General features: G+C 40.5%; 1 pseudogene; it reads right to left on the reverse strand.

The window, feature by feature from the left end:
• Positions 1–27574: 27574 nt before the first annotated feature.
• On the reverse strand, positions 27575–58029 carry LOC127684747 (ATP synthase subunit O, mitochondrial-like; annotated as a pseudogene).
• Positions 58030–72089: the final 14060 nt, after the last annotated feature.

The raw sequence follows: 72089 nt of genomic DNA on the forward strand, positions 1-72089 counted from the left end.
CAGAGTTGTTGTGATTTGCATTTCCCTAATGACTAATGAAGTTGAGCATTTTTTAAGATGCTTCTCCACCATCCGAAGTTCTTCAGGTGAAAATTCTTTGTTTAACTCTGTACCCCCATTTTTAATAGGGCTATTTGGTTTTCTGGGGTCTAAGTCCTTGAGTTCTTTGTATATATTGGATATTAGCCCTCAATCTGATGTAGGGTTGGTGAAGATCTTTTCCCAATTTGTTGGTTGCTTATTTTTCATGGTTGCTTGATGGTGTCCTTTGCCTTACAGAAACTTTGTAATTTTATAAGATCCCATTTGTCAATGCTTGATCTTAGAGCATACGCTATTGGTGATCTGTTCAGAAACTTTCCCCCCTGTACTGATGTCCTCAAGGGGCTTCCCCAGTTTCTTTTCTATTAGCTTCAGAGTGTCTGGCTTTATGTGTAGGTCCTTGATTCATTTGGAGTTGAGCTTAGTACAAGGAGACAAGGATGGATCAATTCTCATTCTTCTGCATGCTGACCTCCAGTTCAACCAACACCATTTGTTGAAAAGGCTATCTTTTTTCCACTGGAAGTTTTCAGCTCCTTCATTTCTGAATCTTCAATCCTGTTCCATTGACCCACCTGCCTGTCCCTGTACCAATACCATGCAGTTTTTACCACTATTGCTCTGTAGTATTGCTTGAGGTCAGGGATACTGATTCCCCCAGAATTTCTTTTGTTGTTGAGAATAGTTTTAGCAATCCTGGATTTTTTGCTATTCCAGATGAATTTGAGAATTGCTCTTTCTAACTCTATGAAGAATTGAGTTGGGATTTTGATGGGTATTGCGTTGAATCTGTAGATTGCTTTTGGCAAAATGGACATTTTAACTATATTAATCCTGTCGATCCATGAGCATGGGAGGTTTTCCCATTTTTTGAGGTCTTCTTCCATTTCCTTCTTCAGAGTCTTGAAGTTCTTGTCTTACAGATCTTTCACATGTTTGGTAAGAGTCACCCCAAGGTATTTTGTACTGTTTGTGGCTATTGTGAAGGGGGTCATTTCCCTAATTTCTTTCTCAGCCTGCTTATCATTTGAGTATAGGAAGGCTACTGATTTGCTTGAGTTGATTTTGTAACCTGCCAGTTTGCTGAAGTTGTTTATCAGCTGTAGGAGTTCTCTAGTGGAGTTTTTTGGGTCACTTAGGTAGACTATCATGTCATCTGCAAATAATGATAGTTTGACTTCTTCCTTTCCAATTTGTATCCCTTTGACCTCCTTATGTTGTCGAATTGCCTGAACTAGTACCTCAAGTACAATATTGAAAAGATAAGGAGAAAGGGGGCAGCCCTGTCTAGTCCCTGATTTTCGTGGGATTGCTTCAAGTTTCTCTCCATTTAGTTTAATGCTGGCTACCGGTTTGCTGTATATTGCTTTTACTATGTTTAGGTATGGGCCTTGAATTCCTGTTCTTTCCAAGGCTTTAAGCATGAAAGGATGCTGAATTTTGTCAAATGCTTTTTCAGCATCCAATGAAATGAACATGTGGTTTTGTTCTTTGAGTTTGTTTATGTAGTGGATTGCATTGATGGATTTCCATATATTGAACCAACCCTGCATTCCTGGTGTAAAGCCTACTTGATCATGGTGGATGATCGTTTTTATGTGTTCTTGGATTCGGTGGGCAAGAATTTTATTGAGTATTTTTGCATCGATGTTTATAAGCGAAATTGGTCTGAAGTTCTCTTTCTTTGTTGGATATTTGTGTGGTTTTGGTATCAGCATAATTGTGGCTTCATAGAAGGAAATGGGTAGTGTTCCTTCTGTTTCTATTTTGTGGAATAGTTTGAAGAGCATTGGTGTTAGGTCTTCTTTGAAGTTCTGATAGAATTCTATACTGAAACCATCTGGTCCTGTGCTGTTTTTGGTTGGAAGACTTTCTATGACCCTTTCTATTTCTTTAGGGGTTACGGGACTGTTTAGATGATCTATTTGATCCTGGTTTAATTTTGGTATTTGGTATCTGTCTAGGAAATTGTCTATTTCCTCCAGATTCTCCATTTGTGTTGCGTATAGGCTTTTGTAGTAGGATCTGATGATTTTTTTAATTTCCTCAGTTTCTGTTGTTATATCCCCCTTTTCATTTCTAATTTTGTTAATTTGGGTACTTTCTCTGTGCCCTTTGGTTAGTCTGGCTGTGGGTTTATCTATCATGTTGATTTTCTCAAAAGAACCAGCTCCTGGATTCGTTGATTCTTTGTATGGTTCTCTTTGTTTCCACTTGATTGATTTCAGCCCTGAGTTTGATGATTTCCTGTTTTCTACTCCTCCTGGGTGAATTGGCTTTTGTTCCAGGGCTTTCAGGTGTGTTGTTAAGCTGCTAGTGTATGCTCTCTCCATTTTCTTTTTGGAGGCACTCAGGGCTATGAGTTTTCCTCTTAGCACTACTTTCATTGTGTCCCAGAGATTTGGGTACGTTGTGCCTTCATTTTCGTTAAATTCAAAAAAGTCTCTGATTTCTTTCTTTATTTCTTCTTCCGACAAGGTGTCATTGTTCAGCCTCCATGTGTATGTGGGCTTTTTGTTGTTTTTGTTGCTATTGAAAACCACTCTTACTCCATAGTGATCTGATAGGAGGCATGGGATTAGTTCCATCTTCTTGTATTTGTTGAGGTCTGTCTTGTGACCAATTATATGGTTGATTTGGGAGAAGGTACCGTGACATGCTGAGAAAAAGGTATATTCTTTTGCTTTAGGGTGAAATGTTCTATAAATATCAGTCAAATCCAATTGGTCCAAAGCTTCAATTAGTTTTACTGTGTCCCTGTTTAGTTTCTGTTTTCCTGATTGGTCCATTGAGGAGAGTGGAGTGTTGAAGTCACCCACAATTATTGTGTTAGGTGCAATGTGTGCTTTGAGCTTTAGTAAAGTTTCTTTTATGAATGAGGGTGCCCTTGCATTTGGTGCATAGATGTTCAGAATTCAAAGTTCTTCTTGGTGGATTTTCCTTTGACTAGCAAGAAGTGTCTTTCTGTGTCTCTTTTGATGACTTTAGGTTGAAAGTCAATTTTATCTGATATTAGAATGGCTACTCCGGCTCGTTTCCTGAGACCATTGGCTTGTAAAATTTTCTTCCAGCCTTTTACTCTAAGGTAGTTTTTGTCTTTGACACTGAGGTGTGTCTCCTGTATGCCACAAAATGTAGGATCCTGTTTCCTTATCCAGTCTGTTAGTCTATGTCTTTTTATTGGAGAATTGAGTCCATTGATGTTAAGAGATATTAAGGATTAGTGATTATTACTTCCTGTCATTTTTTATGTTATTTTTTATATTTGAGTGGTTATCTTCTTTTGGGTTTGATGAAAGAAGGTAACTATCTTGCTTTCCCTCCTTGTATTGGAGTTTTCTTCCTATTATTCTTTGTAGAGCTGGGTTTGTGGAAATATATTGTATAAATTTGGTTTTGTCGTGGAATATCTTGGTTTATCCATCTATGGTGATTGAGAGTTTTCCTGGGTACAGTACTCTTGTCTGACATTTGTGTTCTCTTAGAGTCTGCATGGGATCTGCCCAGGATCTTCTAGCTTTCATGGTCTCTGGTGAAAAGTCTGGTGTGATTCTGATAGGTCTTCCTTTATATGTTACTTGGCCTTTTTCTCTTACTGCCTTTAATATTCTTTCTTTGTTTAGTGCATTTGGGGTTTTGATTATTATGTGACAGGGGGTATTTCTGCTCAGGTCCAGTCTGTTTGGAGTTCTGTAGGCTTCTTGTATATTCATGGGCATCTCTCCCTTTAAATTGGGAAAGTTTTCTTCCATAATTTTGTTGAAGATATTTGCTGGCCCTTTCAGTTGTAAATCTTCACTCTATAATCCTTAGGTTTGGTCTTCTCATTGTGTCCTGGTTTTCCTGGATGTTTTGGCTTACAAGCTTTTTGCATTTCTCATTTTCTTTGACTGTTGAGGCAATGGTTTCTATGGTATCTTCAGCATCTGAGATTCTTTCTTCTATCTCTTATATTCTGTTGTTATTTGCATCTATGGCTCCTGATTTCTTCTCAAGGTTTTCTATCTCCAAAATTGTCTCCCTTTGTGATTTCTTAGTTGTTTCTACTTCTGTTTTTAGATCCAGGATGGTTTTGCTCAGTTACTTCATTTGTTTGTTTGTGTTTTCCTTTAATTCTTTAAGAGATTTTTGTGTTTCCTCTTTCATGACTTCTGCCTGTTGACTCAAGTTCTCCTGCATTTCTTTAAGTTTTTTTTTTTGCATTTCTTCTTTATTGGCTTCTATCTTTTGAGCCTTATTCTCCTGAATTTCTTTAAGTGATTTTTGTGTTTCCTTTATATGGGTTTCTATCTTATCCATGTTCCCCTGTATTTCTTTAAGAGATTCATTTATGTCCTTTTTGTGATCTTCTGGCCACCTCATGACCAGTGATTTTAAATCCAAATCTTGTTTTTTAGGTGTGTTGGCATAACCAGGATTTGCTGATGTTGGAGAGTTTGGTTCAGACGCTGCCATATTGCCTAGATTTCTGTTAGTAACGTTCCTGTGATTGCCCTTTGCCATCTTGTTCTCTGGTGTTAGCTGGTCTTGTCTCTGGCTGGTGTTTGAGTCTCCTGTGAGGCTCTACGGCTATTTCTGCAACACTGGATGGCTGGGTTTCCCCTGTCACAGACTGCTGATGTACTGTCGTCCTCTTGGGTGCCCTTGGAGCCCTAGTGTGCCTTGTCCCAGATTGTCTCTGTGAACCAGGAAGTTCCCATTTGCTCCTTCAGGGAGTGCTGATGGTGTATGCTGCGGGACCTTTTTCAAGTGATGATCACTCTGCTGGACAGCCGATCTCCCAAAACTGGGTTGGTGCACACAAGGCTAGCCTAGCCCCTCAGGCCCTAAGTCCAGGCAAAAGCCTGGCAGGCCAAGGCCTGAGCAAAGTTCTCCTCAGGCTATGAGTGTTAACTGGTTTTGTCAGGTTGCCAGGATGGCGGTGTGCAAGCGCTTTCTGAAAGTGCAAGGAGAGTCTGCTGGGCTAACAACCTCCTGGCCGGGTTGGCACACAGATGGCCCACGGAGCAGCCCAGGGCCTGGGGGCAGTCCAACATCTGTCAGGCTTAGACCCCCCAGGGTCTCGGGTTGGCCTCGGGTTATGTTTGCGTACCTCAGGCTATTTGATCTCTCTGCCTTCTGAGAACCAAGATGGAGGCAAGTCTCTCTTTTTTTTTTTTTTTTTTTTTTTTTTTTTTTTTTTTTTTTTCCTACTTTTATTAATTGGTGTTCTGATTTCATATTGCATATTTGGTTTCTATTTTGTTTACATCCCTATTCAGCATGACTATTTTCTCTTATATTTTATGGTTTGAAATTAATAGATTATTTTGTTTTTCTTCCATTTTTTTTTTTTTCTAACTTTTTTTTTTTTTTTTTATTATTCGATATAATTTATTTACATTTCAAATGATTTCCCCTTTTCTAGCCCCCCCACTCCCCGAAAGTCCCGCAAGCCCCCTTCTCTTCCCCTGTCCTCCCACCCACCCCTTCCCACTTCCCCGTTCTGGTTTTGCTGAATACTGTTTCACTGAGTCTTTCCAGAACCAGGGGCCACTCCTCCTTTCTTCTTGTACCTCATTTGATGTGTGGATTATGTTTTGGGTATTCCAGTTTTCTAGGTTAATATCCACTTATTAGTGAGTGCATACCATGATTCACCTTTTGAGTCTGGGTTACCTCACTTAGTATGATATTCTCTAGCTCCATCCATTTGCCTAAGAATTTCATGAATTCATTGTTTCTAATGGCTGAATAGTACTCCATTGTGTAGATATACCACATTTTTTGCATCCACTCTTCTGTTGAGGGATACCTGGGTTCTTTCCAGCATCTGGCAATTACAAATAGGGCTGCTATGAACATAGTAGAACATGTATCCTTATTACATGGTGGGGAGTCTTCTGGGTATATGCCCAGGAGTGGTATAGCAGGATCTTCTGGAAGTAAGGTGCCCAGTTTTCGGAGGAACCGCCAGACTGATTTCCAGACTGACTGGTGGGAGGCAGCTTTCTGATGTGGCTTCTGTGGGGTGAAAGGCGCTGTAAATCCATCACTGCTTGTAGCCCGGCTGGCCAGCGAAGGTCAGTGGTAGCGGGCGCAGAGCCTGCCTGGACCCTGTCACCTTGGTTCCACTGCTGATGGTCCTTCTGCTGGACCAGCTGCTGCTGCTGTTGCCGCTGCTGCCTTCTAATATTTTAAGTAATTATGTAGCTTTTGCTCGAGGGAGGGTGCTAAATCACTAAAATCAGAGAAAGAATCGGAGACCCCATCCACAGATCAGTACAGATAATCCTCGCCAGTGAGTTTTGAAGAGAGAGCTAAGAGAGCAGCAGAGACCAGCAGACCAGCAGCAAGCATCTGTGTGTGTGGACTCAGTCGTGAGCAGAGTGAGGAAACAAAGTCGGCCACTGGAGTTCTACAAAGAGGCAAAGCAGGGCTTTTTGTTGCTTTTGTTGTTCCGTTCCAAAATCAATGAAAGATAGAGAATCCCATGTACATTAAACAGGAAGAATATCCAATTAGGCAGCTGGTCTTACAGTACTTTCCTGAAAAAAGGAAAAAAAAAAAGGTCAATAGAAAACCTTAAGTCAGAGAAAAAAGTGACTTTAAAGTCAGAGGACCAAACACCAGGAAAGCTGATTTCTCATCATAAATATCGGTTGTTTAAAAAAAAGAAAAAAAAAGGATTCATGCCTTCAAATTCTATTACATTTCAAAAAGCTGACGTAAAATTCTGTATTTGCCAAAATGTTATTCAATTTTTAAATGAAAGAATTGAAAAGAAGATATTTTCAAATGAACTCTAAGATAACTCACTGCCAGCAGATCTTTGGTATAAGAAAAACATTTGCAGTGAAGGGAATTTTTTTTTCCTTGCTCCTGTGGAAAGGAAGGAACCCTGCCCAAATAAATAAACAAACAATGCAAATTTAAAATATTAATTTTTCTCCTTAATAAAATTGATAATGTATTGTGGGGTTAATAATATAAACAGATACGTTAAAAACAAAGTATATATAAAAGGATAAATTTAAAATTATACCCCTCTTGTATGGTTCTAAAAACTATACAATTGTAACTCAGGATAATTTTCAGAAATTAAGAATTTAAACTCTAGTCTCTAAATAGAAATTTCAGAAATAAGGGAATAAGAAGCCTAAGAAGGTTAACTAAAATAATTTGTCCAAGATCATAAAAAAGGTATGATTTTATTTTGCATCTTTGATATAGGAAAATTTTCTTTTACTTTTTATTAATAATCCATTGTCATAATAACTACAGTTGGCAAGGAGATTATGAAATACCTCATAAATCTCTAAGATTTTCAAGGATAAGTAAAAATATTCTTAGAAGTTTGTTTCTAATGCTGCAGCAGGGCCAACTCTCTGACTCTCAGGACCTTAGGGCCTGCCTTCCAGGTGGTGTGGGGCAGGGTACAGAGAGCATCTCTCTTCTCCATCCCACCCGTCCTCACAGCAGATGAGGGGAAAGGCCAGCTCTCCCATGCTCCTTCCCTCAGGGCTGGCTCACCGGTGCCCCTGCCACCAGGGCCAGCTTTCTGAGACAGTGCTGTTGAGCTTGCCATGGTGGTCTAGGTGCAGGAGAGCTGATGGACTGATCAACTCAGCTACCACACAGATCCAGATCCAGGGTTTTGGGCTGGCCCTCATTTACCCCATCTATGAACCTCTGGAGCACAGGAAAGGGCCAGTCCTACATAGTCAAAGCTGCAGGATCTCCATGACACAGGCAGCAACAAAAGGACATCCGAGAAGACTTCCAGTGAGGATCAGGTACTAATACTGTAGTAGAAGCCTGGAACCAATCCAATGCCTCAGTGCAATAAACATTTGTAAGTAAAAGTGTGTGGGCAAAAGGGTATACTGTGGGACACACTGACACACTACAGATTCCACAAGATTGCTTTTTATTTGTTTGTTTGCTTGCTTGCTTGTTTTTTTATTAGATATATTCTTCATTTATATTTCAAATGTTGTCCCCTTTCCTGGTTCCCCACCCCCTGAAAGTTTCATAACCCATCTCCCCTCACCCTGTTCCTCAATCAACCCTCTCCCACTTCCCTGTCCCAGCATTCCCCCATACTGAGGCATTGAGTCTTTCTAGGACCAAGGGTCTCTCCTCCGTTTGATGTCCAACAAGGCCATCCTCTGCTGCCTATGTGTGTCTGGAGCCATGGGTAACTCTATGTGCACTCTTTGGCTGATGGTTTTGTCCCTGGGAGCTCTGGGAGTACTGGGTGGCTCATATTGTTGTTCCTCTTATGGTGCTGCAAACCCCTTCAGCTCCTTGGATCCTTTCTCAAGCTTCCCCATTGGGGACCCTGTGCCCAGTTCAATGATTGGCTAAGAGTGTCCCCCTCTGTATTTGTCATGCACTAGCAGAGCCTCCCAGGTGACAGCTATATCCGGTTTTGGTGAGCAAGTACTTGTGAGCATCAATAATAGTGTCTGGGTTTTGTAACTGTATATGGGATGGAAAAGACACCATCAATAGGACAAAACAGCAATCAACAAATTGGGAAAAGATCTTTACTAACCCTACATCTGACAGAGGGCTAATATCCAATATATACAAAGAACTCAAGAAGTTAGACTCCAGAGAACCAAATAACCATATTAAAAATGGGGTACAGAGCTTAAATAAATTTTTCCCCTGAGGAATATCGAATGGCTGAGAAGCACCCAAAAATGTTCAACATCCTTAGTCATCAGGGAAATGCAAATCAAAACAACCCTGAGATTTCACCTCACAGCAGTCAGAATTGCTAAAAATCAAAAACTCAGGAGACAGCAGATGCTGGGGAGGATGTGGAGAAAGAGGAACACTCCTCCACTGCTGGTGGATTACAAGCTGGTACAACCACTCTGGAAATCAGTTTGTCAGTTCCTCAGAAAACTGGGCATAATACTATCGGAGGACCCTGCTATACCACTCCTGGGCATATACCCAGGGGATCCCCCAGCATGTAATAAGGACACATGCTCCACTATGTTCATTGCAGCCCTATTTATAATAGCCATAAGCTGGAAAGAACCCAGATGTTCCTCAAAGGAGGAATGGATATAGAAAATGTGGTATATTTACACAATGGAATACTACTCAGCTATTAGAAACAATGAGTTCATGAAATTCTTGGGCAAATGTGTGGAAATGGAAAATATAATCCTGAGTGAGGTAACCCAATCACAAAAGAACACTCATTATATGCACTCACTGATAAGTGGATATTAGCCCAGGACCTTGGAATACCCAAGACATAATTCACATATGAACTGATACTCAAAAAGAAGGAAGAACTCTGGTCCTTCTTAGAATGGGGAACCAAATTCCCACAGAATGAGATACAGAGACAAAATATGGAGCAGAGTCTGAGGGAAGGACTATCCAGAGACTACCCCACCTTGTGATCTATCTCATATACTGTTTTATTCTTTCTTATTTTACATTCTTTGGTGTTGAAGAGATCTCAAGGGTGGAGGGCAGATACGAAGGAATGGGAAGATGAGTGGGATTGGGGTACATGGTGTGAAATTCACAAAGAATCAGTAAGAAGGTTTTTTTTTTAAGTTTGTTTCTATACGTGTCTATTTCAAGTGCAGTTAGTGAGAGGTCAGAACCCACCATGGAGAGAATATTTGCTAAGTCCTATGAGAAGAAACTATGATATATAATTAGGATCAAATTTTATTAGCTTGTAACTTTCTAAGAGAAGGCTTTAGATTTTTTATTCAATAGACAGACCAATTGATTTTTAGGAATCCTATCACACAGAACCCATACTTAGCTTTTTTTTTTATATATTTATTAGACTTTAGGAACATTGAAGCCTGCTAAAACTATAGGTAGAGGAGAGCAATGAGAGTTGCTAGTAGGTTTGGGAGGTAAGAGAGAGCAGAGAGTACCAAGAAGGAAATATATGCATGATTGAAAATGCCAACATGCTAAATATTTAAAAGGCAATCACTCCTGGCCTACCCAAGTATCATAAATCCTAATTCATAAGTATTATCCTGTTGGCCAGTAGTAATGTGCAGCAACCATTAGATGTCTCTTTAAAAATTTTAAGACCATTTAATTGATAATTAATAGGAATGTAGGTTCTTCATTTGATGTTTATCCTGCTACAAAGGTATATTTAACTGCAGCAATGAAATCTTTCCTGTGATCAGAGATGCATCATGGCCTGAAAGCACTCCCTGCTTTCTGTGTTTTCCTCCAAGCCCTGTGAATCTCTAATTCCGTTTGATCTAGTTAGGAAGTTTAAGGTGTTGCTTGCCTAACTATACCTATCTCCTCTCTCTGTAGCTCACATGGTGCAAATATATCTATGAATAGCACTCCACCAACACTCTATGAGGTAGGCTTGCATAGTGACATCCCACACACAACCCTTGGCTTAAAAGCAAGAACAATATGTCCATGAGGAAAAAAAACGTTCCACACCTACTTATTAGGAGGGAGTCATACCCTCGCTCTCAGGTCCTCTGTTAGCACCTCTCCAAAACGCTAGAAACTAGGAAGGTGGGCACTCCATTTCTCCTTGCTAACAATTTCAAGTCTGTTTTCTGGTAGAAATCCCAAGCCAGTCTGATTAGCACAGAACAAGAAATCTCTGAGCTTATGAAGAAGATGATGACTGTAGTCACACTGGCTTCAAAGATCTGGAGGAAACTGACTATAGCAGATTGCATACTGGTACATTTTCAAACAGATCCACCTTCTGTGATGCTGGAGCTTACAGCCAATCTTCTGCTCCCCACCATCTTAAGTATACTTTAAAACTGTCTTAGATTCATCCCAATTAGCAATGAGCCCCATCACCATGGTGCCCATGAGGTCAAAGGTCCATCAAGTCCTTAGCAGACTACATCATCTTTAGGACCTAGGAAACCAGATGTCCACATCCTGAGCATTTAGAGATATCCAGCCTCCCCCTTCCAAGTAGGACCTCATTTTCCTGGCACAGAAGATGCTTTTATTACCATGCCAGTTCGGGTTTGCCCAGGCTTGGCACAGGAAAGGTTTGAATCTGACCATTCCCATTTGAACAAATTCACCATCAGAAAACATAATGCAGGAATTCTTTGGAGTCTCAGATATCTGCAAACTTGAAAGTTGTTTTTCTTGTTTCTGTATCTGAAGTACACATTCATTTTCAAAGGGCATCAGGGCAACCCCTTGTGTTGCAAGAGCAGTTTTCAAACAAAGCATTTGAAAATGGTTTTCTTTAAATTCAATTATGCATTATTTTAAAGGCTGAAACCAAGGAGCGATACATTTGGGAAAAAACATAAAAATAGCCTGAGAGAAAGATGAGATAGCCTGCAGCAGTGTGCAGTCTTTACTAAGCCTACAGACACCGGGGGCCCTTTGAGGATTCCATGCTAGTTAGCCCCACTTGCAAGTGTCTAAAGCCAGTCTGAGACAGAACTGAGAATTTGTTGTGCTGAGCTCCCAGGCGGCACTGGAATCTCTGATCTGAGATTCACAACCGGGATTCACCAAGTTCCAGATCTCATTCCCAACTCTAGAGGGCAAAGCATCCATGGGAAGCATACTTTCTTGTTTTTTAAATTTAAAAATTACTTTATTTTTATGTGTACGGGAATTTTGTCAACATGGATATCTGTGTCCCACATGTATGCCTGGTGCGTTCAGAGGTCAGAAGAGGGAGCTGAATCTCTGATAGTGAAGCTACAGACTATTGTGGCACACCATGTGGGTACTGGGAATTAAATCAAGGATCTCTGGAAGAGTAGCAAGTACCCTTAACCACTGAGCCTTCTCTCTAGCCAGAGTTCTTATTTTAATATGTATATAAGCTAGGTCTGAGGTGCTCTGCTGTGCTACAAATGTCCAAGTTCCCAAGTGATTCTGGCAAAAGAGATGAAAGACATGCTTTACAAAAATGATTTTAAAATAAAAATAAAATACAATTTTCAAGTAATTAGCTATTCATCCCTGGCTGAGAACCAGTGTCTGGACACTGGTAGGTGCTTTGAGTGATTTGGCAGTATTTTTATCCACTTCACCATATTGTTACCCTTCCTTCCCTTGGCATCTTAGGCTTAGAGTACAGCCCTACAGGGTTAAGTGGCCAGGAGGCTCCTAGCCCATCCCCCATGTCCTTCTCAGCTATAGTCTCCACTTACCTCCTGTCTGTTGGCATGTAGCTCTCTGAGCCAAGTTAAGCCATTGACTTCTGTCCTGCCAATCCAGTTTACATCAATGCGTTCCTTTGAATGATGTTTTCACTTCATAAGAAATAGATTCTATGAGTTACCAGCATCTGTGTCTGTGTCTGTGTCTGTGTCTGTCTGTCTGTGTCTGTGTCTGTCTGTGTCTGTGTCTGTCTGTGTCTGTGTCTGTCTGTGTCTGTGTCTGTGTGTCTGTGTGTCTGTGTGTCTGCCTCTCTCTTTCTCTCTCTCTCTCTCTCTCTCTCTCTCTCTCTCTCTCTCACTCTGTGTGTGTGTGTGTGTGTGTGTGTGTGTGTGTGTTAACCTTGTGAACAAACTATGCCAAAAGTAAGAGACATGAGGGGAAAAATACAAGGACTAGAATCTTGGATATTGTTGTTATAGCACTATAAAATCTGAACTATTTCTGTGAAAGATAGAGAAATGAAAAAGAATATGAGGTAAGAATTGGTTGTCCAGTGCCAAATCAGCCCTGAAAACATACATACAAGTGATGCTGTATGGTCTGAAAGATTATATTTAGGACTATGTATGCATATACCTATGCTTATGTGCATGCAATAATCACTAGTGATGAAAGAGGCCACCAATTTGTAACATAGCAGGAAGGAGAAAAGAGAAAAAATGTTATAATTAATTTAATTATAATCTCAATATTTCAAATCTGGTGAAAAACCAGATAATGATAAATACAAAAATATCAGCTGTGTAGTCATGGTCCCTGCTCTTCCAGAATTCAAGAGGCAGAGACACATGGATGTCTGAGTTCAAGGCCAGCTTTGTCTACGTAGTTCTAGGACAGCTAGTGCTCCACAGCGGAACCTGTCTAGAAAACACTAAAAAAGAAAAATCATAATAAGTCCCATTATTTTACATTCTTTTATATAACTAGTATACCTTAATAAAAAATTACATATTCCAGAAATGAGAAAAATACAAAGAATACAAAATCTATGTATTTTGCTTTGTTTTTACTTAGAGTCACTTGACTTTAGTACTGTAATTCAGAGTTTAAAGGTTTAAAACTCATGCAAGATTGCACAGAAAGATGGTGTCAAAGGCAGCCCTGATGTGTTTGTGGACACCTTTCCTCTGTTCTCTGGCCCTCTGAGCGTGGGTTGGATTTATCTTAGACACACAGAAACAAAATAGTAACTTGGCTTGCCAATATTCTAAGACGATTGCTCACCGAGGGCTTAAGCTTATTCTGCTGAGAGCAGCTCAGAATTTCTCATCATGAGCTACCGCTAACCTGCTGGATCTGTTTGGACTTGGCAGACACACATCTCCAGGATCTGTCCTTTGTGTTTCCCTGGCCCTCCTTGGGAAAGGTCAAGTGTACTAATGGCTTTCTTTCACTCTTTATCAGCTAAGCATGAAATTCTTACTGGAAGAGGCCCTGGCCTGTTTAACAGCATTGCAACTGAGCCATTAACATCTTCAGAATACCCAGGCTGGGCCACAGTTCTAGCTGAGTCACAGCTTAGGCATATGGCCTGACTTTTATAGCATTTTAAAAATGATGTTGCACTTTAAAGAGTAAGGGGGAGGTTTAAAGAATTCTGGTATTGTACCAATTCTTTTTCCATTTTTATATAAAAGGAATTTCATCCACCTGTCTACAAGGACGGGTGTATGAAGCATGGAGAAAGATAAGGGTAATTCTTTCCGTCTATACTTCATTCCTATCTTGAAACATGACCTACTTCTAGAGAAGTAATTCATGCTCAAACACTCCATTGCCAGAGCTGTTGGTCTTCTAAACCATTTGGTTTTTGTTGTGAAGGAGATGTCTAGAAAAATAAATGAATGACTCTGTGAAGATACTAGGATCTTCATTAATTTAAGTCTGCAGACAGAATTCAACAACATATAAGTAATGTGGCTATCATAAAAACCCACCCAGAGGGGGCTAGGAAATGGATAAGAAGTGTGTGTTTCCACTATTGTGTATCCAGCACAGAAAGTATCCTGACAGATAGTTAACTGAAAATACTGCTTAGGGTATACAGGTTGAGCTTCATGGGCTATATAGACAACTACAGCCATTTCTGAAATCAGGAGACTCTGAATTGTGTCCTCTCGTAGAGGGGATGATTTAGGAAAGTTCTAGTGCTTAAAGCTACATCTTATCAGGAAGTGGCAATTAATTGTGAAAAAATAAAGTCACTCGCATTTAAATGATTTGAATGAATTCTTTCATTTCAAAATATTAGAAAGAGGATCTTCTAAATCCTCTCAGTGTAGAGAAGGGGACGTGTCCCCCACCCCAGAGTCTGTACTGTGCATCTGCTCTGCTCAGGCTCTGCGACATCATGACAGCCCAACCAAGTTACTATTAGTATTTTAGTTTATATCAGTAAGTATCCCAATGTTGTGTGACAAAATAACTCCAATTTGGCAGTTCAAACCTGTAAACACTCAAGATCTCATAGTCGCTGTTGATTAGGAAGGCCACAGCGTTTAGCCACCGGCCTTAGGCTCATGTCTTCTCTTAGCAAAATTTGGGAAATCTGCTTTGGAGTTGGAGTTTCACTCAGAGGGAGAGGCCCACCGTGTGCAAGATCACACTCCGTGCTTACACAGTTGGCTATAGTCCCATCTCAGGCCTTCCCTGGAGCTTGCGTGGAGACATTAGATGCTTCCCACTTGTGAATTTTAATATGCTTGCTGCCAGCATGGCAGTTTGCTCCTTAAAAGACAAGGGATCTGAAACAAATGAGAGACTGGATTGCCAAGTAGGAAGCTTCCATCCTTCTATAACCTAATCTGAGACCCGCCTTCTATCTCTTCTTTAGTCTTCTGTTGTTTCTCAGGAAGTCACTACTGCAGGGTGCACCCAACAAGAATCAGACAAATATGCTGCTTCCAGAAGGGATGGGCAACAGGCTACTTTAGAGGCTACTACAGTTTGATCATTATAAGTGCTGACAAAAATTAAGTTTAGAAAGGAATAATTTGCCCAACGTCATTTGACTGCTCCATAGCAAAAGAGGGCTTCATTTCTAGGCTCCTGGGGTGCAGAGACCCAGTTCTTACCCAATATACAGTTTAAAATGAATGTTCTAGGTAGGAAATCAGCTCATATCTGAATCCTTTTGGTGACTGACTTCCTTTTGCATTACAACGGTCTTTAAAGCACTAGTGTTAAATTTGTATAATCAATTGGACACAGGCACAAAGTTCTAATTACAGTAACTTTTATGTACGTCATCTTCAAACAATCTCCTCAGGGCTGACTTTGTCTTCTTTTGTGTCTGTAAGTAACTCAACAAGGTAAGAAATGCATGAGACACACTTCAGCAAGCCCCTCAGCTCGAGTTCTCAGGAATGATTATTTGGTTTAGGGTTAATGTGAAAGGAAAACTTCATAGCTTGGTTGAGTTGGCTTTACTGAGAAATGATTAGACGCCTAGCCCCCCACTACTGCATACAGTGGGAAAGCCAAAGACCTTTTGAAAGCAAGAAGATGAGTAGGGTTCACAAGGTCACAGAACCACATCAGTCCCACCCGTATAGAGGTCAGGATGGTTGTACAAATTAAACAGTGAATTAGTCTTGGGAGTGAGTAAAGAGAGTCCCATAAGTATGTCCTTGAGGATGAGGGCTCTGCTACACTGAACTAGTTAGAACAACACAGAAGCTGTAGGAAGACAGAAGGGTGTTCTCTGACATCTGTATTCAGTTCACTCAAGCCCTGTGTATAACCCAGATGTCCTATATCCCAGTGGACACAGAAGGATTAACCACCTGTCAACCATTCCTAGATAAACACCATGTCATGGTGTAACTACTATATTAGAATGTTCATCATTAGATATTCTTTCAGTGAAGAAAACACTGGTGTTGCCTAGTCTTGAGGCACTCAACACCATTGCTTTAACACCTACCACATGTCTAGAGCTCAATAAACGTTTGTGATTTGCCTGATGCCTTTATGATCACACCAATAGTATGAGTCTGGAGTTTTCATCTCTCCATTGTTTGATAGCATCTGGTAACATAAGTGACTAAAATTCCAAGAGACACGTTGATTGCTCACAAGATAACTCATTCAGCAGAAGCAAAGGGGACTGGAACCCTTTCAAGACAATCATTTCTTATGGGATTTCCAGGTTTCTCACATCTAAACTTTAAGGATTGGGTTTTAAAAGGCACCTTTGCTTTTCCTCTTTCCAAGGGTCTATTTGAAAATGAACTGGCGCTTTAAAGAGCAGGTTTATGATAGACTTCGGGTGGGGGAGGAAGATCTCTGAATCCTAATGCCTGTGTAATCACCATCAAGAACCGCTACACTGGTGAAGGAAAAGGGTTTTATTGTTGTTGTTGCTTTTGCTGTTGCTGCTGTTGTTGATGTTTTCCTTCAAAAGACAATATTGCTATGAGCAAAAAGAGGTTGAAGTGATTGTTCCTCTCATTACAATCCGCACTTCTGTATACCGATCAACTGCTATACTTAATCCAGTGAGTATCACCACTGGAAGAACTGTGCTTGGTGTGCTCTGGACCTTCTGAGTCACAGTTTGTCATTATTCCACAAGAAAAGGAAAAGGGCCCCTCCTTCTGTGTTACATAGTGGGCGCGACCATGTAAGAGTAAATTGAGAAGCTGAGTACTTCCTCTCTGTGAAACATTTTAATATAAGTTGATATGTCTCCCCATAATAATTTAATTCTAAATTAGAGAGGGAAAGTGCCATTGAACCCTGCACAGTGTAATTAGGTTGGCCCTGGCATCGGCTGTTAAGGCTCAAGTTCATCTCTTCTCAGAACGGGATTGTTCTGTTTTTGCTTTGTTTAATTTGAGCTATTTTGGAGGACAGAAAATTGGAACCAGCGAGAACTGAATTTGCAGGACCCAAACTGACAGAGGAGCTGTTATGCATTGCAGGGAGAAGGCAGAGGGCTGCTTTACCCACCCTAACCACCCAAATGGGCTTGACCCACTGCCCGTCCAATGTGAAGCCATTCCCAGTGATTTCCCTTCAGGAAGGTGTGGCCTTTCGTTACTTTGTTTTTAATCATGCACACCAGAAAAGAGAATAGCTAATAGTTACCAAGTGCAATCCCTGAAGGTAGATAGTATCATACCTATAGTTAGAGGCAGAAATTGAGGTTTCTGGACCTCATAACTTGCTCCTAGTTCAAGGAAATATTTTTGTCTCCAACTGGAATTGGCACCTTTCTGACCCCATGCTGGTCTTCCTCACCACCGCTGCCTCCCTAGAACTGAGATGATCAGAGCTCATGGGGGGTTCTGTTCATGGACCACAGTCTGTAATTGGCCACGGGGGGAGACACGGCTGTGACTGGAGGTTTATTGTCAGTGTGTCTCATCATGAAATGGAACAAGAATGAATAGAATTAAGCAAAGTTAGTCAGCAGCACTGAATCTACAGGAGACTGTTTCTCTGATAAAGACTATCAGGGCAGAAAATGTTCCCTTTTCCCAAACTGCAATTTTATCAATGGACCTATACAACCAAATTTTGCATATTTCACCATATGCAATAGAAATCTTATTGTGGAGCTGGAGAGATGGCTCAGCAGATAAACACCTTAGCTGTGTGAGCTGGGTGACCTGAATTTAATGCTGGGGACCTATGGTGGAAGGAGAGCATCAACTCCTGAAAGTAGTTCTTGACCTCCTCATGTGTACCCTGGCCTGCTGACACACAAATTAAATAAGTACGTATGTAAGCAAGCAAGCAAGTAAGTAAGTAAGCAAAAATATTTTTATTGATCATAATGCTTCCCAATCAAATATCCTAACAAAAGGGCATGTCTGCCATGAATATATCATTGTCTCTTCTACCAACTTTGAATTAGATCAGCAACATGCTTCTGAATGAATCTTAGTATTAATTATTTAATTAGCATAGGAATGTCATGTAACTATAGTGTTTTGTTGTTTTGTTTTGTTTTATGCCTTTGGGGTTATTTTCAGCATTTGCTCCAGCATCTGATCGTTACACCCTAAGCAAAACCGGAAGTCTTGCGTTGTGCCTTTAGGTACTGTGGAAAGTGCAAGAATATTTTCTGCTTTACAAAACCTGTCGCACGCAGTCCAATTGCTACAGCCAAGCCCTGCAGCAAGCCACACCCCCTTTATTCATTAAACCAATTTCCCGTTGCTGGAAGAGATGAGCTTAGACGTTAAAGACAAGTGTTACATTTCTGTTTGGGGACGTTTTACACCCTCTCTTGTTTCCGGCCAGTGTGCAGATTCTTGGCTCTGGAGTCCACGGTGCTCTCAAATGAACGTGTTTGAGAACATGTGCTCTGCATTTGCTCTAAGCATGCAAATGGCTTAGGCATGTGCTCACTAAAACTCTGAGCTCCTAGGGGATTTACTTAGCATCAGATTGCCTGGCAAGCATTCAGCTGTGGAATTTGGGGGGGAAATTCATAAACTAATGGCTTTTTATGCTGTTTCTCACCTTTGGACAGCTTTTTAGGTTGCTTCCAATTCAAATGTATTAAGATAGTGCATCAGGCCTTCTACTAAAATGATCACATACAATTAAAGAAAAGAGCCAACTTTCTCATCCACATAAGAAACACACTAATACATGAGAGGATCAGACATCTGCCCAAAGAGGAATTCTGAAGCCAAAAAACACAGCTGAATCTACAGTCAAGCAACTGGATGGACACATGGAGCAGAGGAGTCTATCTCTTCCCTTGTACCCCAGCCTCTACTTTCTGAAGAAATCTCACCCTGATTGCAAGGGTTGTTCAGAATATCCAAAAATTAATGAAAAGTTCCAGTCACTTACTTTTTCTGGCAAATGAGTTGGGGGGGGGGTGGAAATGTTTTTCCCCTACAAGGGACAGAGTAAGGTGCCGTTTACAGTGCCTGGATATTAGAATTTAAAACAGTTTTCTATAATTGCATTATTTGCATGCCCGTGTGCTGCAGTGCAAGGGTGAAAGTCAGGAAGATTTGCAAGAATTCACCCTCTCCTTCCTTCATATGAGTTCCAGAAGTCCACCTCAGGTCTGCAAGATTAGCAGAAAGTACCTGTACGGACAGAGCCACTTCTCCAACCCTTGTACATGTTTTTGAGTGGTGGTTCACTTGTGTAGCCATGTAAGTCTGAGCTGCCTCTCCATTGTTTTTATCATTTTATAAAGAGCTCTATCTATGCACGTTTTTATTTACATAGATTTGATATACACGCAATGCATCCATATCAAAGGTATGCAGTGTTGTATACCCAATCAAATATAAATAGATACCAAGAAACAGTTCATCTCACCTCACTTGTGAACGGAACTGTTTTAATAAAACCTCTGCAATGCGTGAGCACTTGCACATGGAAAAGTATTGATTCATAAATGTCTTCAACAAATTTTATTACTGTGTCAACACTAATGAAAACGAGAGAAATAGCATTACCACTTACCCTGTGGGTTCTTAATTAATGGTGACTTTGTTAAAGACAAGGGAACATTGTCATTATAATTTAAGCTTTTGTGTGTAAATGTCAAGTAGACCATCAGACATAGACCCACTCATTTTTTAAAGAAAGAATTATATCAAAGGAAGAAATTGCTTTATGATAGACTGTGCTGGACACCTAAGTAAAATAATGACAAATCCAAACCATCAAGATTCCCTTCTCTCCCTGGATGCACTCAGAGGTCTCTAGCGTATGCTCCTGAAGGGAGGGCAGTCTCGCTCTCCAAGCCTTGTGTGCACAGCAGAGAGAGCTATCTTGTTCTCCCCTAGCTTTGTGTGCACAAGGACAGTTTGGAAGCTGATGATTCTTCCTCTTTGCTATTAGAGAAAGCAGAAGATGTGACTAATACCATGAATGAGGGAAATCTTACCTCATAGCCAGTTCCAGGGCTAAAAGCCAACGATGGAATGAGCCCACACAGAGAAAGGAAAAGCAAGAGAGAAAGCAAGTTCAAGGGGAAGAGGAAGCAGGTAGTGGTGGCTGAGGCACGTAGGCCTGGATTCTTACCATAGAAACACGCTCTGCTTTAGCACCAGTCACTGCAGCCTCTTTGTTCTCAGTGCCTGCAGATAAGTCTCCAGTCCAGAGCATAGAGGCAGACAAGGACACACTTCAGTGCTTCAAACTCTTTGAAACTAGGTGTGGTAATACATTCTGTGCACTTTGGAGTTGAGGGCCAAGGTCTTCCACAGCCACAAAGCAAGTTCTCTGTCAGTAGGGACTCTTAAGCCCTACCTAAAACAGAGTAAGTACGGAAGCAATTAAGTAACGTTTTTTGGTTCATCAGCAAACTACTTAATATTTACAAAAAGATTTTAAAATATGCTGGCCACTCAACTTTTTTTATTAGATATATTCTTTATTTACATTTCAAATGATTTCCCTTTTCCTTGTCCCTCCCCCAAAAGTCCCATAAGCCATCTCCCCTCACCCATTCCCCAATCCATCCCCTTCTACTTCCCTGTCCTGGTATTCCCCTACACTTCTGCACTGAGCCTTTCCAGGACCAGGGGCCTCTCCTCCCTTTGATACTTAATGGGTTAAAATGAAAATACATTTGATAATCTCTTTGGGTATTAATTTGGATTATTTAAATAAGCAATAAGTGTTCAATAAGTTAAACATAGCAAGTCCCTGAATTTCTTTTAGACATTAGGAGTTTTGGATCGAAAGTTTTGTAGGTAGGTTGAGACAAAAATGGAGCAAAGACTGAAGGAATGGCTGGCCAGTGACCAGTCCAACTTGGGATCCATCCCATGGGTGGGCACCAAACCCTGACACTCTTACTGATGCTATGTTGTGTTTGCAGACAAGAGCCTAGCATGGCTGTTCTCTGAGAGGCTCTGCCAGCAGCTGACTGAGACAAATGCAGATACTCACACCTAACCATTGGACTGAGGTTGGGGACCCCTACTGGAGTGTTAGGGGAATGACTGAAGGAACTGAAGGGGATGGTAACTCCATAGGAAGACCAACACTATCAACTAACCTGGATCCCTGGGAGCTCCCAGAGACTGAGCAACTATCCAAGGAGAATACACGGGCTGCTCCAAAGCCACTGGCACCTAAGTAGCGGAGGACTGCCTTGTCTGGCCTCAGTGGGAGATGCACCTAATTCTGTAGAGACTGCCCCAGGGTGGGGTGATACCTGGGGTGGGGGAGGACACTCTCTCAGAGGGGAAGGGGAGGGGGAGTGGAGGAAAGAACTCTGTGAGGAGGGGACCAGGAGGGGGCAACATTATGGATATAAATAAATAAAACAATAAATTAATAAAAGAATTATCGATGAGGACCCAGCTATAACACTCCTGGGCATATACCCCCAAAATGCTCCAACATATAACAAGGACACATGCTCCACTATGTTCATAGCAACCTTGCTTATAATAGCCAGAAGCTGGAAAGTACCCAGATGTCCCTCAATGGAGGAATGAATACAGAAAGTGTGGTGCATTTACACAATGGAGTAGTAAAAAGCTATTAAAAACAATGACTTCATGAAATTCACAGGCAAATGAATGAACTTGAAAATATTCTGAGTGAGGTATCTCAGTCACAAAAGAACACACATGGTATGTACTAATACCATAATAAGTGGATATTAGGCAAAAAGCTTGGAATACCCACAATAAAACTCCTAAGACCATATGAAGCTCAAGACAAGGAAAACCAAAGTGTGGATGCTTTAGTCCTACTAGAAGGGGGATCAAAATAATCATGGGAAGTACAGGAAGGGAGGGGACCTGGGATGGAGAGAGGAGGGGGCAGAGTTGGAGGTGGAGGAGATCAGGAAGAAGTGCAGAGGGTTAGGAAATTGATCAGAGGCATGCAGCAGTGGGGCATAGGGAACTGGGGGTATCCACCAGAAAGTCCAAGATGCCAGGAAGCAAGAAGCTCCCAGGACCCAACAGGGATGAGATTAGCTGAAATACCCAACAATGGGGAGAGAGAACCTGTAGAGACCATATCCAGAGGTTAGGAACGGCCCCCAGTTTAGGGATGGGCCACCCACCCATCTCAAAAATATTAATCCAGAATTGCTCCTGTCTAAAGGAAATACAGGGACAAATAGTGGAACAGAGACTAAAGGAAAGTCCATCCAGAGACTGTCCCACCTGGGGATCCATCCCATATGCAGACACCGAACCCAGACACTACTGCTGATGACAAGAAGTGCTTGCTGACAGGAGCCTGATATAGCAGTCTCCTGAGAGGCTCTGCTAGAGTCTAACCAATACAGATGTGGATGCTTGCAGCTAACCATTAAACTGAGCACAGGGACTCCAATGGAGGAGTTAGGGGAAGGACAGAAGGAACTGAAGAGGTTTGCAATCCTGTGCAACAGTATCAACCACCCACACTCCCCAGAGCTCCAAGGACAAACCACCAACCAAAGAATGCACATGGAGAGACCCATGGCTACAGCTGCATATGTAGCAGACGATGGCCTTGTCAGGCATCAATGGGAGGAGAGGCTCTTGGTCCTGTGAAGGCTCGATGCCCCAGTGTAGGGGAATGCCAGGGCGGGGAGGCAGGAGTGGGTGGGTGGGTGAGGGAACACCCTCAGAAGCAGGGGGGAGGGGGAATAGCATAGGGGGTTTGCAGAGAGGAAACAGGGAAGGGGGATAGCATTTAAAATGTAAATAAATAAAAGAACCAATTAAAAAAATTATCAAAACTAAAATCCAATAAACAAATAAATATAGCAAGCCAAATATATCCAGAACTTAGTACTAAAGTAAAAAATATTTATATTGTAGACACTTTTGTAGTCTTTGGATGCCTGTAAAATAGCCTCTCAAGCGTGAATATTTTTCAAACCAGAATGTAGCTTCAAAATTGTACCTTCTGGGAAAGAAGACATGCCTATTTAGTAAATATATATTCTTTATACCAGACGTATTTATTTCAAAGTCAGTGTATCTTGTCACCTGTTATGTTCTAACCAAGGTACATTACTTAAATTGTTCTTTATCGGTGCCTTTGTGAATGGTAAAGGATTCCAAAAGAAAACAGTCTCTTAAAATTGAAGATATTCTGAATCAACCAGCATCAGCAGTGTATAAAAATAGGAATACTCACATGGAACATCCTCACAATGAAGTAATTATGCCACAATAAAATATATAATTTCCTTATGATGTTTCTCACAACAACTTATATAAACAGAACAGTTTGTTGACAAATAGAGAGGAGGAGACATAAAAAAGCTTTACGCAGATCCCAGGATAGTCATCAATGCACCAACCTTTAGTCTCTCACCCTTTTCCTGTTTGCTCGTTTTCATTATTGTTCATATAGTTCTAGGTGTCAAAATAGAGTTTTGTGTGGTCAGGGGAAGCATCCTTCACCCAACTACATCCTTTTCCTCTTTTGTCTTCAATAACCAATTCCTATCATCTGAGTAACTCTCAGAATGCCAGAAAAGAAGAAAGGATGAAACACTCCCATAATTGTTGTTGTTGTTGTTGTTGTTGTTGTTGTTGTTGTTGTTGTTCTTCTTCTTCTTCTTCTTCTTCTTCTTCTTCTTCTTCTTCTTCTTCTTCTTCTTCTTCTTCTTCTTCTTCTTCTTTTTCTTCTTCCCCCTCCTCCTCCTCCTCCTCCTCCTCCTCCTCCTCTTCCTCCTCCTCCTCCTCCTCCTTCTTCTTCTATCATCATCATCATCGTCTCCTGGGATAGTGGAAAATTATGTCTGATGTGAAGCAATTGAAATGAAACCAAGAGAAGAAAAATTCCCAGCTATTTTTCATTACATTCTATATGTTGTCTTAGACTCTGCCTCTATTTCTCCTCTAATCTCCCCACAACTATAAAAGGCAGAAGGGAGCCTTTCTTTTTAGGGATGAGCAAATTGAATACTATGGTTTAGATATTTTTAAAAGTACACTTATTAATTTTAGTTATCTGTGTGCTAATGCTGGCTAGTGTATGCCACAGCACAAGTGTAGAAGTCAAAGGGGCTTTCTGTTTTCTTTCCCTCTACTGTATGGTGGGATTCCAGAGAATGAACTCAGGCCCTCAGGCTTGACAGGAGCCCAGTGGCCCGTGCTTTAAGGACAGTCTGTGGAAGGAAGCACTGTGCCCATTAGGAGTTAAAGCCTTGAGGGTGGAATTAGTACATGGGGGGGGGATTGCACTTGAAAGAATAGTGAGTCCCCAGTCCCTACCTCTCTCCTCTTGGCTTCCTGCTGACTCACATGAACAGGCCTTGTCTACCATGTCTTATGCCTCTGTTGGCCCAAAGCAACAGGACCAAGTAACTGTAAACTGAGACATGAAACTCCCTCCCAACTTGAACCTTTGCTCCTTAGATCCCAACCACCTCAGATACTTGCTCCATCACAGAAAGCGAGTAACTAGCTGAGCATCTGGAGTCAGGGAGGAGGAGGAGTTAGTGATTTTAGGCTGCCGGTCTCTCTTCAAAGTCTATATTCCTTCTGCACTTGGCGTCTCTGGCTGTATCCGTGAGCAGGGTACAGGATGGCAGGGTCAGCTTAGTAGGTTGCTGTAATGTGATTTCAAGATGTCTTCATGTCTTCAGGAAAACTCAATCAAGTGGGCAAACTAGATGCCGAAAGAATTCGTAGGTCTTTCCCTCTGTTCAAGGCTGCCACTCTGTGCTGGTGAGCTTTCCTTTGAACCAGCCCTTTTGTGGTCCGGAGACCCCAGAGCTCCCAAGTTCTCTCGCCTTTGTCTGACACTAATTCCTGAGAATGCTTTTCTCGGCCCTTCAGGGCTGGGGTTGGTGTCTTAGGCAGTTTTTCTCAGGTTCCTATTCTATCTTTTCAGTGAAGAGTCTTCTCTCTTGAAACAGCAGCAAACTCACACTTTCTAAATCAGCTAGGGAGATCCAGAGTATGCACAGTTTGATGGATATTTTCTCAGTTTCTATTTCTCAGAATCTATTGCTAATGCCATTCCTCGTGCAAGAGAGGTGAGACCACCTCATATAAATTCAATAGCCAACTCTGGAAAACAGAACCTAATTCCCTAAAAGAAATCTATTGAGAAGCCAGAGAGGATGCTGTCTAGTTAGTCTGTGTCCTCTTCAAATAACCTCCAAACAATGGCTTTCTCAGGAATGTCAGCAAAGCCCTCTTTAGATTTGGCTGGGTTTTGTTTTCCTCTCTTCATTTCTGTGGCTTTTTTCCCCCTATAAGTCAGACACTGACCCTGTTCACATCAACTTAGGGGAGTCCTGAAACCATGTATTAAAGACAAGGAACCCAGGGGTCCTCACAGGCCTTGGGACATGTTGCTTATACAGGAAGTGTTCTCCTGTTTATAAGAGCAGAGTTGGAGAGGACTCCACAGTGCAGAAAGTGGGCCTACCGGAGAAGTTGAAGAGGACTGAGGTCATAGCTTCATTCTTGTTTTTGTTCCAAAGACAAAGGTACATCTCCTGGGCTCAGAGCTGCACGAAGGCTTAATTGCTTATGTAAGAAGTTCCAGACCCACATTCCCACTGGTGAACCTGAGAGTGGAAACAGAGATTATGGTGGACCTATACAGACATCAGGGCACCTGGTACCTTGTGGCCTATCTCGGTTCCCTAAGATTGGTGGTTCTTAACCGACAGGAATTCCCAGGCTCTGAAGAGGCCAAGGAAGCTGGTAGAAAGGATGTTTTGCTTTCTCGAACTTCATGGCTAAATAACTGGTTTGCTGACATTAGATTCAGTAGGGGCTAGAAAGTATGGGGCTAGGGTCTTGGCAAAGTGGAGGAAGAGTGCCATGCTACCTAAACATGAGGTACTGAGCCTAGATCCCCAGCACCCACATGAAAGCCAGGAGTGGCTGTATGCACCTGGAATCCCACTGGGACTTGCTGGCCAGCCCAAGAGGTTAAAAAAACAAAACAAAACAAAAACCAGTGAGCTTCAGGTTTATCGAGAGACTATGCCTCAAAGGATTAAGATAGAACAAGGTAAAGCCAGCTCACCTGATCTTCACAAGGATGTTCATGGGTGCACACACTCATAAGTACACACAGTCACATTCCACATACACTCAAACGCACACATGCACAAATGTTAAAAAAAAATTAGAAAAATGTTTCTAACGGAAATGTGACAATCACATTTTTTGAAGTACCAGAAGTAAAGAAGAAAAATGGATACAGACTGACGGAGTTGAAGATGTGTAATTTATGAGAAGCTGGGTAAGGAAATTACTTCCCCAAAATGTATCCATTCATCCTTTTGTTCAACACATATATGTGCCGCACAGTTTGTGCTAGGACCAGTTTTCACTGTGGAGCATGTCGCGCCAAGGAAGGCGGTAATCCTGTTCTCATGCTTACACTTTCATGAAGGAGATTAACAGCTGACACACGATGACTACATAGAGATGTGAATCCAATTCCCTTCACTGGAGCTCTACGACACACACAAAAATCACAGAACTGACATTAGGAAAATGACATTAAAAGTGTGCGGTAATTATCCCCAGTAATCGGGGATACTATCCTTTTCCTTCCTTCCTTTATTAAGTTTCTCAAAGTCAGAGGTCTGCTTTGCTGCCTCCATAGCACACATCTTAATTCCTGCCACCTGGTTTCCATGACAACACTTCTGTTAGTGTATACAGCTGAAGTCTTCACTGGCTGCTTACTCACCCATGCCCTGGGTTTTTCCCTGAGGGTTAATCACTGGGGTAACCCCCTCCTCACTCTCTACTCTCCCTCCAGAGTGCTCTCTCTCTCTCTCTCTGTGTGTGTGTGTGTGTGTGTGTGTGTGTGTGTGTGTGTAGGTGTGTTCTTGTCTCCTCTGAGATTAGAACCTCACCTGAGTCATTTCTTACCCTATTTCCCCCTCCATTCTCATTATCTCCGTCTTCTCCATCATCTCCAGCCCCCACCTTTCAGACATAAGCATTCTGGAGTTTCAAGCATGCAAACACCTTCCAGCCTCCTAAATTTCTTCAAAATCTATTTTAGAATCCAAACTTTTCTTTAAACCTTCTAGTTATGGAAACACTACCCTGACAGATTGCGTAGGTTACTCGTACTGAATTCTGTCATGGCTTAAATGTGAAATGTCCACTACTGGCTTCCTTCCATGTTTGCATCTTGGTCCCAATTGGTTGGTGGCATTCTCTTACATGACTGTTGAATCGATTTTTAGAAAAAAAAATTTAGATTTTTATTTTTATCTATATGTGAGTGTTTTGCCTGCATGTCTGTATGTGTATCAGAATGTGTGTTATGGTTATGAGTCTCCATGTTGATTTTGGAACTTGAGCCCAGGTCCACTGGAAGAACAAGTCTCTCTCTCTCTCTCTCTCTCTCTCTCTCTCTCTCTCTCTCTCTCTCTCTCTCTCTCTGTGTGTGTGTGTGTGTGTGTGTGTGTGTGTGTTCAGGAAGCATTTTATTGTTGCTCCAAGGACAAGAGCTCACACAAGCGGCAGCCCCTCAGAGCGGCTCCTGCGTGGACATATGTCTTTGTAGACATATCAACGTATTGCTCCCCAATTTGGACAATCATTCCACCCATGATTGATGGGTCAGTCTTGACCTCCAGTTTCAGTATTTGGCCTTGACTCCGGAAGCTCTTCAGACTGTCTTTAACTCAGAGAGAACAGCTTCATCTAGAAGAAATGCTGTGGTCACTGTGCACTGTGCTTCCCCACGGTAGACACTCATGATGGTGGAAAAGGCAGAGATGACGCCCTGGGTGTTGCCTAGGTGACCATTTTCAGCAAGTAAATTCATGAGGTTGGCCATCAGCAGAGAGGAATTTTCCTTTGTGGTGATGTCACTCAGGCTTTTCACTTTGATAGACCACTTGACGTAGGGAATTCAGAACAGCCAGAGACACCTTGGGGCCCTTCGGGAGTTTCCCCGCTCCCAGAAACTCCTTCTCCACCTGGTCTAGCTTATTCTCTTTAGACACAGCAGAGGACAGGGTGGTTGCATAGAGGCCCTCGATGCCATAGACTTACCTGAACAGTAGGCCTTACAAGCTTGCCAAAGGGCCTGACCAAAGACATACTGAAGCTCCGAACCTGTTGAACAGTCCAGATGCTGCTGGGGGATGGCCATCTTTTCCGGAGTGGCTGTCACAACAAGTACTCTTAACCACTGACCAATCTCCCCAGCCCCTGTCTGTGGAATCTTTCAGAGGAAGGGCTGACATTAGAAAGGAAACCATGGGGATAAGTCGCTGGTGTACATGTTACCACCTGTTACATCTACACTGCTTGCTATTCCTTCTAGATATAATCAAACAGCTGCCACACTCCTGATGCCACAGGGCCATCTTCAACTAGGCCTTTTCTGCTGTGAACGACACTGTTGTCACAAACCACACACCAAGGAAAACTTACATTTCTTGTCATCTGTTTATAACTCCAGTGAAGAAACAAACGAACACATAGATGTGAATACTGCCAGGATGGAGCCAGTATTGATGAGCCCCACTTTGTAATTCAGATGCTTTTGAAACTGGTTTTTGAGAAGAATCTGCAAGGGTTTGGAACGGTGAGCTAAAGAAGTCTTAGTGTGCTACAGGCAGAATTTCGGGGCTTCTGCTAAGTTATAGGGCTAAGAGAAAGGCCAGTAGTAAAGCAATAAGAAATCATGAGACTTCAAAGTGGAACAAGGGTTCTGTTGGAAACCGAGTTGAAAAGCATTAATAATAAGCTCTGGCTAAGGATCTGACTGCATTCTTCACATGTCTGATAACTAGAGTGAGGTTGAATTCAAATGTGAGGGTCCAGGTTATTGAAGAAATGTCAAGAAAATGTGTACATTAAAACGCTAAGACAGGATAAGTGCAAAACACATATCTGTAATTGTTAGTGATTAGGGCCATTAAAGAGAAACCATAGACCTTGTCCTGATACAATTGTGATGTAGATGAGTTTACCTCTTGTAGTCCTCAAACTTATAACTGTCTAACCACAGCCTTCTGAGTAGGTGAGATAACCAGCATATGTCACCATACTCTGCTGAACAGGAAGAAGCTGTCCTCCTCAAGGTACCAAATTCTTAGTGATAATGAACTCCTGTAAGCATGTCTTTGGAAAACAAATCAGTCAGTCTCAATCCCACACTCTAACTCTCTCTTTCTGTCAGCTTCCTGTAATCCAAGACAGTTAACCTGTCCAGGCCACTCCAGAGCCAGCAAGCTGAATAGAGACTATACAAACTTTTGGGACCTTCCCTGAATTCATCTGGCTAAGATTTCATCTTATCCCAGAGAAAATGGTAAAGATCAATAGAGTAGCTGACAGCAAGTTCTGGAGAGGTATGGAGAAAGGGAAATCTTCATTCACCATTGGTGGGACTGTAAATTGGTCCAGTCATTCTGTAAATCAGTGCATAGAATTCTAATATATTACAATTCTCTGCATATATATATATATATATGTATATGTATGTATGTATATGTATATAGTATGAGCCAGTTATATATCACTCCTTGACACATGCCTCAAGGACTCAATACTCTACAAAAACTTGTTCAGTCATGTTCATTACTTTGCGATTTACAACAGCTAAGAAATAGAAACAACTTAAATGTTCTTCAACCAACAAATAGATAATGAAAGCCAGACACTTATGACACTATAAGATAATCTTCAGCTGTAAAGAAAAATAAAATCATGAAGTTCTCAGAAAAAGTAAAATGAACTGGGAAATAAAATCATATTGAGTGTGGTAACCCAGAGCCAAAAGGGCAAACATCAGGTGTTCTTTCTCATTGTCAGCTCCTAGCTCCAAATCTTCAGATGCGAGAACAAATCCTGGAGTAACTAAAGAGATCAAGAAAGTAAAAAAATAGGCCATGCTGGGGTGGGGTCATGGGGGAGGAATAATGAGGGAAATAGCAAGGCTATGATCTGACTTGGAAAAATGAAAACACAAAAGACTTTAATTAGGGAGGAGGAAGGAGAATAAATACAATAGTAAAAATGTCAGAAATGTCACAAAGATTCACACAATTTATTATCTGTTTAAAAATCCTATGAAACATGTAAATCTAAGTATATATATACGAAATGAATGAAAATTTCTCATCTGGGCTGACAATGATTCCTCCAAGAGCCAAAGACCATCTAATAAAAACCCAACACCAGGCATGAGAAGCCCTCTTTTGAGCTTTTGGTTAGGTGTCTTAGTGAGGGTTTCATTGCTGTGAAGAGACACCATGACCAAAGCAACACTTATAAAAGAAAACTTTTCATTAGGGCTGGCTTAGAGTTTCAGAGGTTCAGTCCATTATGATCCTGGTAGGAAGCATGATAGTACTGAAGTGGACATGGTGCTGGAGAAACCAAGAGTTCTAAATCTTGATTTGGAGGTAACCAGGAGGAGACTGTCTTCTGCTGGCAGCCATGAGGAGGCTCTCTTCTACACTGGTCAGAACTTGGTCACTAGGACACCTCAAAGCCTGCCTAGGGAGCAACATATTTCCTCCCACAAGGCTACACCTCTTCTCACAAGGCTACACCTCTTCCATACCTCAAGCATATTAAAACCACCAAATCAGGGTTGTCCAAGGGGCCCCTCAAAACACTGCAGGCTATTGATATTGTCCTTGGTCATACACCAGAGGAAGAAGATAAATCTCTATTGCTGAAGATACCATGTACTTCAGATAAAAGCCAAAAGTCCCATGGAGTTGGAATGAACCTAAATGCCCCTTTCTTAAAGACTGTTGTAGATGGTACCAGAGGGCACTACTGCAAGCTTTCAAAGGAGGGAAACAATCAAGAGAACTACCCAATTAAGATACCTGTGAACCACATCAAGGATCAGCATGGCACTGTGACTTCAGGGGTGCACTGGTGCACATATACATAGATGGTAAGCAAACACTCTCCAATTGGACTTAAGACCCACTCAACAGGAAGGAACCCATGCTAGGTACTGGAAACCTAGTGAACTACCTAGAGATAGAGAAGTCATGGATCTGAGAGTAGAATCCACAAGCACTGCTTTACTAAACCAGGATAATCCCTAACTACTTTCTAAGTCTTTGTCCTGTTGCTCACTTAAAATTCAGTCCTCATTCCTCCTCAAGAAGGAAACTACTTTTTGCGACAGAGATCATTACAGAAAACAAAACCAATCAGAAAACACGATTATGGAGTCTAATCCCAGTGGAGACATCTATAAAACAGCCCCCACACCTATGGCCCAGGGAAAACTGAAGGAAAGGGGGCTGTATTGTGTCTGCCAGTGATGTCGGAAATTGTTCCCATAATGTCTCAGCAAAATGACTGCCTGAACATTAGCTGAACAAGGACAGCAACTGTAGACATGATAAAGTACATGTACATCTAAGGACTGAGAACAGGAGAAATCGTCTTCTCCAGGAAATGGTCAACTCTGAAAATGTACATACAGTTAACATTATACAGGAGCTGTTATATTTAGGAATAAATTTATAACTTTGAAATAAATTAATATATTTGGAAAAGTGCAAGTTATAAATGGAAGCATTTGGAAAGAGGAAAAGGAAAGGGAAATGATATAATAATATTGTAATCTCCAGAAGTTGAAAAAAAAGTAGGTAATTAAAAAGAAAAGAAAGGGAGAAGTGGGAGAAGAGGGTGGGGAGGAGAGAAAAGGAAAGGAGGGAAAGGGGGGAAAGGGGAGAGGAAAGCAAAGGAAAGGAAATACAAAATAAGCATAAGTGGAAAAATTCAAAAAACAAGTTGATTTACTATAAACTTCTTAAAGAGCCTCGCTATGTAAAAATAAATTGTAAAGCAGTGTACTTGTCACTAGATTATTCTCATCAGAATCCACAAATGAACCCAGGAAGATCTACTACACAGTGGAAGCTAAGAGAGACCTGGATATAGTCTTCCAGGGGAGAGTATTGACAATAGTAGTCCGGCAATTGTGTGTTGGCATGACACACAAAACTATAGTTAGTAATATGGAGATGCTTACATTTGCTAAAGCAAGAAACACACACATACACACACACACACATGCACACACATAGTATTTACATAGTGTGTGTTATAAAAGTAACTAGAAATAACAAGATATTTGTTTGACTTTTTCCTTTCTCTTCTTTTTAAAAGTTTCCTATGCAGACATAGGGTGATATTAAGTATAAGTAATTTCTAGAGGAGTTTTACTGCTCAGAATGAGAAATACATAGTAAACAGTATAGATGCCATGACTCAAAGCACATTCCAGACACTGAAGAAACTGAAACAGATAACAAGGAAACACTCCACCCTTTCCCGTTCCAAAGCCCAGGCTCTTCTGCACCACACTGCCTTTGCCTAGCATTGCAGGAACCCAACAGGCAGTGAGAGACTGTGATAAGAACAAGGTGGAGAAGCGTAGTGTAACTGTTCTGAAGAGGAATGAGACCTGAGGTTAGTTCTGGCGTGTTGGGTGCTCTGTGTGCCTCAGTGTCACCCCAGTTTCTTGCCTCCATCTTAGTGGCTAGAGATCACTTCCTAAAGAAACGGTAGGGTCAAAACACTGAATCTGAATGCATTGTTGCTACCTCAGAAAATGCAAACCGAAAATTCAAGTGAACTTTGGTGAAAAGTTTTAAACCAATCAGTACTTGAGTACTTTTATAGTGTGTTGCATGTGTGTGAGAGTCTGTGTACCCTTTTGTGATAACTTTGTAAAAACATACCTCATTTGCATAATTCTTTTAAAAAAATAAAGAGACAGGTAATTAGAAATAACTTTTGTGCAAATCAGTAAAGTAGAAAAATTAGGATAAAACAAGAGTAAGACTTTATTCTAAAAAGAGAATGAAACAAGTGTCAGAATTCCTCAAAGTTCATGGTAAAACAACTAACTGACAAGTGAGGAGAGAAAAGATGAGTAATCAACAGAAAAGTGGCCAGCCACACTGCTCCCCTCCCCCCCATAAGAGAAGCGAAAACTGGAGACAGCTCCAAAAGATAGGCCAAGCAGCCATGGAGGAAAGAGACTGGGAGTCCTAACCACAGTCCACATCAGCCCACCTTCACACACAAGGTAGTGAGCGATTCCTTTCCTGGGAATGCTGAATATTCTGTCAATGCATGGCTCCTTCAGAGAACATGTAACTTCAAAGAACAGGTGCATTCTTGATTCAGAACCTATTATGTAAACCTGGCTAGTTTCAGGGACTAAGATCAAGAAACACCTACAGGACAGGCAGCCTGAGTTTGCTCTACCACAGCCGAGAGTGAGAGAGCCCTGGGAGGCTAGTGAGAGGGGATGTCCACATGTTAACAACAAGCACACGTCAGGTCAGGGGTCTGGGATCAAGCACTCACCATGAAAACTTGAGCTGAGTTGAGCTTCCCAACACATGCCAGTGGCCCTGTATCCTAAAGCACATGCTCCCCAAACACACATATGTACGCTAGAAGGTTCATCCCAGGAAGTCCATGGAAAAGTCAGCCCTACCTCAGTCACCTAGCCAGGAGAAGATAATCAACTAAGAATAATAGAGGGTGATAACCATGAACCTGAAGTCAGCCAAAGCATCAGTCTTCATAGCTACCTAGCTGCTCATTGTCACTATGGAAACCAGATACTCTAATGCTCTGGTGGCTTATTTGATACTATTTCTGCATCTTCCTAGCTGGGTGATTATTACTTTAATTAGAAGGTCCTGAAAGTACAAAGACAAGTTTCCTGGCTGTCCAGCTCTCTGTGATGTGTGGTGTGGCCACCTTCCACATCTCCAACATATTCGAGAACTACAACTCAACCCCAGGAGGTAGGACATACAAGCTAGGTGAGTGAGGCAACCCACCCAGGCCACAGACAGCAAAGTATGTATGAAATACATACATATGAAAATAATGTATATGTATTAAAATGCCACCATGAACCCATCACTGTATGTGCTACCTTTAAAAGCAAAAGGAAACAGCTACAAAGCAGGTTCATGATTATTAGGAGAGACATTTTCTTATCTCAGTGGATATCTTATTCCAATATAGGAAGCCACATTTATTGACTTGCATCTTAGAACACAAGATATTCTTCCAAAGATAAAAATGGTCTTTACACTTCTGAGAACCCATAGGCTACCCTGGCCAGGGAAACAGGAAGGCTAACCCCAGATACTCCTCTTCTCCCTCAGTTATTCCAAACCAACCCCCAAGTCTCATCCCTGGCCCTGTGGCAGATCAGCTGCTGAGGCCTCCCTCCCCGACTCTAGTTACCTCCAGTAAAGTATGCGGATCTTTCTCTTAGCCTCCCTCCTTACACTCTGTGCCTTATCCCAATCCCCACCTCCAGTAGGCACTCCCTGCAAACACACAGGCCACTCTGGCCAGGGAAGCAGGGAGGCTAACTGTTGATCTTGACTTCTGTCTCCTCCAAATCCAATCCCCAACTTGTGCATCAGAACACCTGCCGCAGCCTCTCTACCCTTTTCCCACACTCCTTGGCGGTAGGTCACACAGATCTTCCTCTCCAAACCACTTTCCATCTATGCCTAGCTTTGTCCTAGCCCCAACTCCAGCAGTAACTAGCCCTGTCCTAGCCCCAACTCCAGCAAGAACGCCCTGGAGATCCACAGGCCACTCTGACCAAAAAGGCAAGTAGGCTATCTATAGAACTTCACCACCATTCGTCCAAGTCTAATACCCTAGGCTCCTCCTAAACAAAACAAACACAATACCAGATATCAGAACCTAAAATTATATTACCAATCCCAGATGCCTAAACACCAGATTAAAAACATGAAATGCTATCAATAATAAACAGGACACTATGTCTCTATTAAAGTCCAGCAACCTCACCACAGCAGGCACTGAGTATTCTAACATAGCTCAAACATAAAAAAGTCCTTAAAACAGCCTTATGAAGATGATAGAGATCCTCACAGAAAAACTTAATAAATACCCTAAAGAAATCCAGGAAAAAACAAACAGTGGAAAGAAATGAATAAAACCATTCAGGATCTGAAGTGGGAATGATTTCAATAAATAAAACCCAAACTGTTGGAATTCTAAAACTGAAAAAATTGTAGGAACTCGAACAGGACCTCCAAGAGGCAACTTCACCAACAGAATACAAGAGATGGAAGAGAGAATATCAGGCACTGAAGACATGATAGAAGAAATGGATATATCAAAGAAAATGCTGAACCTGAAAAACTTGTAGCACAAAAAAATCTAGGAAATCTGGGACTCTATGGAAAGACCAAATGTAAGAATAATAGGAATAGATAAAGGGGAACAATGCCTGATAAAAGGCACAGAAAAGATGTTCAACAAAGTCAAAGAAGAAAAGTTCCCTAAGCTAAAGAATGAGATGCCATGCAAAGTAAAAGAAGTATACAGATCACCAAATAGATTGGGTGAGAAAAGAAAGTCCGCTTGATACATAATAACCAAAACAGTTAATGTACATAACAAAGAAAATATTCAAAGACAGCAAGAGAAAGGGACTAGGTAACATTTAAAGACAGACCTGTTAGAAATACATAGGACTTTTCAGTACAGACTCCAAGAGACCACAGATGCCATCTCAGACAACTATACTCAGCAAACTGTTCAATCATGGATGGAGAAAATAAGACATTCCATGATAAAACCAAACTTAAGCAATATCTGTCCACAAATCCAGCCCTAAAGAAGATGCTAGAAGGAAAACTCTAAAGAAATTAATTACAGCTAAGAGAAAAACATGGAGAATAAACATGGAGATAAATAATCCCATACAAGCAAAGTCAAAATAAGGGAAACACACACACCATTACCACCACCACCACCACAGCCAACAATAACAACAACAACAATAATAACAACAGCAAAATAACATTTATCAATAATCATTAATATCTCTCAATCTCAAAGGTCACAATTCCTTAGTAAAAAGGCATAAACTAACAGAATGGATAAAAAAAAATCAGATCCATTCTTCTGATACATCCAAGAAAGACATCTTAACATCAAGGATAGATATCACTTCAAGTAAAGGGTTGGAAAAAGAAATTCCAGGCAGATAGACCTAAGAAGCAAGCTGGTACAAGCATTTTAATCTATGTCAAAATATACTTCAAAAAAAAAACAATAAAAAGAGATAAAGAATGACACTATATATTCATCAAAGAAAAAATAAGCTACCAAAAGGGAATTGCAATTTTTAACATCTATACCCTAAACAAAAGGACATCCAATTGTAAAAAGACACTCTACTTTAGCTAAATCACATATTGACCATTACGCTCTGACATTGGGAGACTTCTGACCAACATACAGGTCATCCATACAAAAACTACACAGAACTGCTGGAACTAACGGACATTATAAGGACCTAACATATTTACAGATGATTTAATACTAAAACAAAAGAATACACCTTCTTAGCACCTCATGTTTATCTCACCAAAATTGACCATATACTCAGACACAAAGCAAGTCTCAACAGAGAGAAGGAAATTGAAATAACACCCTGCATCCTTTCTGATCATCATGGATTCAAGCTGGATTTTATCATCAACAGAAAAAACAGAAAGCTTACAAACTCATAGGAACTGAACAACTTGCTATTAAACAAAAACTAGGTCAAGCCAGAAATTAAGAAAAATATTAAAGACTTTCTAGAAATGGACAAAAGTAAAAACACAACCTATTCAAACCTATGGGGACACAATGAAGGCAGCTCTAAGAGGAAAGCACACAGCACTAAGTATCTACACACACACATACACACACACACACACACAATGGAGAGATCTCATATTAACAACAGCACAGCTAAAAGCTCTAGAACAAAAAGAAGAAATCACACTAAAAAGAAGTAGACTAGAAGAAATAATTCAAACTCAGGGCTGAAATCAATAAAATCATAACAAAGAGAACAGTCCAGAGAATCAATGAGACAAAGAGGTGGTTCTTTGAGAAAATCAATAAGATTTGCAAACACTTATACAAATTACACAAAAAGTGCAAACCCTTATACAAAAAAAGGGTAAGGAGAGAATATCCAAATTGACAAAATTTGAAATGAAATGGGGGATATAACAACAGCACCAAGGAAATCCAGAGAATCCTAAGGACATACTTTAAAACCTGTACTCGGGCCATATTCGCTGCCGGCCAGGGCAGAAGAGCTTCACTAGGTACTGTATCATCCCGAGCTTTAATCTCTGGGGGTGCAAACTGCCAGGGGTCTGCCTGCACTCAGGAACTAAGCACATAGGCCGTTCATCTGCCAGACCTCCAGGAGTGGGGCCTGTGTCCTGCCTGGAGACCAGCAAAGGGAGAGAATCCCTGCAGCCATATTCGCTGCCGGCCTGGTCAGAAGAGCTTTACTAGGTACTGTATCACCCCAAGCTTTAGATCTCTGGGGGTGCAAACTGCCAGGGGTCTGCCTGCACTCAGGAACTAAGCACATAGGCACTTCATCTGCCAGACCTCCAGGAGTGGGACCTGTGTCCTGCCTGGAGACCAGCAAAGGGAGAGAATCTCCACAGCCATATTCGCTGCTGGCCTGGGCAGAAGAGCTTTACTAGGTACTGTATCACCCCAAGCTTTAGATCTCTGGGGGTGCAAATCACCAGGGGTCTGCCTGCACCCAAGATCAGAGCACATAGGCAGTTTGTCTGCCAGTCCGCCTGGCGTGGGGCCTGTGTACTGCCTGGAGATCAGCAGAAGGAGAGAATCCCTGCAGCCATATTTGCTGCCTGCCAGAGCAAAAGAGCGTCACTAGGTACTGTATCACCCCGAGCTTTAGATCTCTGGGGGTGCAAACTGCCAGAGGCCTGCCTGTGCCCAGGACCTGAGCACACAGGTGGTTCATCTCCCAGCTTGTAGGTCATGGAGCCTGTATCCTTTGAGAACAGCAGAGGGAGCAACTCCCATAGCCATCTTTGTGGACTGCCAGGGCAGAAAAACATCACTAGGTACTGTATTATCCTGAGCCTAAGATCTCTGGGGGTCCAAATCTCCAGGGGTCTGCCTGTGCTCAGGATCTGAGAACATAGGCGGTTTATCTGCAAGCTGGTCTGTCCTGGAGCATGTATCCTACGTGAGAATCAACAGAGGGAGTGGACCCGCCACTCACCATCTTTGCTCCATAACAGAGCAGTCTGAGAACACCTGGTTCATCTTGACAACCCAAGTATAACATTTCTTGAGGCAAGACTGAGCAGGGCTCCAAAGGCACAAAAGAGGAAGGCAGCATATCAGTAATCTGTGCCAGAGGAAACCCAGTCATCCAGTGTCGTGGAAATAGCCCTAAAGGTCCACAATAGGTTGTGGCACCAGACAGTGACAATAAGACCATCTAACACCAGTGAGAACTAGATGGCTAAAGGCAAGCATAGGATCATTACTAACAGAAACCAAGGCATTATGGCAGCATCTGAACCCAATTCTCCAACAATAGCAAGTCCTGGATACCCCAACACACCAGAAAAATAAGAGTTGGACTTAAAAGCACTGGTAAGGATGCTGGTAGAGGAACACATGAAGGACATAAATAAATCTCTTAAAGAAATTCAGGAGAAAAATGATCAAAAGCTAGAAGCCCTTACAAGGGAAACACAAAAATCACTTAAAGAAATTCAGGACAATATGGATCAGAAGTTTGTAGCCAATAAGGAGGAAATGCAAAAATCACTTAAAAAAATACAGAACTTTGATCAACAGGCAGAAGTCATGAAAGAGGAAACACAAAAATCTCTCAAAGAATTAGAGGAAAACACAAACAAGCAAATGTCCAAACTGAGCAAAAACTTCCAAGATCTGAAAACAGAAGTAGAAACAACTAAGAAAGCACAAAAGGAGACAACTTTGGAGATAGAAAACCTTGAGAAGAAATCAGGGACCATAGATGCAAATATCAACAACAGAATACAAGAGATAGAAGAAAGAATCTCAGATGCCGAAGATACCATAGAAACCATGGACTCAACATTCAAAGAAAATGCAAAATGCAAAAAGCTTGTAAACCAAAACATCCAGGAAATCCAGGACACAATGAGAAAGCCAAATCTGAGGATTATAGGCATGATGAGAGTAAAGATTTACAACTTAAAGGGCCATCAAATATCCTCAACAAAATTATGGAAGAAAACTTCCCTAACCTAAAGAGAGATATGCCCATGAATATACAAAAAGCCTACAGAACTCCAAACAGACTGGACCAGAAGAGAACTACCTCCCGTCACATAATAATCAAAACCCAAATGTACTAAACAAAGAGAGAATACTTAGGGCAGTAAGAGAAAAAGGGCAAGTAACATATAAAGGAAGACCTATCAGAATTACACCAGACTTCTCACCAGAGACCATGAAAGCTAGAAGATCCTGGGCGGAGCTCATGCAGACTCTAAGAGAACACAAATGCCAGCCAAGACTACTATACCCAGCGAAACTCTCAATCACTATAGATGGAGAAACAAAGATATTCCATGACAAAACCAAATTTACACAATATTTTTCCACAAACCCAGCCCTACAAAGGAAAATAGGGGGAAAACACCATTACAACGAGGGAAACTATACCCTGGAAAAAGCAGAATATTAAGCTTCTTTCATCAAATCCAAAAGAAGATAACCACACAAGTATAAGATTAACATCAAAAATGATGGGAAGGAATAACCACTACTCCTTAATATCTCTTAACATCAATGGACTCCATTCCCCAATAAAAAGACATAGACTAACAGACTGGTTATGTAAACAGGAGCCTACATTTTGCTGCATACAGGAAACACACCTCAGTGTCAAAGACAAAAACTACCTTAGAGTAAAAGGCTGGAAGACAATTCTACAAGCAAATGGTCTCAGGAAACAAGCCGGAGTTGCCATTCTAATATCAGATAAAATTGACTTTCAACCTAATGTCATCAAAAGAGACATGGAAGGTCACTTTTTGCTGGTTAAAGGAAAAATCCAACAAGAAGAACTCTCAATCCTGAACATCCATGCTCCAAATGCAAGGGCACCCTCATTCATAAAAGGAACTTTACTAAAGCTCAAAGCACACATTGCACCTAACACAATAATTGTGGGTGACTTCAACACTCCACTCTCATAAATGGACCGATCAGGAAAACAAAAACTAAACAGGGAGACAGTGAAACTAATTGAAGCTTTGGACCAATTGGATTTAACAGATATATATAGAACTTTTCATCCCAAATCAAAAGAATATACCTTTTTCTCAGCACCTCAAGGTACCTTCTCCAAAATAGATCATATAGTTGGTCACAAGACACACCTCAACAAATATAAGAAGATTGAAATAATCCCATGCCTCCTATCAGATCACTATGGAGTAAAAGCGGTATTTAATAACAATTAAAAACAACAGAAAGCCCGCATATATATGGAGGCTGAACAATACTCTACTCAAGATACCTTGGTAAAGGAAGAAATACAGAAAGAAATCAAAGATATTTTAGAATTTAACAAAATTGAAGGTACAACATATACAAATCTATGGGACACAATGAAAGAAGTGCTAAGAGGAAAATTCATAGCTTTGAGTGCCTCCAAAAAGAAATTCGAGAGAGCATACACTAGAATATTAACGGAACAACTGAAAGCCCTGGAACAAAAAGAAGCTAATTCACCCAGGAGGAGGAGAAGACAGGAAATCATCAAACTCAGAGCTGAAATAAGTCAAGCAGAAACCAAGATAACCATACAAAGAATCAACAAAACCAGGAGCTAGTTCTTTGAAAAAAATCAACAAGATAGATAAACCCTTAGCCAGACTAACCAAAGGACACAGAGAAAGTATCTAAATTAGCAAACTTAGAAATGAAAAGGGAAATATTACAACAGAAACTGAGGAAATTCAAAAACTCATCAGATCCTACTACAAAAGCCTGTACTCAACACAACTGGAGAATCTGGAAGAAATGGACAATTTCTTAGATACCAAATACCAAAATTAAACCAGGATCAAATAGATCATCTAAACAGACCCATAACCCCTAAAGAAATAGAAAGGGTCATAGACCAAAAAAAGCACAGGACCAGATGGTTTCAGTGCAGAATTCTATCAGACCTTCAAAGAAGACTTAACATCAATACTCTTCAAACTATTCCACCAAAGAGAAACAGAAGGAATACTACCCAACTCCTTATACAAAGCCACTATTACTCTGATACCAAAACCACACAAAGACCCAACTAAGAAAGAGAATTTCAGACCAATTTCCCTTATAAATATCAATGCAAAAATACTCAATAAAATTCTTGCCTACCGAATCTAAGAACACATCAAAATGATCATCCACCAGGATCAAGTAGGCTTCATCTCAGGGATGCAGGGATGGTTCAATATAAGGAAATCCATCAATGCAATCCACTATATAAACAAACTCAAAGAAAAAAAACCACATGATCATTTCATTAGATGCTGAAAAGGCATTTGACAAATTCAGCATCCTTTCATGCTAAAAGTCTTGAAAAGAACAGGAATTCAAGGCCCATATCTCAACATAGTAAAAGCAATATACAGCAAACCGGTAGCCAACATCAAACTAAATGGAGAGAAACTTGAAGCAATCCCACTAAAATCAGGGACTAGGCAAGGCTGCCCCCTCTCTCCATATCTTTTCAATATAGTTCTTGAAATCCTAGCTAGAGCAATTAGACAACATAAGGAGGTCAAAGGGATACAAATTAGAAAGGAAGAAGTCAAACTATCACTATTTGCAGATGATATGATAGTATACTTAAGTGACCCAAAAAACCTCTAGTAGAGAACTCCTATAGCTGATAAACAACTTCAGCAAAGTGGCTGGCTATAAAATCAACTCAAGCAAATCAGTAGCTTTTATAAACTCAAAGGGTAAGCAGACTGAGAAAGAAATTAGGGAATGACACCCTTCACAATAACCACAAACAGTATAAAGTATCTTGGGGTGACTCTTATCAAACATGTGAAAGATCTGTATGACAAGAACTTTAAGACTCTGAAGAAGGAAATGGAAGAAGACCTCAGAAAATGGAAAATTTTCCCATGCTCATGGATTGGCAGGATTAATATAGTTAAAATGGCCATTTTGCCAAAAGCAAAATACAGATTCAACACAATGCCCATCAAAATCCCAACACAGTTCTTCATAGAGTTAGAAAGAGCAATGCTCAAATTTATCTGGAATAACAAAAAACCCAGGATAGCTAAAACTCTTCTCAACAACAAAAGAAATTCTGGGGGAATCAGTATCCCAGACCTCAAGCAATACTACAGAGCAATAGTGTTAAAAACTGCATGGTATTGGAACAGTGACAGGCAGGTGGATCAATGGAATAGGATTGAAGATATAGAAATGAACCCACACACCTATAGCCACTTGATCCTCGACAAAGGAGCTGAAACCTTCCAGTGGAAAAAAGATAGCCTTTTCAACAAATGGTGCTGGTTCAACTGGAGGTCAGCATGCAGAAGAATTCGAATTGATCCATCCTTATCTCCTTGTACTAAGCTCAACTCCAAATGGATCAAGGACCTCCACATAAAGTCAGACACTCTGAAGTTAATAGAAAAGAAACTGGGGAAGACCCTTGAGGACATCGGTACAGGGGGAAAGTTCCTGAACAGAACACCAATAGCTTATGCTCTAAGACCAAGAATAGACAAATGGGACCTCATAAAATTACAAAGTTTTTGTATTGCTGTTTCTTAGAAGCCTGTTGCTTTGGGGGGTTTTTTTTGTTTGTTTTTTATATTTTGGTTTTTTGAGACAGAGTTTCTCTGTGTAGCTCTGGCTGTCCTGGAACTCACTCTGTAGACCAGGCTGGCCTCGAACTCAGAAATCTGCGTACCTCTGCCTCCCAAGTGTTGGGATCAAAGGCGTGTGCCACCACCGCCCAGCAAGCCTGCTGTTTTCTAATAAGAGACAGAAAGGAAATGGATCTGGACTGGAGGGGAGGGGAGAGGGAACTGGGAGGAATGGATGGAGAGGAAACTGCAGTCAGGATATATGATATTTCAGAAGAATATTTTCAATAAAAGGAAAACAGTGTTTTTACTTCCCTGTCTGTAGACCTTAATATAAAGCTGTTCAGTTTTGTTGCACAAGATATTTTGTATTGGTCTTGAGGCAAGATCTCACTCGTTACTGCTGAGCTGGGCAGCATCCTTAGGTCATAGGTCTTCCCACAATGGCACTTAGATGTCCTCTCCAGAGCACAGGGTGAGACTTACTCTAAAATTCCCTCTGTGACCAAGCAAAAATGCTCCCAGAGGAACACAATTCCCTCCATCCTCTGCTAAATCACTCCAGCCATGAGAGATATCAGTCTATCCTATGAAGAGGACACGTAAGCCTCGGTTATCTACTCTCCTGAGTCTCCTACTTAGTATGTATAGTCTGTGCATATACATATGCACATAAAACCAGTTCCTTTCCTTGTTAATCTGTTCACTGCCCATTTATTTCAGTAGCTTAGATATTGAAGCTTTGGAAAATAGAAAGTTCTGTTAACCATTATTTAAAGGACTGTAAGGACAGTTAAGTTGAAACCTGAAACGGTCTTCCCTTTTCTGAGTTTAGTCTTTCCACAGAGAGACCAATAAAAAGGTAGAGTGGCCCTTTCTCGATATCATTGTCAGTGGTATGATACACTTGTGGGGGACACAGAAGATTTATCTAAAAAGATCTAGGCCATGGATCCTGGACTTCAGCGACCAGGGACACAAATGGTTGAGCAAACCGAGATCAATGTTCCAGAAATGGGAGGAGCAAAGCCCAAAACAGGAACTGGGAGATGGTGTTCCCTGCAGAGGGCAGGAAAGCGACATGCTTTGCAGAAGGGGTTGAGATTCAAACCAAAAGCACCATTTCCAAAATTCCATGAGGAGAGTCTAGACATGGTTTTCAAATACCTCTCCCATAGTCCCAACATGTTTCGCACTCCCATCCACGGTGCTATGGTCTTCGTGGTTTTTAAGATCTGAGGAAGAGCTTTGAAAGAACATCTGTCCTCAGCTCCACTTCCAGAGATTCTGTCTTAGGCTGCGATGCCGCTGGGCATTGTATCTGGTTGCATGACTCTAGTGTGTGGAGTCAGGAGAGTAACACAGTCTCAATGATGCTCACTGCGTCTCTAGAATTGCTGCTCAGAGCCACAGCACAACACACCTAAACCTTAAACAAAGCATTGGATCCCAGACTATGATCATCTGTCTAGACCGCTCTAACAAGATCACTGTCTAGAAAACAGCAGATAAGCAACAGAGATGTATTTTTTCCTGCCTTAGAGGATCAGAGCTTAACACCAAGGCATCATCAAATCCAGCCTTTAGTGCAGGGCTGTTTCATGATTTGTGGGTGACAGTGTGCTCCCGAGGCAGAAGGAGCAAATGTGCTCTCTTGGGTCTCTTTTCTCAGCCTTTCCACACTCAGGGAGGCCCAGTCCTGGTGAGTGATTACCTGCTGAATGAAAGCTCCACTTCCCAATGCGATGACATTGGGTGTTAGGGTTCAGCATAAGAATTTTGAAAGGCTGCCAAAGTGCAGACCATTACAGAGGTGAATTCGTTCATAAGTCCAGCTCTTATACCTACTCCAGAATTGATACCTGGATCCAAAATGAGGAGGGGCTCAGCAGTCTACCCTAGAACAGTACCTCTAGGTAAGCCTTGGATAGTTAGGCTAGAGAAATTTTATACTAAAAAGTGTTGAGGCAGCTGGTGGACATGTGTGTGTGCCTTTGTGTGTGTGTGCACTTTCTGAGTCTCTGTGTATTACTTACCAAGGAGGAATCATCTCACAACTTCTGTTTCTTTACATGAGACTCACTTCTATATCAATAGCAAAGTATAAAACAAGAAAGCAAAGGATCCTTTAAATTTACCTTTTGCTGACATTTTATCCTGTACTGCCCACCTCAGCCTCCTGAGACAGCTAAAGACTGATTATTATTTAACAGGGGCCATTAAAATAATGGCCAAAACATCAACTTTTATAATACAAACACCAAATTAAACCCCAGGCATATGCTTTCTGTGTTCTACTTGTTTCAAAATGCATTCAACTTAGCACCTTGCATTCTCCCTCCTCAAGGTTTTGCTTGATAGTCAACCTTGTTTCACAAGAGATAAAGAGAGCTAGATGGTCTTGAGAAGTAGGTTGCCTCTGATCACATTTTTGTTGATACCAAAGATGAAAAGGAGGATAGAAAGAATGGACAAACCGGAAAGTTAGGGGAAAGGAATGTGGAATGTCTTCCAGGCAGCACATAACCCATTTCATTCCCAAATTCATCTACATCTATATACCATATAACTATAGACCCATAATCTTGGGCCCATACAAGTCTAAACCTGTCAAAACAGTCATAATGGTAAGAGGAGGCCTTGTAGGGTTTCACATCTCCTTGATAATGTATTGGCTACTAATAGATTCTGGAAGATTCTGTTTTCAGTTGTAAACATTACACAATGAGTTGTTACAAACCCACAGATAAACAGATGGCCCTGCTTGAAGTCAGTGAGTCACAAAATAAAACTAAATAAATAAATGTATGAAGGAGTTTGAGGGGGTGGTTTGGCAGGGTATATCTTTAAAATTGTAAAAGAAAAAAAGTTAATGAAATGTTTTAAAAGATGAGGCCTATGGTAGGTCTGAAGTCATGGCAAGTGTACCCTATTAAAGGGGACTCTGGGGTTGCTAGTCTCTTCTCTGTTTGCTTCCTGTTCACCATGACATGAGCAGCTTACTCGACCAGGCCCTCCCTATGTAATGTGCTGTCTGCATGATCCATAGTCTCCAAAGCTAAAAGAGAAATGACCATGGACGGAACACTCCAAAATCCCGTGTATAAAAACAAAACTTTCCTATTTTTAAGTTGATGGATCTCAGGTATTTTGTTTTAGGAAAGGAATTCCTCCACTTATGTTAGAGAATGAGTGAAGATCAAATAACCTCAAAGTCAATTCATATTTTGCCATTAAATATGTTCACATCAAACCAAGTTCCACCGCCAAATGAGAAAAACATTTTTATTAAATTTTGACTTCCACAGTTATGGATAAAGTATTGGGAATTTAAATCCTTTTAGAAAACTATATCCTTTTTTTAAATTCGATATATTTTTTATTTACATTTCAAATGATTTCCCCTTTTCTGGCCCCCCACTTCCCGAAAGTCCCGTAAGCCCCCTTCTCTCCCCCTGTTCTCCCACCCACCCCTTCCCACTTCCTTGTTCTGGTTTTGCCCTATACTGCTACACTGAGTCTTTCCAGAACCAGGGGCCACTCCTCCGTTCTTCTTATACCTCATTTGATGTGTGGATTATGTTTTGGGTATTCCAGTTTTCTAGGTTAATAACCACTTATTAGTGAACGCATACCATGATTCATCTTTTGAGACTGGGTTACCTCATTAAAACTATATCCTAAATTTCATATATTTTCCCTGACAAACCCAACATTGCATTTAAGGTTACTTGCGGCTTTATGAAAGTGAATGTTTTAGTTCAAATTATGCTATCTCACTTTAGATTTGTAAAGGAGCTTTCTAAGTTAGATGATAGTTAAGTTACAGAAAGGAAAATGTGTGAAATGACAATAAAATTTATTTTTCTAACCTTTGTGTTAGTTTTCCCAGGAAGTTGTGAATAAACATCAATGTACCCACATAGGGCAGAGACAGACTAAATAAGTACCCTACACAAGTCTACCACACTAAAGCATCCGAGTTTAGTGTTGCTGCATTCAGTAGCATAGGTGATTCGGGGGCAGCTGCCTCTCTAGAAAGCTCACCCCAATGATGGGGGCCAGAGGTGAACTGAATCCCCAAAACTGCCTAAAAGTGCTCTCCTTGGGAACAGATCCTCCCAGCCAAGAATGGTAAGGGATCCCATGAGTCTCATAGTCTGGGTTTCCTGTCTTATGAGGCTCCCTTCTCTCTTAGGCAGTAATGCACTAATCAGGACAAATCGTTACACAACACCAGCAGAGTTAGTAAATATTTTCAGGGGTTTTCAGGTAGGCAACTTGAGGGAAACCCCTGTGGTGGTTGATATGATTGCCAATTCCACAGGTTCTGGAATCACTAGGGGAAAAAACCCATCTGAGAGGGCTTATGAGGAATTACCTAGAACAGGTCAACTGATTGGAAGACCTCCTTTAACTGTTGACAGTACCACCCCATGGCTGGGGGGCCTGGACTGAATTAAAAGAAAAAAATAAATTGAACACAAGCATTCCTCCCCCTGCCTCCTGACTGTGGATGTGATGTGACCAGCTGTCCCAGGCTTCTGCTGTCTTCACTTCTTCATGTACTGTACTCTGACAGTGACCTCCAAACAAACCTTTCTATCTGTAAACTGCTTTGATCAGGAATCTTATTACAACCATGATATAATTAACTGACGTAGTATTTATTTATAAATTAGATAAAAAAATTAAATCACCAACAGTTTAGCTCTTAAAACTATGAGGGGTTAATCATCGCACCAGGGTACTGCCTTTTTCTGATGAAACTTGGAACCAGTTAAGGATTGTCTGGCCTGCAGTTCCTTACCACCTTGCTGGGGGGTTGAACAAAGTCAAGGGATGCCAAGCCTTCTTGTGACCAAAATGTAAAGAAATTATGCTCAGATTTCCTGAGTTTTCTGAAAAAAAAAAACAAAAACTGTCACCTGTTTATATTTGTGACCTTCCCAAATATGCATATGTTCAAAATACCTTTGAATGTGATATTGCTGAGAGGCCTCAAGGCTGTGATGTACTCATTTGGCCATTATTTGTTGAGCTGCATATTATGTGTCAGAAGGAGTACAAGGCCCTTGAGATACAATGGTGGATAAAAAGCCTTTGTTCCACTTACAATATAGTAGAGAGATATTAATGGTCTCTAAGGAAGGAAAGTTAAGCTATACATATGAAAGAATACAGGTTTTTTTGATCCCACAATCATCGGATTCTCTTAACTTGCACTGCATGCCTTGAGATAATTTGAGCCTTTTGCCTCTGGATAAGGTGAGAATAGAATGTGGCTAATAAAAATAACTAGCATTTATTGAGCCTTCTATAGCAGGCCTTTGCTAAGCACAGCCATATAATTATCTCATTTTATCCCCAAATGACTCAACTAGGGTATACAATTATTGTTCCTATTTTACGAGTAAGAAAACCGACTGTTAGAGAAAAAGAAAGAACCTTTTCAGGCAAACACAACCGGTCCAAAAGCCTTTAATTATTTTCCCTAAATCCAAAGAGCTCCGAAAACCAAAAAAAAAAAAAAAAAAAAAAAAAAAAAAAAAAAAAAAAACCTTTTCATAATCATTTAACATGAACCAATACCTTCATCTATAATCTTTGTATTTTTTTATTAGGGAGAAAATTCCTATATTTTATACACTTCTCTACAGAAATAGTGATAAGGCCCTATAAAATTGTGTAGGAGGTTTTATGAAGCATGTTATCACACACTGTCTAACTTTATAAATGAAAAAAACAATTCTATTCAAATTCAGATGATTTATCTCTAGACTATTCTTATCAGATGAATCCTCAATAACCTTTTAGTAAGTCTATGATACACAGGTCAGATGGCCCCATTATTCACCATCTACATTACTAAAAGGAAAAGACCAATATAAACAATTGTTCAGATACACTGCGAATAAATTGGTAAGCAGAATTCATGGTTTGCCCCATTTGGACGAGTATGTCACCTGAAGAAGAAGAAAGAACTGGTAGGAGGTATTTACATCTCATCTAGACTACATATGATTTCTCAAGGAGGGTGAAGGTTTTTACTTAAAGCCTTTAGGAAAGTTTTAGAAAGACTGTAAACAGTAGAATGCCTCTTTGTTTTGAGAACATTTCTCACCCAGTGTAGATGAACCACAAGTATGCGAATACATCTGTAACAATTTAGATTGGGCAAAAATATGACGCTTCGAAATGCATTATTAGCGCAAACAAAGGTGCAGGCCAGGTTCGAGGGGATGAATTCACATAACTTCAGATGACATTGGACATAGAAGATAAAGAAAAAGGCAGAGCCTAGAAAAGGCCACAGCACCACAGCGTGGGCACTTAGAAAACAATTGTTAAGATAAAGTGTGTGAGAGAGCACATCCCATGGCTTTCAATATAAGACTGTAAGATTTATCAACCTCTACTGACAAAAATAAACACATGAAAGGAAACATGCAATCAGGGAATGAAGGTCTTCTTAAATTGTATCTTTATTTTATATGCCTGGCTGTTTGCATGCATGTCTGTGTACCACATGTATGCCTGGTGCCTGCAGTGGATTGAAGAGAATGTTGGATGCCCTGGAACTGGAGTTACAGACAGTTGTAAGCAGCCATATGGGTCCTGTAAATTGAACCGAGGTCCCCTGTAAGAGAAGCCAGTGCTTTTAGCCACCAAACCATCTCTCAAGCCCCAATAATAAATTTCTTTATTTTTTTTTCTGAGTGCCTTGCTGCTTGTCCCCAGATGCTTTGCACAGTACTTTAATAGATGTTACATGGAGGATTTTGACTGTTTTCTATAAGAAACAGTAGTGTTTGTGAGGTTGCGACTTCTATACTGCCATTGAAGCAACTGAAAAATTATTCACCCATTAATTTGGGGGCAGGGATAGAAAACTTGCAGTTGAAGATATTAAATATGCCATCCCAGAAGATGTCATCTTCTGAAAGTAATTTTGAGTTTGAGGTGATCAAAAAGAAACATTCAGAAACAAAACAAAAGCCCACAAAGGTACAAAGTGTCCCTCTTCCTCTTTCTAAGAGAAAGGATAAAAGTAAGAGTTTTAGGATCGGCAAACATTTATTGAGCTTCTAATCACGACTAGACACTGGGCAAGAAAATCCACAACACATGAGCGCCTGTGTAAAGTATTCACCTAGGATGCATAATACGCGTGCGTACACAGACACCCAGTTAATAAGACTTTGTTGTGCCATTTGGAGCTAATGAGACAATTCAAATAATAACATGAAAACTGCTATCTCTGTACAATTATATCATTTTAATAATCCCATCATAAAAAAGATACTCTTACTCAAATGTTCTAGTCACCTGTACTGAATTGACTTAATCTGAGAAGCCCCTGATAACAGTTATCTAATCAGAATCTTAGCATCACTGCAAGTTTGAAGAGCGCTTCTGAGGCTCACTTTCCTTAATGTGAAAAACACCCAGCTATTAAAAGGAAACAGAGATCAAAAGCATCCCAGTCCATGAACAGACTACTTCTCTGACCCACCCTTCTGTGACTAATTCCCCTCTATCAAATGCTTATGCTTTCGTTTTAGGGGATGTAATCTCCCTGTGATTGTTGGTGAGAATGTCCTAGATGCACCAAGGAAAACTTGAACTTCATGGTCAAGACAGAAATGACTGTTTAACAGAACAGTGTGAGGGTAAAAATACTAAAACACACAGTAAGATGCTGTGACCATGTATGAGTGAAAGGAACACAAGACAGTCTACTAGGCAGATGGAAGACCACTGCAACAGCAGCTCTTTCCTAAAGTTTACAAGCAACAGTAGTTTGACATAGCTCCTCCACAATTATTCTATGTAAAGAACATCATCAATCAGTCCAATGGTATCAGGTAAAAATATAAAGTATTGACTTAACATAATAAATAGGGATACCAAATTATGAGGCTTTAGGAGCTAAAGGGATGGCTCAATGGTTAAGAACATCGGCTGCACTTCCTGAGGGCCAGAGATTGGCTCCCAGCATCCAAATCACAGCCTCCTGACACTCCAGGTCCAGGAGAGCCAAGCCCCTCTTCTGACCTACAAGGCCACCTGCACGCATATGCACACACACACACACACACACACACCATGAATAAAAATGAAACATCTTTGGAAAAATGGACTTTTAAATTCTATCCTCTTCATCTTTAATGTCTGCATCACTCTTTCAACAGGATGGGGTTTCTATTATGGAGCAGGGACTGGGCAAGGAAGGCCTTACTAAATGACAACATGTCACAAGGTCTTTGCCACGGTGCCATCGTCTTTTATAGATGCCATAAGCTGGTGGAAATTTGGGAGAAACGTGATTTTGAGGACGTCACTAGGCGCTAGCTCTTTGAAGTTATTAATATATGTTTACTTCTTCTTGCCTTTTTCCTATAAATCCATCTTGATTCCAAATGCTGGAAGTTTCACAGGGACATGTGGACTCCAGGCCACATATTAAATCAGGGCTGTGCTAGAGAACTTGGCACGGTCACAGGGGATCAGTAGATCTCATGGGGCATCCTTGTTTATAAACACATTTTTATGATGAGAATAAGGAAATCAATATATTCACACACTCTACCCCAAAATAGACCAAGCTGGATATTTATGTGAATAGCATAGTGGAACATAAACATGATGAAGAGCTAGAAATGTCAAAGCAAAACTTCCATACCTCCGAAATTGCCATGTCTAAATAATTAAAGAAATTCAATAGATGAACCCACTAGGTTCTACCAGACAACCCTATCTAATGGTCACATAACATGCTATGTAAGGATCGCATTAGCTATTAAAATACTTGGGACACACTAAGTTGCTGCAAGGACAGAGCATAAACAAAAGAATTCTCATATACTCCTTAAGCATTTTTCTCCAGAGACACCAAGGTCCTCTAGATATGTTTTGGGGGCATGTTTATCAGGGTATTTTTTAATGAAATGTTTAAGTACATAAACAGGAAACTCCTACCCCAGCTTTCTTTCCAAGGGGATAAAATTTCCCAAAGTCCCAGATGAATCAGAAAAAGAGTTAATGACTACATTTAGGTATTTACACAATGTAAAGCAGATACACAGCAACATAAAATAAGATTATGGAGCAGACCTTAGTCTTATCCACAAGCAAGGTATGGTTACTATCCAAGCAGAGGTTTGCACTAATTGGAGCCTGGTCCAAAATGGACGTTCAAAGACCTTAAATCTAGGAGTCATACCAAGAACTGGCAATGGCCCTGTGTAAAGAAGGCCATGCAGAGCAAGAGTGGCTGAGCTTGAGCACTGATCCACTTCTAGTCAAATAAATCAGAAAAAAAGAATTAGGATAAAGTCGCAGCTGCAGCCTCCCACAAGCAGGATATCCACATCAGATCTGGCAAGTCACTTAATTCTCAGAACTATTATGTCTTCTACAATAGGGACATGAACAACACATATCTCAGTGCTTCTTTGTAGAGAAAAATCATGGTCTATGTAGTCTTTGTCATTCACATACACACTGAAAGGAGCTTCTACTCAAGCACTTGGAATCTAGGGTTCAACATTACTTTTATTATGGCCTCCATGACAACGGCCTCTATGATGGTTTGAATACTCTTGACCCCGGGAGTGACACCATTAAGAGCTGTGGCCCTGTTGGAGTAGGTATGGCCTTGTTTGAGTAGGTATGTCACTGTGGATGTGGTCTTTAAGACCCTCGCCCTACTTCCCTGGAAGCCAGTTTTCCAGTGGCCTTCAAATGAAGATATAGAACTCTCAGCACCTCCTGCACCATATCTGCTTGGATGCTGCCATGCTCCTGCCTTGATGATAAAGGGCTGAACCTCTTAACCTGTAAGCCAGCTCCAATTAAATGTTGTCCTTATAAGAGTTTCCTTGGTCATAGTGTCTGCTCACAGCAGTAAAACCCTAAGACAGCCACCCAAGAAAAATACACCAAATATGAAACTTTGAAAAAAAGAACTGTCTCACTTATAAAGGAGATCTCCAGGGCGGGGAGACACAAACGCCTGATAAAATGAAGACTGTGCCTCAAAGAAAATGTGTTTGGAGAGATTTGAGAAATTCAAAATAAAGGTGGCCCAAGGGAAAACGTCCTCATGAGTGATTCTTTCCAATTCTTGGAAAGTTTGCCTCCCCCTACCTCCCCAACGCTCCCAGACACCCCACCCCATCCCCACCCCCGCTCCTTGCAGGAGTACAAACTACTCAACCTGGACAGGAGAATTGTCATGAAAGCCTGGCTCTGCACAATGATAACCCTAAAAGCAAAATCTATGACATGAGCAGATGGAGGTAAGGAAAGTAGGTCAGTGGGTCTAAGTAGAAACGGATGCCATTTTCTTCCCTCTTTGGAAATATGTGTGTGTACAACTATATACGTATGTGTCCACATTACGGAGGATTTAACCAAAACAAAAAAGAAGAAGAAAGAAAGAAAAGAAATGTCTCCACATTAATATCTCAGCCCACAGATACAGTATACATTGATAATTCAGAATAATAAATATTTCCTGGTTTTTAAAGTAATCTGCAGTCACAAGAGGAACTCTGAGAAGTTGCTGTTTTGTGAGAGAAATGCCTACTCCTTGCATAATATTGCTTTTGTCAGTGTAACAAAATGCCTGTAGCACAAAACTTAAAGAAAATTCCTTCAGCTTCACAGTTCAGAGACTCAGACCAGGCTTACCTTGCTCTGAGGAGAAACAGCATATTGAGAAGTTCATGAAAGAGGAAGGTTCCTCATCCCAGGGTGACTGGGAAAAAAAGAAAGAAACAAGAGGTGGCCAAGATCCCAATATCCCTCCCAGGACACATACCCAGTGAATTAACTTCTCCCATTTGGCACATTTCATAAAGGTGCCACTACCTCTCAACTGTGCCACCATCTGGTAATCAAGCCTTCTATGCATGGCCTTTGGGGAACATTTTAGATCCAAACCATCAGCTTTATTTAGAAAATCTCCATTCTTAGTGATATCCTTCTTTGACCAGAAGGGAACCAAGACTAAATCTTTAGAGAATCCGTGAGCAGGAAAGTGCTAGCTCACTCTATCCTTGTTCACAGTTCTTAGCCATCTTCTCTTACCCTGGCCTCTCACTCCACCTTTCAAAAGAGTCTGGGAAGTCTGGAGTTGAAGACAGTTCTTTATCTGTAATAGTTATATACTAATTTCTGCAACTGGTTTTGTATGTAGACACGATATATAAACCTCTATTTCCTTTTCTCTCTTAATCTGTCTTTTTATAGAAAGTCCCAGCTAAAGGGGCATGATGGATGAAGAAGAAATTCATTTGACTTTCACATCCCTTCTTTTTTCTCCTTTCCTTCTTTCCTCACTATATATTCATTAGATCAGAGGAAGCATAAAGCTGCTTCAGGTGACCGACTGAGCCATATCAAGTCACCAAGAGGAAACATTTGGAAGGCTGGGTTAGAAGTGTGTGCAATGCCCTGTAGCTAAATAACTAAAAATTTATAAGATAAACTAAAATAAAAGGCTATGTGAAGCCATCCACATAAATATTGATAATAAGCATTAACTTATTCCAGTGCATTTGGGAAGAATGTGTCCACATGTGGAACCCTTACATTGCTAATCTGAGTAGAAACCAGACACAAATTCAGGGCTCACTTCAAAATGTGTCAGCTTCACTGCATCAGTATTACCGTGAGCTTATCTCTTTTCTGCAGATGGGGGACCTAAAAGAAACTGATAAACTTCCTTTCTAGCTTCTGTATTCAGAAATGATGGTTATTTTTGCTGGTGGCAATACATGAAAAGAATATTCAAATGTTACGCGTACACTGTTGTCTAGAATTTAAACATGAAACATTCCCTCCAGGAGGGAGGAAGCAGTTCATAAGAGTTGGGAGGTAAACAAAAGGTCACATGTCTGGGAAAACAGAGATTTGTAAGATTCTTAAAGGACCTTCCCCAGTTTTATAGAATGGTTACAGTGCTGAGGAAGAAGATTGGCCGACTGAGTAGACATGTATGTAGTATTTCTCCAAGGAAACGTCAATCACACAATATATACAGACATACCCTCCACCCACCACCACCACCACCACCACTACCACCCCTTGTGTGTGTGTGTGTGTGTATGTTTGTGTTTTTGTGTGTGTTTGTATGTGTATGTATCCCTATTTCTATTTGGACATTGTCTTGAGAAAGGCACTGCAGTCCTGTGGACTATGTCATAACTCACAATCCAGGCTATATTGCCATTTTCTTTATGAATACATTTTTCCAAGGAGCGGGTAAAATGCATAGACGGCTATTAAAAAGGAGCTCACTGGTGAATGACATCTTAATGAATCTGTTGTTTTATTAACAACTGTGGAAATATTTTTCAACCCCAATTGTAACTACCCTCTGGCAACCAAACTACAAAAAAAGTTCTCTCCTATTGCTCAATAATCCTGGGAGGAGCTTAAGAAATGTCTTCAGTACAGATCCTGTGAGCAGGCCCATAGCAGCTGCCGATGGCCACCGACGTCATCAGAGTTATCAATATATGTGGATCTAGACCTCTCTGATAGGCAGAATAAGAGGGCAATAGTTAACAACCATGAGAATCTGACAGGGTCCTCACTCTTGTGCATATCCAAATCATGAGGCTGTGCAGATAAAAAGAAGAGTCACTATTTACAAGAAAGGCTAGAGGTTACATGGAGGAGGAGAGAAAGGGCTAAGAATTTCAGGCACTGTTAAATTCCAGTTCTAAGAAAGGGTGCTACATGACTACCTGAAGCCATAGAAGAATACATCTCTCCAAACGAAAGAAGCAATAACTCCTACCCCATAAACATACAATCACTGCTGCTTCCACCACCACCACCACCACCACCACCACCACCACCACCACCACCATCACCATCACCACCATCACCACCACTACTATCACCACTACCATCACCACCACCATCACCACCACCACCACCACCAACACCAACACCATCACCACCATCACCACCACTACCATCACCACTACCATCACCACCACCATCACCACTACCACCACCATCACCATCATCACCACCACCACTACTACCACCACCATCACCACCTCCATAGCAATGTGCTCATGAGCATACAGACACACAGCCTCTTACAGGAATTTGATGGTGACTTCAAGAGAAAATCACAGTGGCTTCCTCCTACCTCAGATGTACCAGGAGTCTGACACACGTTGTTTTCCACATCCCCATGACAACAAGCAAGAATGACTCTCATTTTACAGGTAGGAAATCTTAAATTTAAGGCAAAAACAAAATTACACAGCTGGAGATCTAACAAGTAGAGACAGAACCAAGCTCGTATGACCTCAAACGGAGACCCTCTTCATACTGCCTGCCATACATAAGGATGCTCTTAATTTTGCCACAGACATGAGAACACATACTCAGTAATATTAGCTCCACATGCCTACATCTGGCTCAATAGATCAACCAAACTCAAAGAGGAGTGACACTAAGAGAAAGTTTGATCGAGATTCTCCTAAAATACATCCTGGAAACAAATTCTCCCATACTATTTCTGTAATGAGTTCTCTGGCTTTTTATTGTCTCCAGTTTCCATTTGCTGAGGTTACACTTCATTACGCAGAATTCTCTGGAAACAAAAACATCTCACATCAAAGCAGAACTTGTTTTCTGACCTATTTTTGATGATCATCGGAAACAATGAGGTTTCTGTGAGTCTCTTTCTCCTTCGTGCGCACACTGGCTTTGTGATTACCCCTCATCTTCCATAATTCTTCACACCCCGGGGCGATTACTGCATTTTGTAAAATGCACAGTTTTAAAAGGGCTTTCCATGCAGAGTTACAGAAACTGAATGCCGAATTTCTGAGCAAAGAACCCTTCCTTAAGGCATTGTGGATTATGCTTTCCACACTAATGAGTAAGGATGGAGACAGTGCCTTTAGAGCCCCACAATGTACTGAAAATGCCCCACATAATTGCTCTTTTTGAAGTCGTTCTTTGGTGCCTGTCTGTGGATGAGCTTTATCCGCCACGTTTGCCCTTAAGCTCAGCTGTTACTCGTTTAGCCACTTAGCTGACCACGTCTCTCTCTCTCTCTCTCTCTCTCTCTCTCTCTCTCTCTCTCTCTCTCTCTCTCTCTCTGTAGAGATATAAATCAGAAATCAGACGTAGCCCAATCCGAAATCTTTCTATGCCTGTAAAGTGCTCAACCACTAACTGTCTGCATCCAAGCTCTGGTTGAAAGCCATGGGCTTACTTACAAACCATTGGCCTAAAACGCATGCCAACCATAAATAAAACCACCCAGTCATGCCCAATCAGCACTGTACATGACCTTGGGCTACATGACCCCAAATCTCCTGGGCTTTGTTGTAACATGGTTAAAACTGAAGACGTTTAGTCTTTTTAAACTGAATTAATAATTCCAAGAATTGGATCAAAGTAGAATTTCTAGGACTTTCTTTTTTATTAAACTCTTAATAAGCTGAAGAGCCAAAGATGTGTGGCATTGATTGTAGTATTATATTAGTTATGTAATATTATTTGATGTAAATGAAAATAAAGGGGGGCATTGACTTTCTCAATTAGAATTGAGACCATTCTAATGCTTCTGTAAAGAGAAATGATGGTGTTGTGGGAGGGACTTTAATCACTCCAGAGAATTTCAACATTCCTGTAAAGCAATTCAAATTAGGTCTACTGAAGACATCTCTAAGCTTTAAATTAAGCAAGGAGCCCAAAGGACTTTACTGTTTGACAACAAACAACACCAGATCTACCAAAATCTTAATTTTCTCATCTGTAGAGTAAGGCTTGCAGTTCCTCCTTTAGAAAACTTGTGAAGGTCACTTAAGGTCATGTCTGTGAAAGTTCTCCATAAACTATAGCAGGTATGTCACAATGTCAGAACCAAATAATGTGAAGCTATCCTCTCCTGTCTAGATAATAAGAGAGAAAGCTAGGCCTCTCTCCCCTCGTCTGCTTCTGTCTTCTGTCAGAGTTCCTTGTGTGCTCTAAGCATACATGTGTTTGTCAGTGCCCAACAACTAAAATCATTAAGAGTGGACCCCAGATGACAGCTGCTAACATCAGAACTATGCTATGTGAATTTATGATCTCACTTCATCTGTGAAACTGTAGATTTTACTCACCATTGACACAGCTTCATGGTCTACTTTCTCCTGAAACACTATCATGCCAACGTATGCAGGACAAGTACCATGCTTAAGTCACCAGCTGCCTCTAAGTCGCCTCCGTATGATTGGATCATTTCGGTCTTTGTGTTACTCAACTCTCATCTCCCATTACAAAATGGGCCCTCTTATTCCTTTGGAAATGTTCCTTTCAATTGTACCCTTAAACCTTCTGTTCTTTCCTCTAGTCTCCCAAGTGGTCACCTCTGGTCTGTTTGCTTGTCCCTTCACTACCCTTGGCCTATGCTAGAACTGGCCTATCTGTCAGGCTGGTTCTCCAGTCTCTCATCTCATCTCCCTCAGACCTTCCTACTGATCACGTTCGACCTCATAATTTTAAGTATCTTCATGTGTGTCCTTATGTCCTTCTCTTGCAGGAATACCAGTTGCATTAGGTTAGGATAAACCTAACCTAAATTACATTTCTATTCTAAGGGACCCATCTCCAAATACAGCCATATAAAAAAAACTTCAATATATGAAATTGAGGAAATATATCTAATTCTATCCATACCACAAGCAGAAACTCAACATCCTGGATTTAAATTTATTTATTTTCTCTTTCTCTCTTGTATGTATGTATGTATGTATGTATGTATGTATGTATGTATATATGTATGTATGTATGTATGTATGTATGTAGGCATGCATGTATGAATGTATATATACCACTGTGACAATATCTTTATTTAATGAATACTGGTAATATCTACCCAAACTGATCTTAATACTGTATCCCACCCCCATATATCCCTAAATGTTCTTCTTTATTCTTGCAATTTCATAGTCAGCTAATATCCATGAAATATCTGCTGCTATATGATATTCTCTGTCTTTGAGCTGTTTGTATGCTTTATACATTTATGCATTTGCCATCCATCTTCCACAATAATGTGAGCAGATGCCTTCCAGGCAGAATCTAGAATAGTTATTCAGTAACTAGTTGCTGGATAGATAATTATAATTATTACAAATATATTAGGTAGACTTGCTATTGTCTCTATTTGAAAGATGAGGAAATGAAACTCAAGGAAAATAACTGACTTGCTGTAGATGATAGAGCCGGTAAGGAGTAGATGGTGTGGTTTGAATGCAAGTAATCTGAAACCAGGCCCATAAGCAACAACATTCTAGGATGAAAAATGTTATTTCTAGGCAGGTCATAAAGCATATCAGAACACATGGGAGACCATTAACTTAGAGGTTATAATAGAAGACTACAGAGTAAAGAAGATCAGTATTCTAGGCTGAGTCAATCTCATATGTACAGGGAAAGTAAAGCCTAAATAAGGGGGGTACTCAATAATTAGACAAATACATGCATAGATGGATGGATGGATGGATGGATGGATGGATGGATGGATGGATGGATGGATGGATTGATGGACAGACAGATGGATGGATGGATGGACAAGAGAATTGCTATTATATTATTAAACCTAGAGAAATCAGAGCCCAGTCTCACGAACGGATTTTAGCATTCAGCACTTCCTTATTCATGGACCCATTAAATGCAAAAAGAAAGAATAATTGACAACACAACAATCAAGCATAGTCCCTGGGTCTATGGTGAAGGATTAACCATCCCTAAGCTTATTATAGTGCCAACGTGTTGGTCAGCAAGGTCACAACCATGATTAAAACCAATTTCCAACACCAATAGTTCCTTAGGAAGTAACAAAGCTAGGAAAAAAAGAATCAAACAAACAAACCCAAAACAATATAGAGTGCTTCAGACTGTTCACTTCCTAAGGAGAAATTCCTCTGTGGAAGACAAAATCAGAATCCAAGTCCTTTACAGTCCCTAGCAGGAAAACACAGAAGTGTTCAACTACATACATAAAGAAGCAACTGTTTTCCTGAAACCAAAATAAAAGCCAGTTGTTTCATTGTGAAAATTTTATAATTTTATTTCACTGAAGATCCTATTTTAGTATTCATAGTACTGATCTAATGATAGATATCAATGTCTGAAATTTAAGAGATAGGTTTTTTTTTTCCTTTTTTTGCTAGAATATGACAAAAATGGTAACTAGCCAATTTCTCTACAGAGTCCTCATTCCCTCTTGAAATCTCATTAGGCAGGCCTTCACTATCTACATTTACATAGTCATTGCAGACTACCACTGTTTTAATTTCCCCCTTTTCCCTATGATGAAATACTCTAAAGAGAACAACTTGGGGAGGAAGGGTTTATTTCAGTTTATACTCCATTCATGGGAGCTGCAATGGCAGTAACTCAAGCCCTTCTTCCTTCTCTCAGTTCCTAAGCTTTCAACCTTAGACTTTGGTTTCTCTGATGTATCAAGTATCAAGAGCAGTTTGGCTCAGGTAGAGAGATGGTCACAGTAGTGCTTTGGTTGCCAAGGTCATCCAGCTTGAACTAAACCATGCTTCTAAGCTCTCCAAATTTACAGCTTCTACAGTCTGTAGCTTCTATAGCTTGTTATGGGACTTCTGAGGCTCCATTTTCATTTGAGTCAACCACTCAATAACTATGTCCTGCATATATATAAAATATGATATATCAAATGCCTATTCATATATATAGAGAGATAGATGATAGATAAATAGATAAATAGATAAATAGATAAATAATAGATAAATAGAAGATAGGTCTACTTTAAAAGTGTGAATGTGTCTAAGTGTAGTTTTCATACATGTATACACATACATGTTGGGTTCCTCTAGATGTACATGATGAGCACAGACAGAGCTTATATATTTGCAAGAGTAACTTATTTTTCAAACATTCCAATAGATTATGTAAGATAGTTTCTGAATTCCCTTGCTATTCACTTATAAATGGAAGTTAAACATTTGTTTCAATCAATATTATTCAGTCAATAATGTAAATATTGTAACACCCACTTGGATTAAATGCTGGATCTGTCAAATGAGCCTTTCAATTGCCAGATATAAAACACTCTTACTAGACTTCAGTCACTTTCAAAGGCTCAACCTATGTTATGTCAAGTAGTGTGTGGGCTGCTTTATCCAGAAAGCTCACATTTGCCAGGAAAAGCATCTCTATTGCTGAAATTAAGAGAACTATGCACATTGGTTGACTTTTAAACAGCTCCCAACCTGATGTGCAAGTGTTACAATTGTACAAGTGCTGCACACCAACTAGATAAATGTAAGTACACATACCTATAATGACAGCTAACCCCTGTGATTACTTAAATCCATTTGCGTATGGAATTAGATGTCTTATGCCTAGAGAACTTGGCTACATTGATGGTTTCCAGTACCCACCTCCCATACTACAAAATCTTACACATGGTTCATAAGTGTATCTGCTCTTTTCCTTTGCCTCCATATAGAAATGCAACTTGCCAAACTCACCACATTGACCCCATAGTTCATATGCACTGTGGAAATAAGACAGTTTTCTAGAAAAAAAGTGCTTCTGGTAAACTTCATAGAATTTAGGTAATAGCCATACAGTGGAACCATCTTTCCCATGAAGGACATCTGGTTAGAGGCTCAAAGCTTAGGCGTAAGTCTATCCATCAGGAAAGAGCAACATCTTGGAATGGGCATACTATAAACATATAAGTCCCATCAAAGTGAAGCTATTACTTCTGGGTTCCCTCAGGAGAAAGACCCTGAGACCAAAAAGAAAAACAAAAGGCAATAGCCCTTCATCTTTCAATAGAACTTAATTCATTTTTCTTGTTTTTATCAAATGGCCTTCTAAAAAAAATTTTTTTAAAGAAGTGTATTGCATTGCACTCAAATTGACAATCTCTGAGAAGTCTGTTTCTGTGTCTAAGTCAAGGGTCAATTTAGATGGAAGTTTCTACTTACATTGCAATTTCTACTCTGTTAAAAGGCCACGTGACTTAACTTGATTCTTTTCACAGAGCAAGAAAATGATGAGAGTAGGTAATAATAATCATAATTATTATAAAAGCACCATCAATGTACTTGTCCAGAAGATGTTTTCTATATCCCAAGAACCTGGTATGAGAGAAAGAGAGGAGAGAGAGAGAGAGAGAGAGAGAGAGAGAGAGAGAGAGAGAGAGTTTGGGTATTTGAAGCTAGTCATGTGTCAATGATTCAGAATAACATGTGAGCAGGTGTCAGACTCAAAAACATCACTTTTCTCTTTGCTTTAAAAAACAAAAGTTTTACATGAATACCTGCATTAACTAGTAATAAGGAATGCATTTGTCTCTGATCAAAGGCATTTCAGCTGGTAATATGGGGGTTTCTGTGCAATTTTTTCCTCTAACTCCACTTGCTGGTTTTCTGGCATTTGAGTTAAGCTTCAGAGCTTGAAATACATTAATTTAAGAATGCAATGTAGAATGTTTTTTGATTCTTGGCTCATAACATAAAAAGGTAATCTACCACTTATATGTAAAAATTACAACAGAATCATTATGGGAAATAACTCCTTATAGGCCCTAAATTCTTCCAAATGGCTGCCGATATGTAGAGGTCATCTGAGATACTTAAAAACTTGGATATAGCCTGAAATCAGGACCTATTAATAGGGCCAAACAGCATCTCCAGCCAAGGAAAACCTGTTAATATTACAGTGTATCAAAGGGGAATTAAACAGGGTTACTGGCTAGAAAGGAAAAACTCCAGCCATTTCCCCAAATGCTGACATCCACGCTAGCATTCTCTACAATGTGAACTAGATTTTCACATTCTAAGCAGTCTGAACTGTTTACAGGAAGAAGGATAACATTAACACATATTTAGCATAATTAACAAAAATTAATGTTAAGATGCAGCTGAAAAGCAGAAGCATCCTTGTCATCTATCATCGCTGGGAAGCTCAGGACAAGCTAGTCTTACCCACAGTACAATTTAGACTACTTGAGGCCCAGGTCTGGAACATGAGAAGCCAGTAAAGACATCAAAGACTATCTCAAATAGGAAAGGAGAGTCAAAATAAGTAAGCTCATTTGGTTGGAAACAAGAATATTGGAGGACTTTCTAAGAATGTACACGATAAAGAATCATGAGGAAATGGAAGTAAGTAAACAAAGAATGGAGCTTGGCAGGAGAAAGCTGCACTCCAGAGTCTTAGAGGATGGGATATGTCACAAAAGAGGAACCATCGTGTTGGGAGCAGAGAAGGGCATTAAAACCTACAGCCTTTTAGCGGAGTTACTGCAAGATAGGCAAGACAAGAGTCAGGAGTTGGTCAAATTCTGTAGGACTTTGATTAGTAGTGTCAATTGATCTGTCTCTTGGTCTTAGGATCACTTATGATTATGAAACTACTGTCTTGGTGTTTGAGACTTAGATAAGAAAGTGTCTGAAGTAGGAAAGGGTACCGACTCTTAACTGGCTACTTATTTTCTTAGTATGTTTGTGCCATTATAGAGGAATGTCATAGACTCAGGGACATCAAAGCAAAGATATATTTCTCACAACTTAGGAGCCATGGAAGTCTAATATGAAAACATTAGCATCTGATGAGGAATTTTAGAATGGGACCTCATGTAGAAAAAAAAATGTAAGGACACAGAGGCTGATGTTCTGTACCCACATAATAGAAGAGGAAGAGAGGGAGGTAAGGGTTAGGGAGAATCCTTTGGTAAAAGCACTGAATGACACTGATACTGTTTTAGTAAGTGTTCTATTGCTGTGAAGAGTCACCATGACTACAGCAGCTCTTATACAGGGAAGCATTTAGTTAAGGCTTGTTTAAAGATTCATAAGTTTAACCCATTATCATCATGGCAGGAGCATGGTAGTCATGGTGTTGAAGAGGTAGCTGAGAGTTCTTCATCCACATGTCTAGGTACCAGGAAGAAAGAAAGCCTGGCCTGGACATATAAAACCCCAAAGCCCAACTCCAGTGACCCACTTCCTCCAACATGGCCATACCTATTCCAACAAGGCTGCACCTAATAGTGATGCTTCCTGGTAACCAAGCATTCAAATAAGACTATGGGGCCATTATTAGTCAAACTACCACAGGCCCCTGAACTTCTTCATAAAGTGAGATTTATTGCTTAGTCACTTATCCAAATCATAACACCTGAACCTTGGAGAAGCCACAGCTAAGCCACAAGATTACTTACTTACTCTCTTCACCATTAATTTATGAATTTTTCACACCTAAAAATTGTCTTTATCTTATCCAATAGTTTCCCAAATGTTAATTGTCCTGGCAGCAATTTTAAGTCTAATATCTCCTCTAAATCAGATAAAACTGGAACATGAAGCATGGTTTGTCCTCTTGCAAACACCCCGCTAGTATGAATCTGTGAAGTTAAATACATTGGAATTTTTTCCCTTGTGATGTACACAAGAAGAGTCCCCCCTCAAAGGGCTCCCATGCTGACAGCTCCCATGTGATCTTCCACAGTCCCATTGCAAGAGAGCCAGGCAGTGAACTGAGATCTTTGAAATGAATCAAAATAAACTCTCTCTCTCTCTTTTAAGTTGTTTTTCAGCTGTTTTGTCTCAATGACAAAAACAGATTAATATAACAATGAGATAGTCAAGACCAGCAATTTCCATCTCAATAGGGATAAATAAGAAAGAGGAAAGGAATAAGAAGTCTCAGTTAGTGGCCAAAGAGGTGGCTCAGTGATTAAGAGTATTTGCTACCCTTCCAGAGGACCCAGAGTTCATTTACCAGCACCTATATGGTACCTTGGGATCATCTATAACTCTAGTTCCAGGGGAATCTGACATCCTTCTAAGGCATTAGGCATGTATGTCATATACATCCATACATGTGGGCAAAAACACATAAAAATAAATAAATCTTGGGGAAAGGGGCATTTAAAAAGTCTCATGTAAGTTTAAAATCCAACAGGGAAAACACTAAATATTAAATTATAAGAATATTGATTTACATAATTTCCTGTCTTTCATATTCACCAGTATAGGGGTTGGAAAGCTCCAACCATATAGCTTTGCTGGACACATCCCATGTTGTAATTCTCTTGTGCTAAAATACATGCGTGCAGTTTTTGCAAGTTGGTACATACTGGTGGCTTGTTTGCTTGGGGACGTCCTCCAGGGACTACAGTTATGACCCAAGCCCACATTTCTGCTGAATCTTGCACTATTGGCTGACAAAGGAGCAAAGTCATTTTGGTAGCTCTTCCCCTCAGGCTTAATCCTTCTAAATCAGAGTGTAGGTATCTATTCTTCAACAGATCTTGCACCCCATGTTTCTGGATGCCATCCTATGGCATGCGAATAACTCCGATATTAGTTTTCCCCTTTGTATTCATCATTTTTCTCATTGGTACAACAAAATACCCAACAAAAGCAACATTTATTTTTGACTTACAGTTTGAGCATATAGTCCCCAAGGTACTGAAGGCACGGTGATAGAAACATAAAAAAAGCTGGTCATATTGCATCTATAGTATGAAAGCAGAAAGTCATGGATGCTGATAATCAATGCACTATTTCTTCTTTCAATGCAAGCTTGAGAGCCCAGGCCATTCAGATGAAGTCATCTCAAATAACTAGAAACTCATTCAGAGACACGCGCAGAGACTTGACTCCTAGGTGATTATTAATCCAAATTGACAATCAATATCAACCATCACCTACCAACAGCAGTGCCCCAAGCCACACCTAGTTCTACTTGAGCCACATGTGAGGCGGCCAATGAGTGTCTATCTGAGTGAGAAAAAGAACAATCCAAAGAGATTCCGGCAGTGAGCCTTAAGGTCTTAGGACCTGTTAACTGATAACACTCTTGAGTTATTAAGCTATATCTTACTTTTTCCTATTATCTGATACAATAGGCAAAACCTTTCTATGAACCCAAGTAATCCTTATGTAATGTTTCTGTTGGTTCTCTATTTGAACATAACTAGCTCCAAAGTTCAGTAGCTTAAAATAATTACTATGCTCATGGATTCACTGAGCTGGAAACTGGGAAATGTGTAATTACAATGACTCTGCTCCATCTGGAGCCTTGGCTGGAAAGGACTAGAGAATGGGCATGATTAATCTATTAGGAGCAGAACCCACTGCAGCTCTTTGTGGCGAGGGTAGTTAGCAGCTAGGAGCTGGGCTCCAGCTGGAGCTCTAAGTCCCAATGCCACAGCAGTCCTTTATGGAATCCTGGGAGGCATCCTTACTGTGTGGGAGCCTAGATCAAACATAGTGGTTTACAGAGCTAAAGACCAATGTCTTGGGGGAATCCAGTAAGCTACGGGGCATTGTTAACACGGTAGAAATGCGCTTATATTTTAGGGCATATTCCATTTAACAAAGCCTTTTAACAATGTCTTTGAACTTGTCTAAAACTGGGCCCTTCATTTTCTTAGAGCCATACAACCTGTACAGCTATTTAGAACAACATATAACTGTATGACTGATTTATCCACAATAGTCTCTCAGTCTGAAAATAAACGAGTTCTTGGAAAATGATAACAAAATGAAAAAGTAAAAAGAAACTTAGAAAAATTTTAAAACTCTACCATAATACAAGCAAATAAAATAAAAAAATGAAGAGAATTAAGGGGGAAATATTGAAAACTAAAGATCCGGTCAAGAAGGTTTAATATCAAACAAGTGTTTAAAAACCAGAAGCTTGAAAGTTAAGCCTATTGGTGTGATCATTTTAAGATTGTTTCCAGAACCGAAGAGTATCAGTTTACAGAAAAGAACACAAAAAAGAAAAAGTCAACACACTTAAAGGCACATTGTGGTTGTCTGAATGAAAATGGCTGCCTTAGACTCATTCATGTATCTGATCTTAAGAGAGGCAAAGTTTTAGGAAAGATTGGGAGGCGTGGCCTTGTTGGAGTGAGTGTGGCCTTGAAGGAGGAGATGTGTCACTTGGAGTGGGCTTTGGGTTTTCAAAATCCCAGGCCATCCTCTCCCAACTCTCCCCAACTAGGCCCCTTCCTTCATCCCTATCCTCCCACCCCTGCATCTGGTGCCTGTAAATTAGTATGCAAGCTCTCTGCTACTTCTCCATCACTCTGCCTGCCTACTGCTAGGCCCCCTGCCAAGATGACTAATGGCCTAACCCTAACCCTTTGAAACTGTAAACAAATCTCCAATTAAATATGTTATATTTGTAAGAGTTGTCTTGGTCATGGTGTCCCTTCACAGCAATACAACAGTAACTAGGACACACATTTACAAGAACTTTTGAAATAGTGAAATATATACATTTAAGACTACTAATTACTGTGAGATGCACCTAAAAGCTCACAGAGGAAAAATAAGTTCCATATTTTACAAAAACATCTAAGGACAAAGAAGACATATCAGTTGTTAATACTTGGAAACTAAAAGTTAACCAGGCAATGCTTTCTAATTCTGAAGAATGGCCTCTATTTCTCTACCTAACCAGTCTGTCTGATACAAGTTACAATTTTAAAGGTAAGCTTTAAAAATTTTAAATTTTCAAGGTCTTTTTCCTTGATAAAACTGTATCACCTATCTACTATATAAAACGTGCTTAAACATAGGGTGTATTCATGCAAGACAGTAAATCAAGTGGAAAATGATAAGAGACTCACAAAAAAGAAAGGAAATGAGAAAGAGGGAACCATGATGAGTGAGCCCACAGCTACAGCATGGAGTATCCTGAGGGGAAAACTGTCAAAATTGGAAGAGAGAGTCTCTGAAAGAGACACATTGGGGGAAAGGAAATGGAAGGATTTATCAATGGGTCTGAAAGTTCACAAGTATTTACAAAACTGAGAACTCAGAATAAACTAGTTGAAGGTAAGTTTGACCAATTAACCCTAAAGAAATACAAGCCTGGGAGATTTTAAACAGACAAATGGACAGATAAACAGAGCTAAAGTGAAAATAACTATTATACTGCATGAATTTGTAAAAAGGATGCTAAGTGGAGCTGAGCAGATTTCAGTTTTTCTAGAGTCTTGACTCCTCAACAAACAAGTTTGTATGGAAACAAAGACATAAAAGTTGCACTGTGAACCAAGCATGGGTTGTAGTTACAAAACATAACAGAGTAAAACTCTCCTAACCAAATCCCTATAACTGACACTTCTGCTCTCTCAGTCTGGAGAGACCAAACTGAGCACTAGAGAAGGCTTACAAACCTCCTCAGACTGGAGAGCGCACCGGAAGAGCCTGCAAGGCCGACCTCCAGACTCTCCTCTCCCTATAAGGCATTCACCTTTTCATAGCTTATCATCCCCAGACACACAATAATGGCTATTTCTTGTTCTTTCCTTTTTCTTGCCACTCTTTCTAAAATGTCCAGATCTGGCTTAGAAACACAGATCAAGTCTGAATTCAAAGCCATCTCTTAGAGAGCAGTCTACTGCACAGCTTCTCTGTATGCATGAGGTATGTATACTAGTTTTCACTAATTGAATATGAAAAATTTGTGTTCGTTTTTCTTTTTAAAACTTTTTAAAATTTTAAAGTAAGTCTTTTTAAAAAGAGGATTTGTTCCTAAATAAACAAAAACAAAACAACAACAACAAAAAAAAAAGCAGAGGGAAACTATTTTACTCCCCCATGGTACATAAGAACAGGTTCCCTTCATGTCAGCTGATTATTAGCTTTTTCTGATCTATTCTTAGATATTGAAAGAATCTGCCATTTGTCTTTATTTTGAAAACATCATACATTCTAACAATATGCTATGTTCTGACCACTGCAATATGCAAAGGCATGAAAAACTATTTTTCCATTCTTTAGGAAATTATGGTCATCGGTCAGATAAGCAGTAGTACTAGATTAGCAATCTGGTACTCCATTTGGCTTGGCTCTTTACACACCCATCCAAAAAGAATGCACATAGAAATCTGTTGGCATGAGTTGGGCAGTGGTGGCACACAACTTTAATCCCAGCACTTAGGAGGCAGAGACAGGCAGATTTCTGAGTTCAGAGCCAGCCTGGTCTACAGAGTGAGTTCTAGGACATCCAGGGCTAAACAGAGAAAACCTGTCTTGGAAAACCAAGAAAGAAAGAAAGAAAGAAAGAAAGAAAGAAAGAAAGAAAGAAAGAAAGAAAGAAAGAAAGAAAGAAAGAAAGAAAGAAAGAAAGAAAGAAAGAAAGAAGGAAGGAAGGAAGGAAGGAAGGAAGGAAGGAAGGAAGGAAGGAAGGAAGGAAGGAAGGAAGGAAGGAAGGAAGGAAGGAAGGAAGGAAGGAAGGAAAAGACAAGACAAGACAAGACAAGAAAAGAAAAGAAAAGAAAAGAAAAGAAAAGAAAAGAAAAGAAATCTGTTGGTAACTGGAGGGCACCCTTCTAGTAGATCATACTGCATGTACCCACTTTAAAGAATTAAAGAAAGCTATTGAAGAAAGTTAATTCCTTGATAATGTCCCATTTTTAGTCATCCACAACCAGGACTGATACTGGGTATGTGTGTAATACAGAAAGTTGAAGTCTTCATGTGAGCTTTTAGGAAGAATCCCCTATTAACATTATAATGCCTATGCATAGTTGAGCATGCATATGATTAAAATATAATACATTACAGGAAGACATCAGAAATGAGCAAAGATCTATATAATCTATATCCTGTCAATAAAGATAAAGAGGCACACTCACTCCTTTTCTTGGATGTCATAAAATGAATTCCCAAATAATTGGAGCCCGTGAATACTCTCTCATGTGTCCTACGAACAATGCTGACAGTCTCTTTCTAATCTGAACTGTTGGTTCACTTCAAATAAAGTTTCCTTAGTACTTTTGCAAAATGATGTGAACCTTTATTTTAGTTTTTTTTCTTTAAGACCAAAGATGTGGAAACACCTGTCCTGGCCTCCATCCCTGGTAACAATCAGTATTGACAATATGAAAATGAATAATATATACATACATATATATGAACATACACACACACACACATACATGCTTAACAGTACACAAAGCCAAAGTGAAGATGACTACCACACCACACCAATGTGGAAGAGAGATGCTAAAAGGACCCAAGCAGAGTCAGAATGTGTCTGGAGTCTAAGCTCATTTCCAGAGAGTTGCAAAAGCTCGGGTTAAACAAACCTCCCTGAGAAAGTCCTTAGGACACAGGAAACTGGGGGTTCCATTTTGACATTCTTAGATTCATTAATAAAAGAACTTAAGAATGGACTTTAAGGGAAACACGGAACAATTTTATTATAGATTAAAAGAGAAACTCCTGGGCAAATAAGATGAAAAATGTAGCTGCTGCCCTGAGGAGAATGAAGGCAAGAAGGAAAACTCCATTGCATTTAAGCTGGCCCGGAGGTTAGATTCACACTGGACAAGCAGCCACAAGCAGGGGAAGAGAAGTTAGAGGAAGAGTCAGGAAGCCCACAGTGTTAGGCAAGGGGAGCCTGGAGTGTTAAGGAAAGCATGAAAAGATGTAGAAAAGGAAAAGTTACACTTGCAGACATCCAACTCTTCATGACTGTCACCTGTAAGCTTCTCCAGCAAGGGAAGAGGTGCTGGGAAAGGAAAGAGTAATATCTCACTAAAGCACTGATTATCTCCCCTTTCTCTTTAGCATAGCCTAAGGTGAGCCCCTTCCTAGAGTTTTGTTCCTGAAATTAGAAGGTGGAATGCAATGAGACATCAAATTGAATGAGTTCATTCTAAAGGTCTGTTAAGAGGGAAAGAGCAGGTATCTTCCTTTACCTATAAATGGCATAGCTACCACTTCTATAACACAGGACAGATTGACAAGAGAGAAGCACAGTTAACCAAAGCTTTATCTGTTAAGGTATCTTCATAAATGAAGCACTGAAGGCTCATTTCTAATACTGGGGTTTAATGAAGAATTGATACCAGTTCAGAAAGGTGACTGGTCCAAGTCTGCTGTCTCGTGTAACAGCACAGTGCAGAAGTACCGTAAGCCTGTCTGCCCAAATTCTGCTGGCCTCTAGATGCAGCGTTCCTTCCTCCTGGGTATTAGGCAGAGCCCTTTCTGGAACGAGGGTCTTGTGATCCACTCTTATTAAATAAGGTGAATCTTAGACTTTCATTTTGGCCTGTTCTTATATACACAGGTTGGCATAGATAGAGCAGTCCATTGAAGGAGAATTGATACCAAGCAAAGATATGCTGTGCAGTGCACCAATATGTAGCACTAGATTTTTGCGAAAACAGAAGACTTGATGGTCAAGTGGCATTGGCCTGGAACTGGTAATACATAAATCTTCTTGGTCAATCAGATGGTTTGGGGAGTTACTTGTTATTTGGATGGTGAGGTGCTTTATCATTCTTTACACTTACCTAAATGCTCTTCATGTCTCCCAGGAAATCCCCGAAACCTCCATGTTTTCATGCAGTATTTTATTTCTCATGGTGAGCACTTGGATGTCACTTTCTAAAATTATCAGGAATGCGAGAGAATCATTTCTCTCATCCTCTGCTGCTCTTGCAGCCCCAACTCTTCCACTGTCAAGACCACAATTCTCCCAGACCATTTTCTTCTGCAACCATCAAAGTGCTGGCTGTTCTCGGGCCCAGTCACTTCTATCACACTGTTTGGAAACTGTCACGCCCAGGACCTCACCTTAGGAGTTCCGGTTGTGCTATAGCTGTAACTGTCTTGCCACTAACTTGAGTCATTGAGGATTCAGTGGCTGGTACCGACAGAAGAGCAGTCTGGCTGTTTAACAGTCCTTAGCTCATAGCATCCAAGGGACCCAGAGACAAGGCTAATAGCTGCCAATTAAACAACCAAATCTGCCTATCTCCAACATTTTGTAAACACTAGAATGGGAGTTTACGTGGGACTGTACAATCAGCAATGGTCTTAACAGTGTTTCACAGTGCTTTGAACAAAGCTCAGCTCCTACCAGGGTCCCCGGATGAAGTAGGTGCCCTCATCGACTGCAATAAGTTGGAATATTGCTGTCTGGGTCCTGATGAAAAGAAACAGAATTTGGCTAGAGAAAACAGAGAGGCAAGTGTTCATGCAAGGTAAATGTCAAGGATAAGATGTGAGGTCCTCAGTCCCAGATGTTTGCCTCTTGCATCTGCCTCCCGGTGTCAGACTGGGAATGGACATAGACAAAGACAAGCCTGCTTGTTATTTCTCTGGGTGTTGTTGGAGGCATTGAGCTCTGCCTTTTCGCAGAGATGCAGTTTCCACAAATTCATCTTAAGAGACAAAAGGCCTGCTGCAGGGCA

The sequence above is a fragment of the Apodemus sylvaticus genome, chromosome 5 (genome assembly GCF_947179515.1).
Source record: "Apodemus sylvaticus chromosome 5, mApoSyl1.1, whole genome shotgun sequence".
Taxonomy (NCBI): domain Eukaryota; kingdom Metazoa; phylum Chordata; class Mammalia; order Rodentia; family Muridae; genus Apodemus; species Apodemus sylvaticus.